Source organism: Somniosus microcephalus, chromosome 28 (assembly GCF_052327205.1).
Source record: "Somniosus microcephalus isolate GS21.2 chromosome 28, FLI_Smic_1.0, whole genome shotgun sequence".
In the NCBI taxonomy this organism is placed as follows: Eukaryota; Metazoa; Chordata; class Chondrichthyes; order Squaliformes; family Somniosidae; genus Somniosus; species Somniosus microcephalus.
Window position 1 is genome coordinate 47,504,875 of NC_141014.1, and position 70,942 is coordinate 47,575,816.

General features: G+C 53.6%; 2 protein-coding genes across 2 annotated transcripts; one reads left to right on the plus strand and one right to left on the minus strand.

Moving 5' to 3' along the window:
* Positions 1-10,836: 10,836 nt before the first annotated feature.
* LOC147099780 (ferritin heavy chain, oocyte isoform-like) lies at positions 10,837-25,733 on the minus strand. Its single transcript, XM_085969234.1, has 2 exons — positions 25,716-25,733; positions 10,837-11,383 (listed from the first exon to the last, which is right to left on the minus strand). Exons 1-2 carry the CDS (start codon positions 25,731-25,733, stop codon positions 10,958-10,960), a joined length of 444 nt encoding a protein of 147 aa, XP_085825360.1. The 3' UTR covers positions 10,837-10,957.
* Positions 25,734-26,329: 596 nt separating this feature from the next.
* Positions 26,330-30,938, plus strand: LOC147099781 (ferritin heavy chain, oocyte isoform-like). The gene is made up of 4 exons (XM_085969237.1): positions 26,330-26,335; positions 29,087-29,233; positions 29,615-29,740; positions 30,089-30,938. The coding sequence occupies exons 1-4, from the start codon at positions 26,330-26,332 to the stop codon at positions 30,239-30,241; spliced, it is 432 nt and encodes a 143-aa protein (XP_085825363.1). The 3' UTR covers positions 30,242-30,938.
* The last annotated feature ends 40,004 nt before the right edge of the window (positions 30,939-70,942 follow it).

The window sequence follows — 70,942 nt, forward strand, 5'->3', positions numbered from 1 at the left end:
ATGCGTCGCCGGGTGGTTGGCCCTGTTGCCATTGGAGATGCCGACCCTGTGCTGCGACCCAATGGTAAGGACATGACCGTTTGGACCTCTCTCGTTCCCCTAGCGCATCAGATCTACATCCTTTGCCACTGTCCGACCAATGCGCTGAATGCCACCACTCATGCCTCCCTCGCTGACGCCCTGTCCTCACTGTAAAGCTACTCTTGTGCCTTCCTGCTTTCAGCTGGTGAGGAGGAGGTCCCTGAAGCAGAGAGTGCCAGACCCTCGGAAGAGGAGCACGACGAGGACCAACAGGAAGGCGGCACATCGGGGAAGCATCATCTGAGCCAGGGGATGGCAATGGAGGGGACACGTCTTGCCTGGAGGAAAGCCAGGGGGAAGTGTTGCAGGGGGGTTTAGCTCCTGGGCCCAGTGCCGTCCAGGCACGCGGGAAGGTTCGGGCAGAACGGCGGCCTTCTCCCCAGAGGGGGAAGTGTTGCAGGGGAGGGCAGTTGCTGGGCCCAGTGGCGTCCAGGCACGCGGGAAGGGTCGGCCAGCTCGGCGGCCTTCTCCCCAGAGGGAGAGTCCGGCCTCCAGTCCGGAGACGGACCTCGCCCAGGAGGTGCGCCTCCTTGATCAAATGTCGGCGGATTCGGAGCGGCGCCACAAGGAGTTCATGGGGGTTGTGGGACAGTTGCCTCAGACCATTGAGTCCCTGACTCATAGTGTGGCCGCTTTTGGGGAATCACAGGCCAGGGTGTAAAGTCTGTGGGTTGTATAGCGAAGTAATACACAGACTACAAGAGTAACTTAAACAGGACTTTACTATTCGAAGGTCAGGGCGAATCTGCCCAATAAATTCTGCCACAGCACTTATATACCGGTGTGGTCACCGTCGGTATTACAGTATACAGCAGCCAGGATAAAGTAGTGCCACACCTAAAATAGTTCTCTTAAAGGTGGACGGTTACATACAATAGTTCTCTTAAAGGTAGAACAGTTACATACACTACAATCCTCCCTTTTTAGCTTACAACATACTTATTCCCCATTAACATAACATCATAACATATCCAACTTCATGTTACAACAGTTCACAGAGGTAGTCTCTGCGGAAACAATTCACAGATTCAGCCTCTGCGGGAAACAGTTCACAGATTCAATCTCTGATCTTCTTGACTCGGTCCGGACCACGCCTCCGTGGTGTAGTCGGGTCACCTTGCTAGAGTGACACATCCCATAGTCCTTCCCTAGACTTAACAGCTTTACTTCCATCACTTCTGAACCAGCATTGCTGACTTTTTAAAACAAACACAAAACAGTTGGATTGCCTTGGGAAATTTTCCTACTTTCCAACTGATTTGGCTCCGTTCGGGGGACCACGTGTGTGATCGGGTAGAGGTAATAATGGTTCAGATGGTTATCATCTTCTGCTTCGTCTTTTCCTTTTTTGCTTCTTGGAGACTCTCGGGGCTCCATTGTCAGCTGTCAGCTGTAACGCCACCATCTCCCTATGTTCCTTAGACTTTAAGTGATTCATCCTGATTTCGGCACTTTGGGAGTTCTCGGCACAAGCTGGGCAGACCAGGTCCTCGTAATATTCAGTGTCACTCAACAGATCATGGTAATATTCGGTGTCGTCCTGAGCTAGGCCAGCGAGAGGGTCTTCTATTTCTTCCTTACCCAGCTGGACGTTAGCCGACTTTTGTTCCAAATCCCGACATCTGTCCTGAAGAGACTTCATCATGCGTTCAGATTCATCCCGCTTTTTCTGGGCTTCCTGCAAGTCTTTTACTAATGACCTCATTTGTGATTTCAATACTTCAACTTCATTCGGAGATTGATTGATCGGACTATTCAATCCCTCTACTGCAGTAGCTGTTTCAGTATTCTGTTGTTCTACATTGCCGTGCGTCAGCGTACTTTTGGCATCCAAGGGCTGTTCTGCTGCAGACTTCTCAGTCTGGGTTGCCACCTCAGCTCTTCCAATGACTTTTGAGAGCTCCCTTCCCTTTGAAGATTGAGGCTCGTATTTAAGTTTTTCCCATTTTAGAGTTTTATCCCTCAGCATATGAATGAGTTGGCTGACTGTTAACTCTTCTGCCATCATCCCTTTTCCATTAACTACAGGGCTGTTTATAACCTTGCCCTGGAGGAGTTGGCTGACTGTTAACTCTTCTGTCCTCATCCCTTTTCCATTAGCTGCAGGGCTGTTTAGAACCTTGTCCTGGGGCTCCTTTGCTGCTTCTACTTCGCCATCATCCGCAGCCCCCACCATTCGAATTTCCACTAATGAATCATCCGGTGATGCTGCACCCAACTTCAGTAGGAGCTCGGAAGTCATGTCGACCAACTCAGCTTTTTCTGCCTGTAACCTGCTAACAAGCGCCTTCAGTTGCAGCACATCTTGTTCCACCGGATTGGAGCACGCCCCTTCAGAAGCCGAATCAGCTTTGATTCGTTTGGCCTCCTCGTGCAGACGGTTTGTGTGCTCCTGCTCCCTTTTCTTCCCCAGCTGCTTCTGTTGTCTTTCCAGATTCTCCCATTCGGTATCATAGAACTTTTTCATTGCTTTCATCTCTTGCTCGAGACGGCAATTCAATTGTTCTAGTTGCTGTCGTAATCTGAAATAAGTTTGCGTTCGAGCTCGATGTTCCTCAGTAATATATATGTCTGTAACTTGAACAGACTCAGAATTCTCTGTCAAGCTATGTTGTTGTTGTTCAGAGGAATACTGTTCTGAAACATTGTTCTCCTCTGGAGCATAAGCCTTTATGCCCACATTCGTTCTACCAACCTTAGTCAGCAAGTTCATTTTAGACTTGTCTTTCATGCTTGGGCTGGTCTTATCGTCATCCGTTTCAGAGTCTGAGCTGATTGTCTGCCCCGAGTCCTCACTCGTTATTGCTTTGAGGTAGTGCCATTCCATGTCTATTTTCTTGATCCACTCCCGTCCTAGAAGTGGTGGTCCTCCCTCAGGTAGTACGTATAGTCCATTCCGGGGTGTTCTTTGCCCCTGTCTCTCACCTTGACTCTTATCTTTCCTATGGGGTATACTTTATGCCCCGTGTATGCCTGCAATACGAACTTGGTATCTCTCAAGGGTATATGTGAGAATAGCCGGTTGTAATCCCTTCGATTTATGACTGATAGGGCTGATCCAGTGTCCAATTCCATTCTCACTTGGACTCCGGCTATTTTTAGCATGACCCAGATAGTTTGTAGGTCAGCTTCCTTACTCACATTATGAATTCTCAGACTACCCAGTTCCTGGCCGCTTGGGTCTGAATCCGAATTCTGTTCATCTGAACTCTTCTCAACCACCTTGTGTACTTTGTTGTACTTTTCCTGTGATGGCTTTTTTTTTTGGTTGTTGGTCTTCTTCCCTGACCGGCATACTTTGGCTATGTGACCCAGTTTGCCACATTTCCTACAGTCCTGGTTTTTAAACCAGCATTGGTTCTGGTCGTGTGTTGTCTTCCCACAACGATAACATTTCGTTGCACCCGAAGTAATTTGATCCACACTGAGGACCGCTGCCTTCAGCTGCATTTCCGCAGTTCCTTTTGCTGCGGCTTCGTGTGATGCTGCAATAAGGACAGCCCTATCCAGTGTAAGGTCGTTCTCTTCGAGCAGTCGCTTTTGCGTTCCTTCCTTCGACAACCCGCACACGAACTTGTCTCGCAATGCCTCTGTCAGATTTCCTCCAATCTGGCAGTATTTCGCTAGCCTACGCAGTTCGACGAAGTATTCCGCGTTGCTTTCCTCTTTCCGTTGCGTTCTCGCATAAAATTTGAATCGTTCCGCCAACATCAGCGGTGTGGGGTTCAAGTGATCCTTCAGAACAGCAACAATATTATCGAAGGTTTGATCCGACGGTTTAACTGATGCTAGAAGATGCTTCAATAGCCCGTATGTCTTCGCCCCCATCGAGTTTAGCAAGGTTATAGCTTTATCATCATCCTCTATTTTATTGGCCTCACAATATATCTCAATGCGTTCTACATACGTGGCCCAATCTTCTACCTCGGAATCAAAATCGTTGATGTTACCATGCTTAGGCATCTTCACGTCCCTGATAAACAACAACAAAATATTTCTTTAACTCTTTTTTTTCCAAGATGGCGGTTTCCCCGCGCTTATCTTCTTTCCCCCCCGCCCCTCTCAAAATGGCGGTTCCTGCTTCTGTCTTTTTCTCCGCCTACTGGCGGCTTCCCGCGGTTTCCCGCGCTTATCTTCTTTCCCCGCCCACTTTCAAGATGGCGGTTCCCGCTTTTCTTCCCCTGGCGGGAGGGGTAAGCTTTTCCCTCGGGCGACGGCCGCTGGCTTTCAGGGTTCGCAGCCTGCGCTTCGGCTTCAGCGCGTTCCCTTCTCTCGGCCGGGCAACCGGCTCTGGGTACAACCCGTTGACGGCGAACGGTCTCAGCCGCTGGCTGGATCTCGCTCAGTCTCCCTCGCTCGGGCTCTGTCTCTCCGGTGCTGGGTACAACCCGTTGATGGTGAACAGTTTCAGCCGCTGGGCTGGATCTCACTCAGTCTTCCTCGGGCTCTGTCTCTCCCGCTCGCGCGGCTCTCGCTCGCTCTCTCTCGGGCTCTGTCTCTCCCGTTCGCGCGGCTCTCGCTCGGGCTCTGTCTCTCCCGCTCACGCGGCTCTCAATCGTGCCTCCCAGCCCTCGCGCAGTCCGGTGCTTCCCTCCCTGGCTGCGGCTGAGTTCTCCGCGATTTATTTATTTGATCTCTTCCCGCGCCTTACGATCCCGGTCGTAGCGCTTCGTGGCCTCGGTCACTGTCCGACCTTTTTCACCCAATCGCTCCTCCCAGCCTCTCGCAGTCCGGTGCTTCCTCCCCGGCTGCGGCTGCGTTCTCCGCGGTTTATTTATTTTTATCTCTTCCCGCGCCTTACGATCCGGTCGCAGCGCTTCGTGGCCTCAGTCACTGTCTGGCCTTTTTCACCCCAATTGAGCCTCCCAGCTTCTCGCAGTCCGGTGCTTTCCTCCCCGGCTGTGGCTGAGTTCTCCGTGGCTTAGTTATGTTTATATCTTCCCGCGCCTTACGATCCCGTTCGCAGCACCTCGTGGTCGCGGTATTTGTCCGGCCTTTTTCGCTGTCGCGGTCTAGTCGTCTCACGACGCTCCCCGGCCCGCTTTTACTGCGGCTTCTGCTCCACGCTGCCCCAGTCTCAGCGCCTCTGGGCCCGACTTCTGTCCGGCTCCTTTCCCCCTCGACCGTGGTCGAGTGCACCGCCCTTATCCTCCATTTATTTGTTTCTATTTTCCCTTTACTCACAGTCACCGTGGCCGACTTGCTTCTCGTTTTGATCGGCTCACTCACCACCGTGGCAGAAGGGACAATCCGTGCCTGTTGCTGATGGAAGACTTCGTGTTTGAAATCTTCCTCCTTTCTTGGTCTGCAGACTCGAGTTTTCTCTCCGCAAAACGACGAGGGCGGGTGCCTCTTCTCGACGCTCGTTTACTTCTTCAGAAGTATTGTTGCCGCAGGGTAAGATCGAACTCGTCGCCACTGTAAAGTCTGTGGGTTGTATAGCGAAGTAATACACAGACTACAAGAGTAACTTAAACAGGACTTTACTATTCGAAGGTCAGGGCGAATCTGCCCAATAAATTCTGCCACAGCACTTATATACCGGTGTGGTCACCGTCGGTATTACAGTATACAGCAGCCAGGATAAAGTAGTGCCACACCTAAAATAGTTCTCTTAAAGGTGGACGGTTACATACAATAGTTCTCTTAAAGGTAGAACAGTTACATACACTACACAGGGGTGTTGAGCAACTCGCAGCAGCACACGCCAGGGGTGTTGACCAACTCGCAGCAGCACAGGACAGGGTTGTCGAGCAACTCGCGGCAGCACAGGACAGGGGTGTCCACCAACTCGCGGCAGCGCAGGACAGGGGTGTCCACCAACTTGCGGCAGCGCAGGACGCGAGTTGCGAATTCATCAGTGGTGCCGTGCAGACACTCACTGATCTGATGCGGGCACAGACCAGGGCAGTTCGGGCACTCACTTCTGCCACACTCGCTGTGTCGCGGAAGCATCGCCAGGGCACCCGCCGCCCTGCTGCAGCACAGCGGTCTGGCCTCCACCAGATTGCTGCGCTTGCTGCACTGCCAGCCCGGCCGAGTGCCAGTGGCTCTTGCGAACAGCGAGCGCGTGCCATCAGCCAGCTTGCCCCCATTGCTGCAGCCGCCACTGCAACTCCCCCAGCCAAGGTGCGATGAGCTGCTGCAGAGACTGATGCTGCGCAGCCACAGCTGCAGCAGTCAGCAGCCGGCCCCTCCAGGGCCGGTCCTCGTCTAGGCCGACCCCCAAGGGCATCTGCCGTCACGCATTCTGCCCCTCAGGAGCCTTCCCCCAGCCTTGCAACACCCACAGGGCCCAGGTTGAGGCGGAGCAACAGGTCGGGCAGGGGCCGCACAAGGCCGCACAAGGACTCGCCCTCTCGGCACACACAGTAGAGTTTGGAGGCAACGGTGTTTTTTATATGGGGGTGTTTGTATTGTGGGGGGGCCTTCTTTTGGTAAGGCCGAGGATGAAGTCCAATGGTTTTTTATATGGGGGTGTTTGTGTTCTGTTGTGGGGGGTCTTCTTTTGGTAAGGCCGAGGATGAAGGCCAATTGGATGGGCAAGTTTTGTTATTCCTTCCCAGGTTGTGGGAGTGAGATATTCTTTTCACAGTTTTTTGGGGGGTGTTGTCTGTTTTTCTGTTTCATGTGGGAAGGGCCCTGAGTTTGTTAAATAAAGCTTTTGATTTATTCAGCTTGTCCAGGTGTCATGTTTCCAGTGGTTGTTGCGTTAAGCGGCTGAGGGCTTGCGGAGCGGCTGCATTCAGGTGCGTTCATTGCCACAAGCCATTCCCTGACAGGGGGCCTAGAAGTGTCATTCAATAAGCCGCCGGCAGACGGCCCTTGGACCTTGTGGCTCCCTCCTGGCCTGGCACTCCTCCTCCTCCTCCTCCTCCTCATGGTCCTCCTGCGCGTCCTCCTGAGGTGGTGGTGCTACGTCAGGTGGCAGTGCCTGAGTCCTGCGGATAGCCAGGTTGTGCAGCATGCAGCAAACGACGACGAACTGGGAGACTCTATCCGGCGAATACTGTAGAGATCCGCCGGAGCGATCCAGGCAACGGAACCGTTGCTTGAGGACGCCAATCGTTTGCTCTATGATGTTCCTTGCGGCTTGATGGCTTTCGTTGTATGCCTCCTCCGCAGGGGTCCTGGGCACGCGGAGCGGGGTCATGAGCCATGTACACAAAGGGTAGCCCTTGTCCCCAATAAGCCATCCCCTTGGTGGAGGCTGTGCCTCGAACATGTCAGCCACAGTAGTCTGGCGCAGGATAAATGCATCGTGGCTGCTTCCTGGAAAGCGGGCATTGACAGCTAGGATGCGCTGCCTGTGGTCACACACCAGCTGTACATTGAGGGAATGGTAGCCCTTCCGGTTGCGGTAATCCTCAGCATTGTCGATAGGTGCCCGCATAGCCACATGCGTGCAGTCAATGGCGCCCTGCACCATGGGGAAGTCCGCGATCCTGCCAAATCCGACTGCACGCTGCTCCTGCCTCTCTAGGGTCATGGGGAAGGAGATGAATTGGTGTCTCCTCATGAAAAGGGCATCGGTGACCTGCCGGATGCAGCGATGTGCGGCGAACTGGGAGATGTTCGCTATGTCCCCAGCAGTGGCTTGGAAGGAGCCACTTGCATAAAAGTTCAGGGCCACCGTGACCTTCACTTCCACCGAGAGAGACGTCCTGCACATCAGCTGCGGACGCAGATCTCAGTGAAGCAACTGGCAGATCTCTGCAACCACCTCCTTCTGAAGCGCAGCCTCTTAACACACTGCGCAGCAGTCATGGTGAGATAGGACACCTGCTGCCGGTATTCCCTGAGTGGGTAAGGCCTACGTTGCCGACGCCTGATGGCCCCTCTGCGTCTAGGCATGGCTGGCCCTCTCACACAGCGTCTGCGAGCCCTTCGCACATAATGCTGCAACTGAGGGTTGCCTCCCCATACAGCCCCCATAATAAACTTGCAAACAGTGAAATCACAATGAATCAAATTTCCAAGCTCTGGCCAGAAGCCAAAAATACCTCTCCTATGTTGTCCCAAATCAGTAAGCTCTGTTCCTTGGTCTCTGTCCAGAAATCCAAAGCACTAAAGTCATTGCAGCAAAATGGCTGGGCTTTATAGGTCAGTGTAAGTGCCCTTTAATTAGCGCTCCCCGAGGCCAGCAGGGCCTCTGCTGCGTTCCACTTCACAGTTCTTAACAGCGCCACGCCCACATTGGGCGGGCGCCACTTGAATTTCCGGTTTGGGGCGCACAAACAACATTGCACGACGAAATGATGTCATAAGCTGCGCGCGCAGCTGAGCGGGCGCAAAAACTTTGCGCCGGCGCTAAATGACAACTGAAGTTGGGCGTAGGCGCAGTTCGTTCTGCGCCCGGGCGCTAAGTGCCTAGCACTGGAAATCTACCCCTCTTATGGCGTTAACGGCTGGCGAACACAACTGAATTTCTAGGCCACAGTATTAGAAACAGTAATAGAGAACATTCATCATGGTTGGCCAAAAGGTTCCTGTCCAAAATATTTTCACATAAGGTCAGAATTGAGTGTCGCAAGTGGCCTATTACTAAAACAGAACAGAATAGTCATTCCACAGGCTCTACGTCAAGACGTGCTCAAAAGGATTCATGAGGGACACCTCGGAATTGAAAAATGCAAAAGGAGAGCAAGAGACACTGTTTATTGGCCTGGTATAAATAAGGACATTGAGAACATGATAGGCAAATGTGAGACATGTCAGAAACACCAAAACAAACAAGCAAAGGAACCAATGATAGTAGCTGACATACCAACAGCACCATGGCAAAAGGTTGGTATGGACCATTTTCATTTAAATGGTAAAGACTATCTAATAGTGATTGACTACTATTCTAACTATCCTGAGATGGCGCTGCTCTCAAGCACCACAGCAAGCAGTGTCATAATGCATGTGAAATCCATCTTCGCCAGACATGGAATTCCCAGGATTGCCGTTAGCGACAATGGTCCGTGCTTCAACTGTAAGGAGTGGCAACAGTTTGCAGCACATTATGACTTTCAACACATCACATCCAGTCCTTTGTACGCTCAGTCGAATGGTAAGGCAGAGAAAGTTGTTCAAGTTCTCGAGCAGCTACTGAAGAAAGCGACAGAAAGCAAGTCTGATCCTTATCTCGCCCTGCTGAGCCACCGAGCCTCGCCTTTAGACTCTGGTTCTTCACCTGCTGAACTCCTAATGGGTCGCAAGTTGCGTACCACGCTACCCTGCTGTGCAAAAGAAAAGCAGAGTAAGGAACTGAGACAGAGACTTCAACTGTTAAAGCTGAAACAGAAATCATACTATGACAAGTCATCCAAAACTCTGAAACCATTGACAAGGGATGATGTTGTCAGGATTGAGGATCCAGATGCATGGAACAGGAAAGCTACAGTTCTTGAGGAAGTAGGACCAAGGTCATACACTGTTAGAACTGAGGAAGGACATATTCTCAGGAGGAACCGCCGTTCCCTCCTAAAAACACAAGAGACTATCGAAGAGCAAATCGATGACAATGCCGCAACTGAATCTTGTCACTCACCACCAGAACAATCTAACACAAATACACATACAGGCTCTCATGAAAAAACATCAGACTTACCTGTGCTGAGAAGATCCACACGTGAAGTAAAAAAGCCTGATAGACTTAATCTTTGAGTACAAAGAAAACGACATTGAAAATGTATTGACTGTTGAAGATGTTTATGTTGTTATTGATTGATATTGATTGATACTGATTTTGTTTAACCTCAAAGAAAGGGGGATGTAATGATCAGTAACCTGTCATTCTGGAATGATACACTAGGTGGTGCTGTATGTATATAAGAGTGGGCTACCCACAATGCACTAGGCCACCCACAAGGCAGCAGTCAAGATGGAGGCCTCTACAGATACTGTACCTAGTCCACATGTGCTCAATAAAGTGTCTAGCAAAAGCTAGCTGTTCTTAATACAAACGACTAGTTATTAATGAACATAACAGTTTTGTGGTCCTAGTAAATGCCTGGTAGTTGGACCAGAGTTACAACAGGATAGGAACACAAACCGAAATACTGCAGATACTGGAAATCTCAAAGAAAAACAGAAAACGCTGGAGACACTCAGCAGGTCAGGCAGCATCGGTCGAGAAAACACGAGACACTTGACCTTTCTGGTATAAAACCATTCCTCAAAACAGACCCGGGGTTTGCAGGAGATGAGGAAACAGTGCAAACTAACCACAGGACTTTACAGCTCTTAAATTTCATGGGGATAAAACTCCACATCGCACTTTACAGTGACGGAGCAACAGATTCTGTCTGAAGCTCCCCACTGATCCACTTTCCATTTCCCCAACTCGTTGTGGGCTGCTTTGCAGATCCACTGCAGACTGACTGGTGTAGGTCAGTCTCTTTCAATCTATTGTGGTCAACATTGTGAACCTTGGTATCACGGACTCATTCTGGAGCCACCGAGATGCCCATCAATTCTCCGAGAGACGGGTTAACTTAGAGCCGGCTGTGCTCGACACCATCTGTAGGGTGGAATTTCATCGAGCTCTTTGAGATATGTTGTGAAACTCTGATTCTGAGAACAGAGACGCTTTCAAATTCAGTTTGAGGAAAGTCAAAGAAACCAACAGCAATGACATCACAGAATAATCATCCAAACCTCTGTATTCCAAAGCTCTGATTGGCTCTGGGTATCACACACCGCCCCCTCTCCTTTGTTAATTATTTTTTTCCCAATAGAGAACAGTTTATTTACAGTTAGTGACATTTCACATTAAGAGCCCAGCTCTCAGCTCTTGCACAAAGTCACAAGCCATCATTCCCTACAGGACAGGAGTCTCACACACAATTATAAATACAAGTACTAAACACAATAGGCTTCATCCCTGCAGTCACTCTTCCCCCAGGGTGTGCTTGTCAAACAGGTACTCTCCCATGCCATTCTCAGGGGCTCCCAGTCTCTTCAGGTTGGTGATGTGATCTCCAAGCTTCTTGATCATCTTCACTTGCTCATCCAAGTAATGGGTCTCCAGGAAGTCACACAAATGAGGGTCGGTCCTCTCAGTGGAGAGTTTGTGCAGATCCAGCAGACTCTGGTTGACATTCTTCTCCAGCTGCAGAGCTCTCTGCATCGCCTCCAGACCATTGCGCCACTCATCCTGCTCTGGTTTCTTGATGTCCGCCAAGATGATTCGGCCTCCACGCTGATTCTGGAATTTCATCAGTTTCTCCGCGTGCTCCCGTTCCTCGTGTGACTGCTCCTTGAAGAACTCGGCAAAGTGACGCAGGGCAACGTCATCCCGGTCAAAGTAGGAGGACTGCAGATGTTCAAGGTGATGATGCAGCTCCTTCCCTCCTTCCAAGTAGAAGTTGGCTGGTGTTCCTCTCCCCTCTCTCCCTCTCCTGAGATGGAGGCCTTTCCTCTCCTCCTCTCCCTCCAGGCACCTCAGATATGGATGGTCTGGTTGGTGGTAGTCTGGTGTCTCTCCTTCTCCTTCTCCTCCCTGCCTGCTCAGGAGGCCACCGCACTCCACTTTCCTCCTGCAGCACTCAGAGCAAGGCAGAGACAACCTGCAGCACTCAGAGCAAGCCAGAGAATGATTCCAGTCCTCTGGATTACTAGTTCAGTCAATTTACCACTTGGCTACTGTCCCCTTCCCTTGGGGTCCTTATTGCCTTGTCAGCCAATGACACTCATTTTTCAAAGTTCTGATTGGCTCTGGGAGTCATCTCCCCTCCTCCCTTTACTTGATTCTCTTTTTGTGAAAACATAATTTAGACAAATAAAAACTGTAAATAAACCATCAAAACTTCAAATAAACCCTAAGAATCAAATCAAAATTTGGTTTTCCAACTCAATAATGCACCCCAGTCCCCGCGGCGCCCACCGGTCACAGAAATGATCGAGCGCGCCGGCGGACACCGCGTGCTCCATCTCCAGGGCCACCCGGGCGCGAACATGGCCACGGAAGAGAGGGAGGCAATCTGGCCGGACGACCCCCTCGATCGCCCGCTGCCTGGGCCAATTAATGGCCTTCTTAGCCGGGCCCAGGAGTAGACCCACGAGGAGGTCCTCCAACCTGCCCGCTCCCCTCCGCACCGGGTGACCATAGATCAAGAGCGTGGGACTGAGGTGCAACCGAAACTTGAGGAACAGCCCCTTCAAATAATGGAAGAGGGGCTGCAACCTCTCACAATCGATATATATATGAAATACGGACTCCTCCAGACCGCAGAACAAACAGGCGGTCTCGGAGTCCGTAAACCTACTTAAGAACCTATTGCACGGGACTGCCCTGTGCAACACCCTCCAGGCCAAGTCCCCAATAGAAGAAGGGAGGACTCCCGCATAGAGAGCCCCCCATTGGGGACCTCCGCCTCCGTCGGAAGGTAAAACGGCACGCCACGGCGTGTCTGGATGGCAGGCGAAGATGGCAAAGTGGAAGGTGTGCAGGAGCAGCCCGTACAGGAAACCCCTCCGTGCGGAATGAAAAGGCACGGAGGGTATTTCCTCGAGACGGCTCAAGTTGTGAGGCGCCGGTTCCCGAGGGGGGGTTCAGGCTGCGCGCCGACAAGGAATTCCGTCCGAACGGGGGAAAGATCAGACGGGATCGCCCCACACGCTTGAGCCGCCTCGATACGCCTAGTGGTGCCGGGGCGCACTTTCGCCTTTATTGACTCGATGGCATCGGCCGCGAACCAGACATTGACCCAAGACATGCGCCTCGCCAACTCCTCCGGCGCCATCCAGCCCGCTCCTCCGCCATCGAGCAGGTCCCCGACTCGAGTCACCTTGCGAGACACAGCTCTGCGCTCCGCCAGCGACCCGAACCTGCGGACGTGGAGGTGCGAATTCCTGAACAGTGGCTCCTGAAGGACAGCCACCATTCCTGTCGGGGGAGAGCTGCGCCTGGAAGCGACCTGGGTCCAAACCCATAGCAGTTCCTGGTAGAAGACAGGCAGCTCTCGCAGGCTGGCACGCGTGCCACCCACTTTCACAAACAGGAGCTGCGTGTCATAATTGAGGCCATGCAGCTGGCGGAAAAAATACGTTGCCAGCGCACACCATCTTGGAGGATTCTCAATGTACAGGTATCTCTGCAGCGTCTGAAGATGGAAAGTCGCAGCCTGGGTGCGAAGGCACACCAGCGCCTGACCGCCCTCCCTAAGCGGGAGACTCAGAACTGCGGCAGAGACCCAGTGCATCCTGTTGTTCCAGAAGAAGTCGACGAGCTTCTTCTGTATCTTGGCGACAAACGCAGGGGGAGGGATCAGAGTAACCAACCGGTACCACAACATGGCGGCCACCAGTTGGTTTATGACCAACGCCCGACCCCTGTAGGACAACACTCGGAGCAATCCTGTCCAGCGTCCTAAGCGAGCGGTGACTTTGGCCTCCAACTCGTGCCAGTTCGCCGGCCAGGCGTCCTCGGCCGGGCTGAGGTAGACTCCCAAGTAGAGGAGGTGCGTAGTGCTCCAGGCGAAGGGCCTGAACTCCTCCGGCAGGGAGTCCACCCGCCACTGACCCAACAGGAGTCCGGAACATTTCCCCCAGTTGATCCTGGCGGAGGATGCGTCCGAGTAAATCTGCTGGCATTCCCGCATCCTTCGCAAGTCAACGGGATCCGTGACCATGAGGAGCACGTCATCGGCGTAAGCCGAGAGGACCACCTCCACGACCGGCCCTTGCAGAGCCAGTCCCGCCAAACTCTTCCGCAAGAGGCACAGGAAAGGCTCTACGCAAATGGCATATAACTGGCCGGACATGGGGCATCCCTGACGCACCCACCTCCCGAAGCGAAGCGGCGCCGTCAAGGACCCGTTAACTTTAATCAGACACTCCGCGGCAGGGTACAGAAGTCGGATCCGGGCGACAAAATGCGTCCCGAACCCGAAAGCGCGCAGAGTCCCGAAAAGATACTCGTGATCCACCCTGTCGAACGCCTTCTCCTGATCCAGGGAAAGGAAGGCGACCGACAGACCAGCCCTCTGGGAATGGTGGACCAGGTCCCGGACCAGATGGATGTTATCATGGATAGACCGGCCCGGGACCGTGTAGGACTGGTCGGGGTGGATCATGTGGGCCAGCACGGCGCCAAGGCGAGCAGACATGGCCCTGGCAAAAATTTTATAATCCGTGCTGAGGAGGGAGACCGGGCGCCAGTTCTTAAGAAGGCGGAGATCACCCCTCTTAGGCAGCAGGACAATCACCGCCCTGCGCCAAGAGAGGGGCATCTCCCCGGTCGCCAAACTTTCTCCCAGGACCCGCGCGTAGTCGCCCCCCAGGACGTCCCAGAACGCCCTGTGGAACTCCACGGTCAGCCCGTCCAGCCCCGGGGACTTCCCCCTAGAGAGCTGGTGGAGGGCGCCGGTCAGCTCCTCCAGACACAGAGGAGCATCCAATTTTTCGGCGCCCTCCAGGCCGACCTTCGGCAGGTCCTCCCACAAAACTCTGCGCGCATCCTCGCTGGACCAATCCGGAGAGTACAGAGCCCCGTAATAGGCGCGGGTCTCCGCGCGGATTCCCTCCGGATCCGAGACCAGGGATCTGTCGTCGGCCAGCAGCTCCAAGAGCTGCTTACGGACCCCCCGTCTTATTTCCAGCGAGTAGAAGAAGGGGGAGCCGCGGTCCAGGTCCTGCAGGAACTGGATCCGCGACCTCACGAACGCGCCTCAGGACCCGACAAGCTGCAGGTCCTTCAGCGCGCCCTTCTTCTCTTCGTACACCAACCGCAGGGCCGGGTCCTCGACGACTTGACCGAGACGGGACTCCAGGTCGAGCACCTCCTTCTCCAACTGCCCGACCTTGGCTTCCCGCCTCTTGGTCGACCCCCTCGCATACTCCTGACAGAAGAGACGGACGTGAGCCTTGCCCACGTCCCACCATAGCCTCAAGGAGGGGAAGCCCCCCTGCTTCCTTCTCCAGCCGGCCCAGAACCGACGAAAGGAATCCCGGAACCGCGCGTCCTCCAGCAGCAGGTTGTTAAAGTGCCAGTACGCGGAACCCCCCCGCGCGCGCAGTGGAACGAGCTCCGCCCACACCAGGTGTTGGTCCGCGCACGGCACCGGCCGCATGGAAGCCGCCGGAATGCAGTAAACGTATGCCCTGGAAATGTAGAGGCGGTCGATTCTGGACGCTCCTCTCCCAGGCCTCACGCAAGTGAAAGCGCTGGAGTCGGGATGGAGATTTCGCCAGACGTCCACCAAGTCGAGGGACCCGACCAGGTCCCTCAACTTCTCCATCGCCGCCGGACTTCGCAGGCGGCCGGTGCGGTCCCTTGCCTCGAGGGTGCAGTTAAAATCCCCCCCGAGGACGACGCACTCGCCCGCGTCGATGGAGCCCAGAAGAGTGGCACTTCTTCAAAGAAGCGCGCTTGCTGCATACCGGCCCCAGGGGCGTACACGTTCACTAAATGGAGCGGTACGCCCCCCAGGCGAACAGTGACCTGGAGCAAGAGGCCCGGCACGAGCTCCTTGTCCCCCAAGATCTCCGGCTGAAAATGCGGGGCCAGCAAGATAGCCACCCCACTGGAAACACTGGAGAGGTGACTCATGCTGACCCCTCCTTGCCACTCCTGGAGCCACGTGGCCTCGTCTCCCAGAACGGTGTGGGTTTCTTGCAGGAAGCACACCGCATACTTCCCGTCCCGAAGGACCGAAAAGTTATTAAATCTGCGGCTAGCTTCCCTGCTGCCATTGATGTTGAGGCTGGCTATGGTTATCTTCATTTCAGAAGCATAATCCAACCCCTACTTATCACTAACGGGGGAAGGGAGGGCGGCCGCTAGTCGACCGCCACTCCCTTTGCAGCCCAGTGAGGAAGGACCGGAACTGACGTAGCTCGAGCGGGTCCACGCCCGCGTCCGCGACCATGGTCTTGAAGGCGACGCGGGCCGACCCGACGAGCAGCGCCAGCCCCGACCATCTATCGAGGGCCAGCTGGGTCTTTTGACGACCCTGGCACGTGGCCACAAAGTCCCGGAGATCCTCAATGGGAATGAGGGGGGTCCCAGCGAGGGGCGTGAGGTCCTCCATCTCCTCATCAGCGATGGAATCCCATTCCTCCTCCGCCTCCACCACCGAGTCCCCGTCCTCCTCCGGGGGGTCACCCCCGGCGGCCGACCCATCCGCCACGCGGCACGCAGCGAGCGGCTCGGCCGCGACGGCCGGCCCCGCCTCCGCCCGGATCCCACCCCCAGGATCGGTAGCGGAGGATTCCTCCCTGGGCTCCTCTATGGGCGCCGGGCCAGGAGACGGCGGCGGTTCTGAGTCCCCCCCTGCCCCGGGCGCCGGAACGACCGGAGAGATCAGAGGGTACGTAAAAACGAACTTCTCGAAGTCGCCCGGCGCCGGAGACAGAGACAGAGGGCCTTCCTCTTCTGCGCCACCGGCCTCCGACCCAGCGGATGGGGTAATTTCAGTTAAACCCTCGACGAGGTCGAGCAGCACTTGGGAAACGACCGGGTCACTTTGGGCGAGCTCATTATCCGAGGACTCGCCCGACCCGGACCCCAGGCCGCCCAACCCGTCGAGGGGTAACGGTCCTGAGAGTGGATCTGCTTCTGCCTCTGCCGCGGGTTGTTCCACGACCCCCCCACGGGCAGGGTCTCGTCCCCATCCCCGGGAGGCACGAGCTGGGCAGACACCTCTGCCTCAGCCCCCCTAGGGACAGGCGACCCCTGCCGTTCGCCCGTGATGGTATTAGCGGTGTGGTGGGGCGCAGTACCCGCGGCGGGCGTCGACTCCCCCCGACCGGAGGGACCTTCCTCCTCCCGGTCCTCCTCCTCATCCAGGGGGTCGCGCCTTCTTTTAAGTGCGGAGGGGTAGAGGGAGACCTCCATTTCTGCAGAGGCCTCCCCTGCACCCTCCGGTGGAGCGAGTTCTTCGGGTCCCCCGGGCCCGAGCCCGGCCGCAGCTTCTGGCGCTACCGCCTCGGTGGTCGCGGCCACAGGCTCGGGCACGAGGGCACCCACACTCCGCACTCCGCGATTAACGCGGCGACGCTCTCGGGCGTCAGGGGCTCCATATTATGGGGCATGCCCTCCACGGGGGGACCTGCCCTACGGTATTTATTTTCCCCCGCGCCTTCTTCCCGACCGGACAACCCTCCTGCCCCCCGCCGGAGGCCTGGATGGCGTCGACCTCCGACGACGACCGCACCCCGGTAGCACTTGCTTGGGGGGGGCACGGCTAGACACGGGGGGAGGAGCGGCGGCGGCGCCAGCTTCGGCCACGCCAGACGATCTGGCGGCCTTGGAGGCGGGGCAGTTCTTACGGATATGCCCCACCTCCTTGCAGGCGTGGCACCGCACGCCGTCTGTCGTATAGAAGACGCGGTACGGGGTCCCCTCGTGGAGGACGGAAAAGGCCCCGTCCGTCTCCCCCTCCCGCGCCAGCTGGATAAAGGCCTGGCGCCGGAAGGAGAAGACATGACGAAGGCTGGGTTCCCGGAATCCGAGCGGGATCGGCGTAATCCCCGACCTCACCTCCCCAAGTTGGTGCAAGTGGGGGAGGAGGAGCTCACCGGAGATGAAGGGCGGGATGCTAGACAACACGACCCTCTGCGCGGTGGCCTCAAGAGGGTCCACCGGCAGGAAGGTCCCGCCCACGGTGAGCCCCTGGGCGATGGCCAGGGCCACCGCCCACTCGGACTCCAGGAAGAACACAGCCTTCCCATACATCCTCGAGGCGGCGAGGATGGCTGAAGGGCCGACAACCCCAGCCATCGCCTTCACACATGCCTCGATAGTCATATTGGGGTGAGTGTAGCTCTTCACCCCGAGCTTCTTCGTGATAATTCGGAACGGTGACAGGGCAGCAGAAGGAGCGGGAGCAGCCGCGGCTTTGGCCGTCACCGCCGCATATGTTCTCGCTGGCCCCGTCACCGCCGAAGATGTCGAAGCCATACTGGGGTGATTTTTTGGGAGCCACACACACCCCAAGTCACAGGCCCTGTGGTGTTAAGTGGCCTCGGTAAAAATTTAAGGTCTGCCACCGAGCAGAGGGAGTTTAAAGCCAATGGCCCGCCTCTCCCCTTGATGGAATGATTGGGAGAGGGGCCTCCTCCTCTCTGCTCAAAGTGGCTATAGGTGGTTTTAAAGGGAGGTGCCCTTTGAGAGAGACAAAAGAGAGGGATAAAGAGAGAGAGAGAGGGGGTGGGTGGGAAGGAGGGGGGCGCCGCAAAGGCAGGGTCACCACTCTAGGTGGTATTTGGTGGGTGGGTGTCAGCAGGGGTGCACTCCCCGATGGTAACAAAGTCTATGAAGATGGTCTTCGGGCAGGGGGAGAAGATGTCTTCGCCTGGGTAGGCTGGAGAAAGCCCAGGCTCAGCCCCACACCAGGTCTTCTCGATGTAGGTAAGTGAGTAAGAGGCTTCACCTGGGCAGCTCCAGCCGACCCAGGCCAGGCTTTCCGGCCCGTCTTCTTTCCTCCCCCCGCCTAGAATACACAGTCTTTTGGGGAATGCCCAAAAAAGACACCCACCTGCAGATGTTTGATGTAACGATGCAGCTCCTTCCCTCCTTCCAAGTAGAAGTTGGATGGTGTTCCTCTCCCCTCTCTCCCTCTCCTGAGATGGAGGCCTTTCCTCTCCTCCTCTCCATGCAGGCACCTCAGTTGTGTAGGTTCTGGCTGGTCTGGTTGGTGGTGGTCTGGTGTCTCTCCTTCTCCTTCTCCTTCTCCTCCCTGCCTGGTCAGGAGGCCACCACGCTCCACTTTCCTCCTGCAGCCCACAGAGCAAGGCAAAGAATGAGTCAACGATTGCTCTCTCCTTTGCCAATCCTCTTTTTGAGAAAACATAAATTGGACAAATAAAACTGTAAATAAACCATTAAAACTTCAAATAAACCTTAAGAATCAAATTAAAATTTGGTTTTCCAGCCCAATTATGCACTCCAGTCCCCTTGGAGCCCACCGGTCACGGAAGTGATCGAGCGCGCCGGCGGACACCGCGTGCTCCATCTCCAGGGCCACCCGGGCGCGAACATGGCCACGGAAGAGAGGGAGGCAATCCGGCCGGACGTCCCCCTCGACCGCCCGCTGCCTGGACCAATTAATGGCTTTCTTAGCCTCCTTTGCCAATCCTCTTTTTGAGAAAACATAAATTTAGACAAATAAAAACTGTAAATAAACCATTAAAACTTCAAATAAACCTTACGAATCAAATTAAAATTTGGATTTCCAGCCCAATTATGCACTCCAGTCCCCGCGGCGCCCACCGGTCACGGAAATGATCGAGCGCGCCGGCGGACACCGCGTGCTCCATCTCCAGGGCCACCCGGGCGCGAACATGGCCACGGAAGAGAGGCAGGCAATCCGGCCGGACGACCCCCTCGACCGCCCGCTGCCTGGACCAATTAATGGCTTTCTCCTCTTTTTATATAAACCAAAATAAAAAACATTAAACAAATAAACTATAACTAAGGGTCTGACAACCCTTTAAATAAACCGGATTAATCAAATTAAAATTTGGCCCCTTAAATCAATTACGCACTCCAGTCCCCGCGGCGCCCACCGGTCACGAAAGAGCTCAAGCTCGCCGGCGGACACCGCGTGCTCCATCTCCAGGGCCACCCGGCCGCGAACATGGCCGCGGAAGAGAGGCAGGCAATCCGGCCGGACGACCCCCTCGACCGCCCGCTGCCTGGACCAATTAATGGCTTTCTCCTCTTTTTTTATATAAACCCAAATAAAAAACATTAAACAAATAAACTATAACTAAGGGTCTGACAACCCTTTAAATAAACCGGATTAATCAAATTAAAATTTGACCCCTTAAATCAATTACGCACTTCAGTCCCCGCGGCGCCCACCGGTCACGAAAGAGCTCGAGCTCGCCGGCGGACACCGCGTGCTCCATCTCCAGGGCCACCCGGCCGCGAACATGGCCGCGGAAGAGAGGGAGGCAATCCGGCCGGACGACCCCCTCGACCGCCCGCTGCCTGGACCAATTAATGGTTTTCTTGGCCAGACCCAGGAGCAGGCCCACGAGGAGGTCCTCCGACCTGCCCGCTCCCCTCCGCACCGGGTGACCGTAGATCAAGAGCGTGGGACTGAAGTGCAACCAAAATTTGAGGAGCAGCCCCTTCAAATAGTGGAAGAGGGGCTGCAACCTCCCACACCCAACATAAATATGGAACACGGACTCCTCCAGACCGCAGAACAAACAGGCGGCCTGGGAGTCCGTGAACCTACTTAAAAACCGATTGCACGGGACTGCTCTGTGCAACACCCTCCAGGCCAAGTCCCCAATAGAACAAGGGAAGACTCCCGCATAGAGAGCCCCCCATTGGGGACCTCCGCCTCCGCCGGAAGGTAAAACGGCACGCCACGGCGTGTCCGGACGGCAGGCGAAGATGGCAAAGTGGAAGGTGTGCAAGAGCAGCCCGTACAGGAAACCCCTCCGTGCAGAATGAAAAGGCACGGAGGGCATCTCCTCGAGACGGCTCAAGTTGTGAGGCGCCAAACCCCGAGGGGAGCTTTGGGGCAGGGCGCCGATAAGGAATTCCGTCCGAACGGGAGTAAGCTCGGGCGGGATCGCCCCACGCGCCCGAGCCACCTCGATACACCTCGTGGCGCCGGGGCGCAACCTCGCCTTCACCGCCTCGATGGCATCGACCGCGAGCCGGATGTTGTCCCACGACATACGCCGCGCCAACTCCTCCGCCGCCATCCAGCCCGCTCCTCCGCCATCGAGTAGGTCCCCGACTCTAGTCACCCTGCCAGGCACAGCCCTCCGCTCCGCCAGCCACCCGAACTCACGGACGCGGAGGTGCGGATTCCTGAACAGCGGCTCTCGAAAGACAGCCGCCATTCCTGACGGGGGAGAGCTCCGCCTGGAGGCGACGGAGTTCCAAACCCAAAGCAGTTCCTGGTAAAAGACAGGCTGCTCCTGCAGGCTGGCACGCCTGCTGCCCACTTCCAGAAACAGGAGCTGCATGTCGTAATTGAGGCCGTGCAGCTGGCGGAAGAAATACGTCGCCAGCGCACACCATCTGGGAGGATTTTCAACGTACAGGTATCTCTGCAGCGTCTGAAGACGGAAAGTCACAGCCTGGGTGCGAAGGCACACCAATGCCTGACCGCCCTCCCTAAGCGGGAGACTCAGAACCGCGGCAGAGACCCAGTGTATCCTGTTGTTCCAGAAGAAGTCGACGAGCTTCTTCTGTACCTTGGCGACAAACGCAGGGGGGGGGATCAGAGTAACCAACCGGTACCACAACATGGCGGCCACCAGTTGGTTTATGACCAATGCCCGACCCCTGTAGGACAACACTCGGTGCAATCCTGTCCAGCGTCCTAAGCGAGCGGTGACTTTGGCCTCCAACTCGTGCCAGTTCGCCGGCCAGGCCTCCTCGGCCGGGCTGAGGTAGGCTCCCAAGTAGAGGAGGTGCGTTGTGCTCCAGGCAAAGTGCCTGAACTCCTCCGGCAGGGAGTCCACCTGCCACTGACCCACCAGGAGTCCAGAACATTTCCCCCAGTTGATCCTGGCGGAGGATGCGTCCGAGTAAATCTGCTGGCATTCCCGCATTCTCCGCAGGTCAACGGGATCCGTGACCATGAGGAGCACGTCATCGGCGTAAGCCGAGAGGACCACCTCCACGCCCGGCCCTTGCAGAGCCAGTCCCGCCAACCTCTTCCGCAAGAGGCGCAGGAAAGGCTCCATGCAAATGGCATATAACTGGCCGGACATGGGGCATCCCTGACGCACCCCCCTCCCGAAGCGAAGGGGCGCCATAAAGGACCCGTTAACTTTAATCAGACACTCCGCGGCAGCGTACAGAAGTCGGATCCGGGCGACAAAATGCGCCCCGAACCCGAATGCGCGCAGAGTCCCGAAAAGATACTCGTGATCCACCCTGTCGAACGCCTTCTCCTGATCCAGGGAAAGGAAGGCGACCGACAGACCAGCCCTCTGGGAATGGTGGACCAGGTCCCGGACCAGATGGATGTTATCATGGATAGACCGGCCCGGGAACGTGTAGGACTGGTCGGGGTGGATCATGTGGGCCAGCACGGCGCCAAGGCGAGCAGACATGGCCCTGGCAAAAATTTTATAATCCGTGCTGAGGAGGGAGACCGGGCGCCAGTTCTTAAGGCGGAGATCACCCCTCTTAGGCAGCAGGACAATCACCGCCCTGCGCCAAGAGAGGGGCATCTCCCCGGTCGCCAAACTTTCCCCCAGGACCCGCGCGTAGTCGCCCCCCAGGACGTCCCAGAACGCCCTGTGGAACTCCACGGTCAGCCCGTCCAGCCCCGGGGACTTCCCCCTAGAGAGCTGGCGGAGGGCGCCGGTCAGCTCCTCCAGACACAGAGGAGCATCCAATTTTTCGGCGCCCTCCAGGCCGACCTTCGGCAGGTCCTCCCACAAAACTCTGCGCGCATCCTTGCTGGACGGATCCGGAGAGAACAGAGCCCCGTAATAGGCGCGGGTCTCCGCGCAGATTCCCTCCGGATCCGAGACCGGAGATCCGTCGTCGGCCAGCAGCTCCAGGAGCTGCTTACGGACCCCCCGTCTTTTTTCCAGCGAGTAGAAGAAGGGGGAGCCGCGGTCCAGGTCCCGCAGGAACTGGATCCGCGACCTCACGAACGCGCCTCGGGACCCGACGAGCTGCAGGTCCTTCAGCGCGCCCTTCTTCTCTTCGTACACCAACCGCAGGGCCGGGTCCTCGACGACTTGACCGAGACGGGACTCCAGGTCGAGCACCTCCTTCTCCAACCGCCCGACTCTGGCTTCCCGCCTCTTGGTCGACCCCCTCGCATACTCCTGACAGAAGAGACGGACGTGAGCCTTGCCCACGTCCCACCATAGCCTCAATGAGGGTAAGCCCCCCTGCTTCCTTCTCCAGCCGGCCCAGAACCGACGGAATGAATCCTGGAACCGCGCGTCCTCCAGCAGCAGGTTGTTAAAGTGCCAGTACGCGGACCCCCCCCGCGCGCGCAGCGGAACGAGCTCCGCCCACACCAGGTGGTGGTCCGCGCACGGCACCGGCCGCATGGAAGCCGCCGGAACGCAGGAAACGTATGCCCGGGAAATGTAGAGGCGGTCGATTCTGGACGCTCCTCTCCCAGGCCTCACGCAAGTGAAAGCGCTGGAGTCGGGATGGAGATTTCGCCAGACGTCCACCAAGTCGAGGGACCCGACCAGGTCCCTCAACTTCTCCATCGAGGCCGGGCTTCGCAGGCGGCCGGTGCGGTCCCTTGCCTCGAGGGTGCAGTTAAAATCCCCCCCGAGGACGACGCACTCGCCCGCGTCGATGGAGCCCAGAAGAGTGGACACTTCTTCAAAGAAGCGCGCTTGCTGCGCACGGGCCCCAGGGGCGTACACGTTCACTAAATGGAGCGGCACGCCCCCCAGGCGAACAGTGACCTGGAGCAAGCGGCCCGGCACGAGCTCCTTGACCCCCAAGATCTCCGGCTGAAAATGCGGGGCCAGCAAAATAGCCACCCCACTGGAAACACTGGAGAGGTGACTCATGCTGACCCCTCCTTGCCACTCCAGGAGCCACGTGGCCTCATCTCCCGGAACGGTGTGGGTTTCTTGCAGGAAGCACACCGCATACTTCCCGTCCCGAAAAGTTATTAAATCTGCGGCTAGCTTCCCTGCCGCCGTTGATGTTGAGGCTGGCTATGGTTATCTTCATTTCAGAAGCATAATCCAACACCTACTTATCACTAACGGGGGAAGGGAGGGCGGCCGCTAGTCGACCGCCACTCCCTTTGCAGCCCAGTGAGGAAGGACCGGAACTGACGCAGCTCGAGCGGGTCCACGCCCGCGTCCGCGACCATGGTCTTGAAGGCGACGCGGGCCGACCCGACGAGCAGCGCCAGCCCCGACCATCTATCGAGGGCCAGCCGGGTCCTTTGACGACCCTGGCACGTGGCCACAAATTCCCGGAGATCCTCAATGGGAATGAGGGGGGGTCCCGGCGAGGGGCGCGAGGTCCTCCATCTCCTCATCAGCGATGGAATCGCATTCCTCCTCCGCCCCCACCAGCGAGTCCCCGTCCTCCTCCGGGGGGTCGCCACCGGCGGCCGACCCGTCCGCCACGCGGCGCGCAGCGAGCGGCTCGGCCGCGACGGCCGGCCCCGCCTCCGCCCGGATCCCACCCCCAGGATCGGTAGCGGAGGATTCCTCCCTGGGCTCCTCTAGGGGCGCCGGGCCAGAAGACGGCGGCGGTTCAGAGTCCCCCCCCTGCCCCGGGCGCCGGAACGACCGGAGAGATCGGAGAGTACATAAAAACGAACTCCTCCATGTCGCCCGGCACCGGAGACCGAGACAGAGGGCCTTCCTCTTCTGCGCCACCGGCCTCCGACCCAGCGGATGGGGTAATCTCATTTAACCCCTCGACGAGGTCGAGCAGCACCTGGGAGACGACCGGGTCACTTTGGGCGAGCTCATTATCCGAGGACTCGCCCGACCCGGACCCCAGGCCGCCCGACCCGTCGAGGGGTAACGGGACTGAAAGAGGATCTACTTCTGCCGCGGGTTGCTCCGCGACCCCCCCCCACGGGCAGGGTCTCGTTCCCATCCCCGGGAGGCACGAGCTGGGCAGACACCTCTGCCTCAGCCCCCCTAGGGACAGGCGACCCCTGCCGTTCGCCCGTGATGGTATTAGCGGTGGGGTGTGGCGCAGTACCCGCGGCGGGCGACGACTCCCCCTGACCGGAGGGACCTTCCTCCTCCCGGTCCTCCTCCTCATCCAGGGGGTCGCGCCTTCTTTTAAGTGCGGAGGGGTAGAGGGAGACCTCCATTTCCGCAGAGGCCTCCCCCGCTCCCCCCGGTGGAGCGGGTTTTTCGGGTCCCTCGGGCCCAAGCCCGGCCGCAGGTTCTGGCGCTGCCGCCTCGGCGGTCGCGGCCACAGGCTCGGGCATGAGGTCCCCCCCGCTGCCGCACTCCGCGATTAACGCGGCGACACTCTCTGGCGTCAGGGGCTCCATATTGTGGGGCACGCCCTCCTCGGGGGGACCCGCCCTCCGGTATTTACTTTTCCCCCGCGTCTTCTTCCCGACCGGACAACCCTCCTCCCCCCCGCCGGAGGCCAGGATGGCATCGACCTCCGACGACGACCGCACCCCGGTGGTATTTGTTTGAGGGGGGGCACGGCTACACCCGGGGGGAGGAGCGGCGGCGGCGCCAGCTACGGCCACGCCAGACGATCTGGCGGCCTTGGAGGCGGGGCAGTTCTTACGGATATGCCCCACCTCCTTGCAGGCGTGGCACCGCACGCCGTCCGTCGTATAGAAGACGCGGTACGGGGTCCCCTCGTGGAGGGCGGAAAAGGCCCCGTCCGTCTCCCCCTCCCGCGCCAGCTGGATAAAGGCCTGGCGCCGGAAGGAGAAGACATGGCGAAGGCTGGGTTCCCGGAATCCGAGCGGGATCGGCGTAATCCCCGACCTCACCTCCCCAAGTTGGTGCAAGTGGGGGAGGAGGAGCTCACCGGAGATGAAGGGCGGGACGTTAGACAACACGACCCTCTGCGCGGTGGCCTCAAGAGGGTCCACCGGCAGGAAGGTCCCGCCCACGGTGAGCCCCTGGGCGATGGCCAGGGCCACCGCCCGCTCGGACTCCAGGAAGAACACAGCCTTCCCATACATCCTCGAGGTGGCGAGGATGGCTGAAGGGCCGACAACCCCAGCCATCGTCCTCACACATTCCTCGATAGTCATGTTGGGGTGAGTGTAGCTCTTCACACCGAGCTTCTTCGTAATAAGTCGGAACGGTGACAGGGCAGCGGAAGGAGCGGGAGCAGCCGCGGCTTTGGCCGTCACCGCCGCATACGTTCTCGCTGGCCCCGTCACCGCCGAAGACGTCGAAGCCATACTGGGGTGATTTTTTGGGAGCTACACACACCCCAAGTCACAGGCCGTGTGGTATTAAGTGGCCTCAGTAAAAATGTAAGGTCTGCCACCGAGCAGAGGGAGTTTAAAGCCAATGGCCCGCCTCTCCCCTTGATGGAATGATTGGGAGAGGGGCCTCCTCCTCTCTGCTCAAAGTGGCTATTGGTGATATTAAGGGAGGTGCCCTTTGAGAGAGACAAAAGAGAGGGATAAAGAGAGAGAGAGAGGGGGTGGGTGGGAAGGAGGGGGGGCCCGCAAAGGCAGGGTCACCACTCTAGGTGGTATTTGGTGGGTGGGTGTCAGCAGGGGTGCACTCCCCGATGGTAACAAAGTCTATGAAGATGATCTTCGGGCAGGGGGAGAAGATGTCTTCGCCTGGGTAGGCTGGAAAAAGCCCAGGCTCAGCCCCACACCAGGTCTTCTCGATGCAGGTAAGCGAGTAAGAGGCTTCACCTGGGCAACTCCAGCCGACCCAGGCCAGGCTTTCCGGCCCGTCTTCTTTCCTCCCCCCGCCTAGAATACATAGTCTTTTGGGGAATGCCCAAAAAAGACACCCACCTGCAGATGTTGGAAGTAACGATGCAGCTCCTCCCCTCCTTCCAAGTAGAAGTTGGCTGGTGTTCCTCTCCCCTCTCTCCCTCTCCTGAGATGGAGGCCTTTCCTCTCCTCCTCTCCCTCCAGGCACCTCAGTTGTAGATGGTCTGGCTGTTGGTGGACTGGTGCTTCTCCTTCTCCTCCCTGTCTGGTCAGGAGGCCACCACGCTCTTCTCTCCACCTGCAGCTCAGAGGAAGGCAGAGACAACCTGCAGCACTCAGAGCAAGCCAGAGAATGATTCAGGCCTCTGGATTACTGGTTCACTAAATTTACCACTAGGCTACTGTCCCCTTCCCTTGGGGTCCTTATTGCCTTGTCAGCCAATGACACTCATTTTTCAAAGTTCTGATCCTCTTTTTGTGAAAACATAAATTTAGACAAATAAAAACTGTAAATAAACCATTAAAACTGTAAATAAACCAATAACAATTCAAATAAACCTTAATGATCAAATTAAAATTTGGTTCTCCAGCCCAATTATGCACTCCAGTCCCCGCGGCGCCCACCGGTCACGAAAGAGCTCGAGCGTGCCGGCGGACACCGCGTGCTCCAGCTCCAGGGCCACCCGGGCGCGAACATGGCCACGGAAGAGAGGGAGGCAATCCGGCCGGACGACCCCCTTTCAAAGTTCTGATTGGCTCTGGGCGTCATCTCCCCTCTCTTTTCATTGGACCCAAAAAAAAAGAAACAATTTCACAAATAAGGTGACAAAAAACCCAATTACCCTTTTAAATAACCCTCCACCAATCAAATTAAAATTTGGTTGTCCCGATTAACAATGCACTCCAGTCCCCGCGGCGCCCACCGGTCACGAAAGAGCTCGAGCGTGCCGGCGGACACCGCGTGCTCCATCTCCAGGGCCACCCGGGCGCGAACATGGCCACGGAAGAGGGGGAGGCAATCCGGTCGGACGACCCCCTTTCAAAGTTCTGATTGGCTCTGGGCGTCATCTCCCCTCCTCCCTTTACTTGATTGGTGCTCTGAGAGGCTGCCACTTCTGATTGGGTATTGAGGAATGTCACTCATCACCTAGGCGGCCACGCCCTGGATTATCCAGCAGTATAAATACTAGGAGTTCGGGGGGTTGGTTAAATCCCAGCTTCTTACTTCAACAAAGTTTAGATTTAGCAATAAATGATAATAATAATTAGGATGGCTTCTCAAGTGCGTCAGAACTACCACAAGGACTGTGAGGATGCTGTCAACAAGCAGATCAACATGGAGCTCTATTCCTCCTATGTTTATCTCTCCATGGTGAGTCTTGTATTTCTGACCACTTCATAGTGGAGTCTATGTAATGTTACTTTACTAAATTCTGTGCTGTATCTAGCCCACCCCTCAATCTATGCACAGTAAATTCATTTTTAAAGCTATAATTAATATAATGCAATTGATCATCTTGTGCATTAATTAAAAAACTGCCTCTCTGGTCCTTGCAGTAACTGAACCATATTCTGAGTATCTTAATGACTCTCTCTTTCCTGGGCTCTTGTGAGTGTGGTGTTGAAGTTTATATTTGGAATACACTCTGCATTCAAAGTGTGTAAATCAGAATTGTTATCCTCACTTCTAAATCACTCCATGGCCTTTCCCTACTTCGCTTTTGCAATGAGGGGATGTAATCTTAAAATTAGAAGTAGCCCATTTAGGAGGGAAGTCAGGAGGTACTTTTTCACAAGGGTGGTGGAAATCTGGAACACTTTCTTTACCTGCTTTCTCCTCCCCCCACCTCCTAGCTGTGGATGCTGGGACAATTGGAGCTTTCAAGACAGATGGTTTTGTTGGGTAAGGGTCTCGAGGGGGATGGAGTAAAGCTACAGGTCAGCCATGATCAAATTGAATGGTGAAGTAGGCTTGAGTGGCTGAATGGCCTACTCCTGTTCCTAATATTCTTAATCTCCTAGTTTTAAGTATCAGTTTGTGCCCTTCTGTCTTTTCTCTAACTCCCTTTGCTTTAATGGTGGTAAATCCTTCAGCCACTTTGACCCTACTCAGGGGAACTCTCCCTTAACTCCTCTGCTTTCCTACTTCTTGACCTTGTCCAAGCACTTCAAATTCTGAAGGCTTATGAACCTTTATTCCTTGGTATCTGGTTCTCCTCTGAAATGCCTTGATTAGTGTTGAAGGTGCCAAATTAATGCTGCTTGTGGTAATTTTAGTTCCATGGGATGAATGTAGCCAGTAAGACTCAGACCAGTGTCTCCTCTTTGATGTACTACATGAACTGTGCACTGTGACTAGACTTTAATGGGTTTGCTTCTAATGCCCCTTGGCAATAGCTCTGGGCCAATAATTGTAAGTTACTATTTAATCTGCTCCCACCACCCTTTTCAGGCAGTTCATGCACTTGAGTTTGCTCATGTTGCCTCTTTTTTTTTGCCATTTCCATTGGCCAGTTTCCCTATTGCTAGGGGTCAGATTGTCCACTCTACCAGGTTAGTGAAGTAAGTAGGCCTGTGCTAATGTACAACAAGTTCAGTGAGACTTGAACCCTTTGAAAGAAAGCGAAATCCAGGTTGGCTTTATGTACAATAACCATGATAGGTCTGCTATGAGATACACAACGACTTTTCTGATCTCTCCATAGTCCTATTACTTTGACCGGGATGATGTTGCCCTGCGTCACTTTGCCGAGTTCTTCAAGGAGCAGTCGCACGAGGAACGGGAGCACGCGGAGAAACTGATGAAATTCCAGAATCGGCGTGGAGGCCGAATCATCTTGGCGGACATCAAGGTTTGGCTCAATAAACGAGTGACCTTCCGTCTGGAACCCCTCGGACTGATTGTTTCAAATTCTTTCTAAAGCAATTGGTTCCAATTTATAACAGGCCAAGTGGGTCCATGACAGAGTTTATACTCCACGAACCAGTTCCCACCGTGTGTCATCTAACCCTATCTGCATATCCTTTTATACACCTCTCCCTAGTACATATCTAGCTTCCCCTTAAATACATCTGTTATTTGACTCCGGTAGTTGTGTTGGCTTAATGCAGTAGTTCTATTTTCCTCAAACACATTGATTCATGGTAAGAGTAGACATTTGCACCCCTAATTTCCTTCAATACTTGTTTGTTTAATCCATTGTACAGTGAACTGTCTGTATTTCCCTTTCCAGAAACCAGCGCAGGATGAGTGGAGCAATGGTCTGGAGGCGATGCAGAGAGCTCTGCAGCTGGAGAAGAATGTCAACCAGAGTCTGCTGGATCTGCACAAACTCTCCACTGAGAGGACTGACGCTCATGTAAGTTCTTGATGCTGTAATGTGGGCATTTGTTAAATTGGAGGTGGTGGAACCTTGAGCCTATTCAAAAGATCTCCATGCCCAATAGCTTTTGTGTTGGTGCTTCTTAGGTTTTTGATTGGTGGGAGCTTGGCCTACTGTGGACATTGACTAGTAAATGTGTCCCAGTGATTCTAGGATCTATGCCCCTATTGTGCAGGAAGTTTAATCTAATGATGCAGTAATTCCATTAATCTCAATTGCACCACTAGACTGTCCTGCAGTCCAAGAGGATTAAACACTCAGGGGAAAGCTAGGATGTTCCTTCAAATCTGCTGCTGGACATAACTAGTTTCCCTCTTTTTCCAGTTGTGTGACTTCCTGGAGACCCACTACTTGGATGAGCAAGTGAAGATGATCAAGAAGCTTGGCGATCACATCACCAACTTGAAGAGACTGGGAGCCGCTGAGAATGGCATGGGAGAGTACCTGTTTGACAAACACAGCCTGGCGGAAGAGTGACTGAAGTGACTGCAGGGATGAAGCCTATTGTGTTTAGTACTTGTATTTATAATTGTGTGCGAGACTCCTGTCCTGTAGGGAATGATGGCTTGTGACTTTGTGCAAGAGCTGAGAGACCTGGGCTCTTAATGTGAAATGTCACTAACTGTAAATAAACTGTTCAATATTGGACTGGATTTTGACTCTTTGTAAATTTTAGTAGTTTTTGTTCCAGTTAGCATAACTTGGTGACATTTCCAGTATTACACTCGGCTGTGCAGCAGTGTTGTCATGGGATTCGGTCATAGAATGGTTATAGCACAGGAGGCCATTCGGCCCGTCGAGCCCGTACCGGCTCTCTGCAGGGGCATTTCAGCTCATCCCACTCCCCCACCCTTTCTTCCTGTAGTCCTGCAATTTTTTTCTTTCTGGTATTTTCTAGTTCCCTTTTGAAAGCCACGATTGAATCAGCCTCCACCACCCTCGGGTAGTGCATTCTAGATCCTAACCACTCCCTGCATAAAAATGTTTTTCCTCATGTTGCCTTTGGGCCTCCTGCCAATCACCTTCAATTGGTGGCCTCTGGTTCTTGAACCTTCTGCCAATGGGAACAGTCATATGAATTTTTTTTTTTGCTGCTGTAATTTGACTATATTTAACTTGGATATTCAGACACAGGTTGAAAGATCTCCTTTCAATTGTAGGTATTTCTTGCAAATACTTCAATCTTGTGTTGCAAACGAAGGGCAATGATTCAGCATCCACAGTGCTCTGGGGTAGAGAATTCCAAAGATATCTTACTAGGAAAGTGTGAATACCCTATTGGGCTTTGTTCTGGGACCCCTCTCTTCCCCCACCATGGTTGACCAACCTGCCAACACTCATAGTCTTGGGTAAGGTATTGAAGGATGAGGAATCCATGTGGAACTGTATTCCCACAAAATATAATCCTTCTGGAAGGAGTAAATGTATTTCATTAAATGAACAAATTACAACCCCCAAGTTAAATAGATACTTTTCCTGAAACTCTCTTTCCCCCCCTCCCTACCTGTTCCATCAATGTATAAACCCAATACCAGCAGCTCCTCCATAAATGTATTGATTGGTATTCAGGCCCATTGTGCAGTTCGCACCAAATAGCAATCATCCTTTCCAAATCCTACTGCATCTCCATTTGTGCCCTTCACCCCCAGGAATGGATTCAACCGTTGATGCTGAAGCTGCAACACGCCAGTGTTTACAAGCTAATTTAGGAACTTAGCTGAGAACTGCAGCGGGTGCAATGAAATTGCCGTCTTCAGCCATTCCACGTTGATGTCTTTGCAGCCCTCGGAGGCATTTCTGGGGTATCTGAGTTCCCCACATTTCACACGACGATGAGCCGCAATTCTACGAGTCGGGATGGGTTTGCGTGCTGACGGGTTTGATGGCTTCATGTTTCAGACAAAACAAAGTCTTCAGCTCACTCGATGTGAAAAACTTTACAGGCACCCGTGTTTTAAGAATTACATCAAATTTACAGCACAGAAACAGGCCATTCGGCCCGACTGCTCCACACGAGCCTCCTCCCGCCCTTCTTCATCTAATCCGATCAGCATATTCTTCTATTCCTTTCTTACCAAACTTCACCTTAAAAGCATCTCTGCTCTTCGCCTCAACTACTCCATGTGGTAGCGAGATCCACATTCTAACCACTGAAGAAGTTGCTCCTGAATCCCCTTAGATTTATTAGTGACTATCTTATACTTATGGCCCTGAGTTCTGGACTCCCCCACAAGCGAAAGCATTGCCTGCCTCCGTTCCGCGGCTATGTTCGCGCCCGGGTGGCCCTGGAGATGGAGCACGCGGTGTCCGCCGGCACGCTCGAGGCCTTCCGAGACCGGTGGGCGCCGCGGGGACTGGAGTGCATCGTCACCCCGGCCGATGTCATTCTAATCTAAGTTGATAAGCCTTATTTGACGTTTTCCTTAAATTTGCAGATAAATTGTACAACCAAAAGGAGGGACAACTGATCCCTGGCTGATGTTACTTTAATTTAAGTTGATAAACTTTATTTGACATTTTCTTAAGCTGCAGATAAATTGTGCAACCACAAAAGACCACAAGTGAAAGCATTTTCTCTCCATCTACCTTATCAAAACACCTTCATCATTTTAAAGACCTCTATTAGGTCACCCTTCAGCCTTCTTATTTCTAGAGAAAAGAGCCCCAGACTGTTCAGTCATTCCTGATCGATATAACCTCTCAGTTCTGCTGTCATTCTTGTAAATCAAATTTCCACCTCCTCCAGTGCCTCTATATCCTTTTTGTAATATTCTCCTTAGAGCAGAGAAGGCTAAGGGGAGATTTGACAGAGGTGTTTAAAATCATGAAGGGTTTCGATAGGGTAAATAAAGAGAAACTGTTTCCAATGGCTGAAGGGTCGCTAACCAGAGGACACAGATTTAAGATGATTCGCAAAAGAACCAGAGGCGACAGGAGGAAAAACGTTGTTACACAAGGAGTGGTTAGGATTGGGAATGCGCTGCCTGATGGGGCGGTGGATACAGATTCAACAGTGGCCTTCAAAAGGGAATTGGATAAATACTTGAAGTAGAAAAAATTCCAGGTTCCTGGGGAAAGAGCGGGGGAGTGGGACTAACTGGATTGCTCTTTGAACGAGCCGGGACAGACTCGATGGGCCGAATGGCCTCCTTCTGTGCTGCACTATTCTATGATTCTATGGAGACCAGAACCGTGCACCGTACTCCAAGTGTAGTCTAACCGAGGTTCTATACCAATTTAACACGTTGAACTCGGGTGCGGTTCGGCTGCAAGCACTCCCCGCACTGAGGTCAGAACGGCACTAATGGTAACTGTTTGCATCTCACAAAATCTATGAGGTCGACGTTCACCCCGCTCCGTGCCGATACATTTCCTACAGTCTGACTACAAAGAAGTACAGCCCTGGTAGCAGCTCCCCGAGTGACGGGCTAGAAAATACACCCCTGTTTTTCTGTGAGAAATTCCTGTCTTTACATCCGAAGGGATTGTGTGATGGGGAGAAATATTTAATGGAAAGTCAAGCCTCATGGGTCCCGGTTCTACAGAATCTGAAAATGTGAATGAATAATACTCTGGTGTAGGTTCCATAACACACAAAGGTGTTTCCAATCAATTTATTCCATTTTTTGAATATTAATTCATGGGATGTGGGCGTCGCTGTCAACGGCCAGAATTTATTGCCCGGCGCGAGTCTCCCTGGAGAAGGTGGTGGTGAGCCGCCTTCTTGAACCGCTGCAGTCCCAGCGGTGAAGGTACTCCCACAATGCTGTTAGGGAGGGAGTTCCAGGATTTTGACCCAGCGACGACGAAGGAACAATTGTAGGAAAATACATCGATAGCGAAGGATGATTCTCAGCACCTTGAGCTTTTCGAAAGCAGCAAATTGTCATTTAATTCAAATGAGAGCATCAAACAACGAGAGACTTTCCGATTTGAAGAAGGTCAAGGACCCCAAAAGCAGTGACATCACCGAGACTGATCTCCCAAACCTGCCGGTTTTCCATAGCTCTGATTGGCTCTGGGTCTCTCACCCCCCTCCCCCACACCCCCTCTCCTTTGTTAATTGGTGCCTGGATTCAGGAAAGATTCCTGATTGGCTCTCAGCGATTGTCAATCATCATTGGTGATGTCATTCCTTGTTTGAATGGAGGCTGCCCCACTAGTATAAATACAAGAGCTTGGGTTAAAAAGAGTCAGTTCTTGAATTGTCTAGGTGATAGTGAGCAGTAATAGTATAACAGATAATAGTGAAGATGGCCTCCCAAGTGCGTCAGAACTACCACAAGGACTGTGAGGATGCTGTCAACAAGCAGATCAACATGGAGCTCTATTCCTCCTATGTTTATCTCTCCATGGTGGGTCTTGTCTTCCTTGTTGCTGTATTCTGAAAAGTTGGAAATTCTGCAGTTCCATGAACTGGTTTTAAACTATATTTCTCTTGACTTCCTTACCTGGGGAAGCAATCTTTGGGCAGTGAGTACTTCAGGGTGATCTTGTCGAGTTAATGGCTTGCTCCTTGTAGCAGCTGCACTCTGTTGACCAGGTTTCATTTATGGAACTAGCTCAGCTGCTGCCTGAGTTTGTAACAGAAGAACACAAACCTAGTCAAGTGACTGTTGGTGCTTGTTGACATGAAACAAAGTTCAGTTTCAGTGGGGTGACTGTAGTGAGTGACATGTTGGCAGGTCCTCACTAGCTTTCTCTTTAACTGGAAGTGAAGTCCTGGGAATCCTGGTGTTGAAGCCTTGTTCACTGAGCCTAGATCTTTTGCACTACATTGTAGTGTAAAACTACTGGAATTGAGGAAGTTTCTCCTTCCATGCCCAATGTTAGTTTAGATTTGGAAAAATAAGCATTTATATAGTGCCTTTTGACTACCTCCCAAAGTGCTTTGTAAGCCACCTGTTATGTGGGAAATGTAGCAGCCAATTTGTGCACAGTAAGCTCCCACAAACAATGAGAATGATCAGATCATCTGTTTTAGTGGTGTTGGTTGAGGGATAAATATTGTCCTGGGAAACTGGAGAGAACTCCCATGTTCTCTGAAGTAGTGCCTTGAGATCTTTCACATCCACCTGAGGACAGACAGGGCCTCTGTTTAACATCTCATCTGAATGACAGGAAGTAGAGGAGGTGCTACTTACCCAGCAGTAGAGTTTAGTTTGACTGGACATGAAATATAATCCTCAACATTAGTTTATAGTTTTGTGTTTTTTGCTAGTTGAATCTTTCATCCTGGTTTTTTTTATTGGGAGGAGAAGTTGGCCAACATGTTCAGATAAGTGAATTGTATTTTGCTAGTTAACCAATGGCATCTTGAGGCTTAAGGGATATGGGGAGAAAGCAGGGACAGGGTACTGAATTTGGATGATCAGCCATGATCTCATTAAATGGCGGAACATGCTCGAGGGGCCGAATGGCCTACTACTGCTCCTATCTTTTTTTATATCTCTTTTTGCAAGATTAAGAACTCTCTAACTAGATAAACATAATAATCTTGCATTGTATTTGAAGATCTAGGTCTGATGAAGCTGTTTAAAATTCTCTCCACAGTCCTATTACTTTGACCGGGATGATGTTGCCCTGCGTCACTTTGCCGAGTTCCTCAAGGAGCAGTCACATGAGAAACACGAGGATGCTGAGAAATTGATGAAATTCCAGAATCGGCGTGGAGGCCGAATCATCTTGGAGGACATCAAGGTTGGATTCAATAAATGAGTGGCCTTCTGTTGGGATCCCCTTGTTTCCAATACTTTCTAAAGCAATTGGTTCCAATTTGATTCCATGGTTCTGGTGGCTTAATGCAGTAATTCTATATTCCTGTGACACATTGGTTCATGGTAACATGGAATTCTGGCTGCATTTCACCCCTGTTTTCCTTGTGCTGTCTTGTGTATTTTTGTTTAATTCATTGTAAGTGAACTGTGACTCTCCCCTTCAGAAACCAGAGCAGGATGAGTGGAGCAATGGTCTGGAGGCGATGCAGAGAGCTCTACAGATGGAGAAGAATGTCAACCAGAGTCTGCTGGATCTGCACAAACTCTCCACTGGGCACACCGACCCTCATGTAAGTTCTTAATGTGGGTTTTTGGGTGTGTTGGAGGTGGTGGAACCTTGCTGTCCTTGAGCCTATTCAATATTCCCCATGCCCAATCGTTTTGTGTTGGTGTCTCTCCTGGGTCCTTAAGTGGGTTGGGGAGAGGACTGGACAGTTGGCCTAATGTGGACATTGAGAATAAAGCTGTTGGTGTTCTTAGCATCTATTGTACAGGAATTACTAGTTCATTGGAGCAAATTTACATCATCTCAATTACACCACTTGACTATCCTCCAGTCCAAGAGGATTAAAATCCCAACTCTAGGGTGGGGGGAGTGGTTGGGGGGGAGATCATGTTCCTTGATATCTGCTACTGGCCATAACTAGTTTCACTTTGTTTCTTTCTTTCAGTTGTGTGACTTCCTGGAGACCCACTACTTGGATGAGCAAGTGAAGATGATCAAGAAGCTTGGAGATCACATCACCAACTTGAAGAGACTGGGAGCCCCTGAGAATGGCATGGGAGAGTACCTGTTTGACAAGCACAGCCTGGGGGAGAGTGACTGAAGCTTATTGTGTTCAGTACTTGTGTTTATATAATTGTGGGGGAGACCCTGTCCTTCAGGGATGGGTTGTGTGACTTTGTACAAAGAGCTGTGAGACTGTCACTAACTATAAATAAACTGTTCAACATTGGACTGGATTTTGTCTCCTTGTAAATTTGAGTGGTTGCTTATTTTCTGATTAACATTTGGTTGTCTTCAGACAAGAGCTACACTGGGCTGTGTTTACACAGAATGCGAGAGGTTGCAGCCCCTCTTTCATTATTTGAAGGGGCTGCTCAATTTTTGGCTGCACTTCAGTCCCACGCTCTTGATCTTCGGTCACCCGGTGCGGAGGGAGCAGGCAGATTGGAGCACCTCCTCGTAGGGCTGTTCCTGGGCCTTCCCAAAAAGGCCATTAACTGGTCCAAGCAGCGGGCGGTCGAGGGAGTTCTTCGGCTCACCTGCCTTCCTCTCTTCGGCCATGTTTGTGCCCGGTTCTCCCTGGAGATGGAGCACGCGGTGTCTGCCAGCGCGCTCGAGCCCTTCCATGACCGGTAGGGACTGGAGTGCATCATCACGCCCAACAACCAAATTTTAATTAAGTTTCATTTGATGTTTTAAGTTGCAGACAATTTGTTTAAACACCCAATCTAGTCTAGTGGCATTGTCCTAATTCAAATCGGAGTTCCAACTGGCCTTTATGCGATTCCTTTCTTCAAGAAAATTTGTGGGGGTGGCGGGGGGAGATGAATACTCTCTTCATGGAGTCCCATTGGCCTAGAACCACACTGGACTAGGTTCCAACTGCCAAAGCTGCCACTTCTAAGCCTAATGGAGAGTTGGAGAATAGAGCAAGGTAACTGCAGGATAACCAATTAGAGACTTGGTCACAGTGTTAGAGCTTTGAGTTTTGACCTACCTTGGGTGAAAATCCAAGGTTATTCTCAACATGCCTGTATCACATGAACACGTGTCAGTCCACTAGTCCCACTTTTCCTTACTTCATCTTTAATTCAATAGTATTCCACCTTTGATGTACTTTCTTAGCCTGTTCTTTGCTGTTGATCCCAGAGTGTTTTGATCCTAGCGGGAGCACGAGGTATCCACGGAATCCCAGCACTGTCCTTCCCTCGCCAGATTTAGGGAAACGCCAGTAACTCTCATCTCAATGATTTACTGGACTTCCTGTTCCACCAGAGAAGATTCAACAGTCTCCTCGCCTCTTTGCATTTGTACTTTCCTCCTGGACAGTCAAACATCGAGAGATTAATCACTGAAACAAGTCTATACCAGATAGTCTCTTCTCACAAGTGGGACAATATCTACACAACCAGCACTACACACAGTGATTGCCAGCAACTGGGTCCAGACAGCAGGGGGTCGTTCGGCCCGACTGCCTGTCTCTTGTTCGTGCCCGGGTGGCCCTGGAGATGGAGCACGTAGTGTCCCCGGCACGCTTGAGGCCTCCCGCGACCAGTGGGCGCCGCGGGGACTGGAGTGCATCGTCACCCCCCGGCAACCAAATTTCAATTTAATTTGTTAAGTTTCACTTATTGTTTTGAGTTTAGTTACAGTCTGTTTGTTTATGGGTTGCTCAAAAAGAGTACACCCAGTGATTGCCTCTCTCTTCCTGCAATCCCCCCAATCCCGTCAGCTTAACTCAAACATCCTTTCCCTGGCGGATAGACCAGACTTACCCCAGTACATGTCAAATACATGGAATGTACTCGTGCAAAAGGTAATATTTAAAACATTACAAAAACACAGATACGCAGTTAACCATCATTTAAAGCTGGCATAAATCTAATAATGGGGGTGAGGCGGACCTACAAATACAAAGGGATCGGGATAGGTGGGTGGAAAATGGCATATAATGTGGGATAATACAAAAGAATGAGACGAGGGAAAAGAAAGACTTGAATTTCTATAGCGCCTTTCACGACCACCGGATGTCTCAAAGCACTTGACAGCCCATGAAGTACTTTTTGAAGTGTAGTCACTTGTAATGTAGGAAGCATAGCAGCCAATTTGCACACAGCAAGCTCCCACAAACAACAATGTGATAATGACTGGATCATCTGTTTTTGTTATGTTGGTTGAGGGATTAATATTAAAAGAAAGCACAATTTACACTTCATCTAGAGCCATCCTTTGTTTCTTAACCTGTACCATTACCATCTCCCTTTGCCTTGAATATCTCTCAATGTCTCTTAATCTCTCCTGCCGTCCATCCTATCACAGACCGTCCCTTTTGTTCTTTCCTCCCCTCCCCTCTTTCCCAGCCTCTTCACTTGCTTAAGAATCTGTTCCATTTCCGGCTTTTTTCCAGTTCTGACGAAAGGTCATCGACCTGAAACGTTGACTCTGTTTCTCTCTTCACAGACGCTGCCTGACCTGCCGAGTGTCTCCGGCATTTTCTGTTTTTATTTGAGGGATAAATAGGACAACCCAGCCTATCCAATCTTTCCTCATAGCTAAAATTCTTCAGCCCAGGCAACATCCTCGTGAATCTCCTCTGTACCCTCTCTAGTGCAATCACATCCTTCCTGTAATGTGGTGACCAGGACTGCACGCAGTACTCTAGCTGCGGCCTAACCAGTGTTTTATACATTTCAAGCATAACCTCCCTGCTCTTATATTCTATGCCTCGGCTAATAAAGCAAGTATCCCGTATGCCTTCTTAACCACCTTATCTACCTGTCCAGCTAACTTCAGAGATCTGTGGACATGCACTCCAAGGTCCCTCTGATCTTCTGCACTTCTCAGTGTCCTACCATTTAACCCTTGCCTTGTTAGCCCTCCACAAATGCATGACCTCCCACTTCTCCAGATTGAATTCCATTTGCCACTGTTCTGCCCACCTGACCAGTCCATTGATATCTTCCTGCAGTCTTCAGCTTTCTTCATTATCAACCACACAGCCAATTTTTGTATCATCTGCAAACTTCTTAATCATACTTCCTACATTCAAGTCTAAATCATTGATATATACCACAAAAAGCAAAGGACCCATTACTGAGCCCTGCTGAGCCCCACTGGAAACAGCCTTCCAGTCACGAAAACACCCTTCGACCATTACCCTTTGTTTCCTGCCTCTGAGCCAATTTTGGATCCAACTTGCCCCTTTGCCTTGGATCTCATGGGCTTTTACTTTTGTGACCAGTCTGCCTTGCAGGACCTTATCAAAAGCCTTGCTAAAATCCATATAGGCTACAACAAACGCACTACTCTCATCGACCCTCCTTGTTACCTCCTCAAACAATTCAATGAAGTTAGTCAGACATGACCTTCCCTTAACATATCCACGCTGACTGTCCCTGATTAATCTGTGTCTTTCTAAATGAAGATTTATCCTGTCGCTCAGAAATGTTTCCAATAATTTTCCCAACACCGAGGTTAGGCTGACTGACCTGTAATTATTCAGTCTATCCCATTCTCCATTTTTAAACTTCTTCTTCTTCTTCTTCGGCAGTCCCTCCGAACCGAGGATGACTTGCTTCCACATTAAAAACGAGTTCTCAGGTGACTGATGAGTCCAATGCGGGACCTACAGTCTCTGTCACAGGTGGGGCAGACGGTGGTCGAAGGGGCGGGTGGGTGGGGTGCTTGGGTTGACGTATGCTCCTTGCGCTGCCTGCGCTTGGCTTCCACTTGCTCCCGGCGAAGAGACTCGATGTGTTCGGCGCCTTCCCGGATTCTTCGACTCCACTTTGTGCGGTCTTGGGCCAGGGATTCCCAGGTGTCGGTGGGGATGTGACACTTTTTCGAGGAGGCTTTGAGGGTGTCCTTGAAGCCTTTCCTCTGCCCACCTGGGGCTCTCTTGCCGTGCCGGAGCTCCGAGTAGAGCGCTTGTTTTGGGAGTCTCGTATCGGGCATGCGGACAATGTGACCCGTCCATCGGAGCTCATCGAGCGTGGTCAAAGCTTCGATGCTGGGGATGTTGGCCTGAGCGAGATCATTGACGTTGGTGCGCCTCTCCTGCCAATGGATTTGCAGGATCTTGCAGAGGCAGCGTTGGTGGTACCTCTCCCGTGCTTTGAGGTGACTGCTGTACATGGTCCCTTTTCAAACATCGGTACCACGTTAGCAGTCCTCCAGTCCTCTGCCAGAGAAAATTGGAAAATGATGGTCAGAGCCTCTGCTATTTCCTCTCTTGCTTCTGAGCGCTTGTGTTTGTCACATTCATCACACGCTCTTTCACTTCACCTGACCCGCTTTGCAGACTCACTGATCTGGTTGGATGTTGCCTCAAACCCGCAGATACCTGAAAATGACCAACCCACTGAACCACGCAGGACTATTAAAAAGACACTGACTCGCAAACAACGGAGGATTCAATTAACCCGGGCAAGGTGGCCCTCAACTGGTCCAGGCAGAGCGCGGTCGATGGGGTGGGGTGTTCGCTCCAGCTGCCCGCCTCCCTTCCGCGGCTACAACCAATGCCTGGGTGTCCCTGAAGAGGGAGCACGCGGTGTCTGACGGTTCCCTTTGAGGCTTTCCATAACCGGTGGGCACCAGAGGGACTGGAGTGCAGAGTGGATCCAAGGAACTCAATTATAATTTTAAAGGTTTTTATGTTGGTTTTGTCATAATTTGGAACTTAATGTTTGTGCCCCTTTAAAAAGGGGCCACTTATGGTTTAAGTGTTTCTGATTGATGATTTAATCGTCCCAATCGATTAGCCTAAAGATAAGCCTGTGATTCCAGATATTCAAACTGTGTTTGAGAAAAGTCAGGGCGATTGGGATCCTTATTTTTTTTCTATAAATTTAAATTCCCCAGCTGCTGTGGGAATTTAAACCCAGGTCTTTCAGATCATTAGTTCAAGGCCTCTGGATTACTAGTTCAGTAACTTAACCACTAGGCTACCATCCCCTGCCCTTGGGGTCCTTATTGCCTTGTCAGCCAATGACACTCATTTTTCAAAGTTCTGATCCTCTTTTTTTGAACCCATAAATTTAGACAATAAAAACTGTAAATAAACTATAAAACTGTAAATAAACCAATAAAAACTCCAAATAAACCTTAATAATCAAATTAAAATTTGGTTCTCCAGCCCAATTATGCACTCCAGTCCCCGCGGCGCCCACCGGTCATGAAAGTGATCGAGCGTGCCGGCGGACACCGCGTGCTCCAGCTCCAGGGCCACCCGGGCGCGAACATGGCCACGGAACAGAGGGAGGCAATCCGGCCGGACGACCCCCTCGACCGCCCGCTGCCTGGACCAATTAATGGCTTTCTTGGCCAGGCCCAGGAGCAGACCCACGAGGAGGTCCTCCAGCCTGCCCGCTCCCCTCCGCACCGGGTGACCGTAGACCAAGAGCGTGGGACTGAAGTGCAACCAAAACTTGAGGAGCAGCCCCTTCAAATAATGGAAGAGGGGCTGCAACCTCTCACATTTGACATAAATATGAAATACGGACTCCTCCAGACCGCAGAACAAACATGCGGTCTGGGAGTCCGTGAACCTACTTAAGTACCTATTGCACGGGACCGCCCTGTGCAACACCCTCCAGGCCAAGTCCCCAATAGAACAAGGGAGGACTCCCGCATAGAGAGCCCCCCATTGGGGACCTCCGCCCCCGTTGGAAGGTAAAACGGCACGCCACGGCGTGTCCGAACGGCAGGCGAAGATGGCAAAGTGGAATGTGTGCAGGAGCAGCCCGTACAGGAAAGCCCTCCATGCGGAATGAAAAGGCATGGAGGGCATTTCCTCGAGACGGCTCAAGTTGTGAGGCGCCGGCTCCCGAGGGGGGGGTCGGGGCTGGGCGCCGACAAGGAATTCCGTCCGAACGGGGGAAAGATCAGACGGGATCACCCCACATGCCTGAGCCGCCTCGATACACCTAGTGGTGCCGGGGCGCACTTTCGCCTTTATCGACTCGATGGCATCGGCCGCGGGCTGGACGTTGACCCAGGACATGCGCCTCGCCAACTCCTCCGGCGCCATCCAGCCCGCTCCTCCGCCATCGAGCAGGTCCCCGACTCGAGTCACCTTGCCAGCCACAGCTCTGCGCTCCGCCAGCCACCCGAAACTGCGGACGTGGAGGTGCGGATTCCTGAACAGTGGCTCCCGAAGGACAGCCACCATTCCTGTCGGGGGAGAGCTGCGCCTGGAAGCGATCTGGTTCCAAACCCATAGCAGTTCCTGGTAAAAGACAGGCAGCTCTCGCAGGCTGGCACGCGTGCCACCCACTTTCACAAACAGGAGCTGCGTGTCATAATTGAGGCCGCGCAGCTGGCGGTAAAAATACGTCGCCAGCGCACACCATCTTGGAGGATTCTCAACGTACAGGTATCTCTGCAGCGTCTGAAGACGGAAAGTCGCAGCCTGGGTGCGAAGGCACACCAGCGCCTGACCGCCCTCCCTAAGCGGGAGACACAGAACCGCGGCAGCGACCCAGTGCATCCTGTTGTTCCAGAAGAAATCGACGAGCTTCTTCTGTATCTTGGCGACAAACGCAGGGGGAGGGATCAGAGTAACCAACCGGTACCACAACATGGCAGCCACCAGTTGGTTTATGACCAACGCCCGACCCCTGTAGGACAACACGCGGAGCAATCCTGTCCAGCGTCCTAAGCGAGTGACGAATTTGGCCTCCAACTCGTGCCAGTTCGCCGGCCAGGCGTCCTTGGCCGGGCTGAGGTAGACTCCCAAGTAGAGGAGGTGCGTAGTGCTCCAGGCGAAGGGCCTGAACTCCTCCGGCAGGGAGTCCACCTGCCACTGACCCACCAGGAGTCCAGAACATTTCCCCCAGTTGATCCTGGCGGAGGATGCGTCCGAGTAAATCTGCTGGCATTCCCGCATCCTCCGCAAGTCAACGGGATCCGTGACCATAAGGAGCACGTCATCAGCGTAAGCCGAGAGGACCACCTCCACGCCCGGCCCTTGCAGAGCCAGTCCCGTCAACCTCTTCCGCAAGAGGCGCAGGAAAGGCTCCACGCAAATGGCATATAACTGGCCGGACATGGGGCATCCCTGACGCACCCCCCTCCCGAAGCGAAGGGGCGCAGTCAAGGACCCGTTAACTTTAATCAGACACTCCGCGGCAGCGTACAGAAGTCGGATCCGGGCGACAAAATGCGTCCCGAACCCGAATGCGCGCAGAGTCCCGAAAAGATACTCGTGATCCACCCTGTCGAACGCCTTCTCCTGATCCAGGGAAAGGAAGGCGACCGACAGACCAGCCCTCTGGGAATGGTGGACCAGGCCCCGGACCAGATGGATGTTATCATGGATAGATCAGCCCGGGACCGTGTAGGACTGGTCGGGGTGGATCATGTGGGCCAGCACGGCGCCAAGGCGAGCAGACAAGGCCCTGGCAAAAATTTTATAATCCGTGCTGAGGAGGGAGACCGGGCGCCAGTTCTTAAGAAGGCGGAGATCACCCCTCTTAGGCAGCAGGACAATCACCGCCCTGCGCCAAGAGAGGGGCATCTCCCCGGTCGCCAAACTTTCCCCCAGGACCCGCGCGTAGTCGCCCCCCAGGACGTCCCAGAACGCCCTGTGGAACTCCACGGTCAGCCCGTCCAGCCCCGGGGACTTCCCCCTAGAGAGCTGGCGGAGGGCGCCGGTCAGCTCCTCCAGACACAGAGGAGCATCCAATTTTTCGGCGCCCTGCAGGCCGACCTTCGGCAGGTCCTCCCACAAAACTCTGCGCGCATCCTCGCTGGACGGATCGGGAGAGAACAGAGCCCCGTAATAGGCGCTGGTCTCCGCACGGATTCCCTCCGGATCCGAGACCAGAGATCCATCATCGGCCAGCAGCTCCAGGAGCTGCTTACGGACCACCCGTCTTTTTTCCAGCGAGTAGAAGAAGGGGGAGCCGCGGTCCAGGTCCCGCAGGAACTGGATCCGCGACCTCACGAACGCGCCTCGGGACCCGGCGAGCTGCAGGTCCTTCAGCGCGCCCTTCTTCTCTTCGTACACCAACCGCAGGGCCGGGTCCTCGACGACTTGACCGAGACGGGACTCCAGGTCGAGCACCTCCTTCTCCAACCGCCCGACCCTGGCTTCCCGCCTCTTGGTCGACCCCCTCGCATGCTCCTGACAGAAGAGACGGACGTGAGCTTTGCCCACGTCCCACCATAGCCTCAAGGAGGGGAAGCCCCCCTGCTTCCTTCTCCAGCCGGCCCAGAACCGACGAAACGAATCCTGGAACCGCGCGTCCTCCAGCAGCAGGTTGTTAAAGTGCCAGTACGCGGACCCCCCCCGCACGCGCAGCGGAACGAGCTCCGCCCACACCAGGTGGTGGTCCGCGCACGGCACCGGCCGCATGGAAGCCGCCGGAACGCAGGAAACGTATGCCCTGGAAATGTAGAGGCGGTCGATTCTGGACGCTCCTCTCCCAGGCCTCACGCAAGTGAAAGCGCTGGAGTCGGGATGGAGATTTCGCCAGACGTCCACCAAGTCGAGGGACCCGACCAGGTCCCTCAACTTCTCCATCGCCGCCGGGCTTCGCAGGCGGCTGGTGCGGTCCCTTGCCTCGAGGGTGCAGTTAAAATCCCCCCCGAGGACGACGCACTCGCCCGCGTCGATGGAGCCCAGAAGAGTGGAAACTTCTTCAAAGAAGCGCGCTTGCTGCGCACGGGCCCCAGGGGCGTACACGTTCACTAAATGGAGCGGCACGCCCCCCAGGCGAACAGTGACCTGGAGCAAGCGGCCCGGCACGAGCTCCTTGACCCCCAAGATCTCCGGCTGAAAATGCGGGGCCAGCAAAATAGCCACCCCACTGGAAACACTGGAGAGGTGATTCATGCTGACCCCTCCTTGCCACTCCAGGAGCCACGTGGCCTCGTCTCCCGGAACGGTGTGGGTTTCTTGCAGGAAGCACACCGCATACTTCCCGTCCCGAAGGACCGAAAAGTTATTAAATCTGCGGCTAGCTTCCCTGCCGCCGTTGATGTTGAGGCTGGCTATGGTTATCTTCATTTCAGAAGCATAATCCAACCCCTACTTATCACTAACGGGGGAAGGGAGGGCGGCCGCTAGTCGACCGCCACTCCCTTTGCAGCCCAGTGAGGAAGGACCGGAACTGACGCAGCTCGAGCGGGTCCACGCCCGCATCCGCGACCATGGTCTTGAAGGTGACGCGGGCCGACCCGACGAGCAGCGCCAGTCCCGACCATCTATCGAGGGCCAGCCGGGTCTTTTGACAACCCTGGCACGTGGCCACAAAGTCCCGGAGATCCTCAATGGGAATGAGGGGGGTCCCGGCGAGGGGCGCGAGGTCCTCCATCTCCTCATCAGCGATGGAGTCGCATTCCTCCTCCGCCCCCACCACCGAGTCCCCGTCCTCCTCCGGGGGGTCGCCACCGGCGGCCGACCCGTCCGCCACGCGGCGCGCAGCGAGCGGCTCGGCCACGACGGCCGGCCTCGCCTCCGCCCGGATCCCACCCCCAGGATCGGTAGCGGAGGATTCCTCCCTGGGCTCCTCTAGGGGCGCCGGGCCAGAAGACGGCGGCGGTTCAGAGCCCCCCTCCGCCCCAGGCGCCAGAACGACCGGAGAGATCGGAGAGTACGTAAAGACGAACTCCTCCATGTCGCCCGGCGCCGGAGACAGAGACAGAGGGCCCTCCTCTTCCGCGCCACCGGCCTCCGACCCAGCGGATGGGGTAATTTCAGTTAACCTCTCGACGAGGTCGAGCAGCACCTGGGAGACGACCGGGTCACTTTGGGCGAGCTCATTATCCGAGGACTCGCCCGACCCGGACCCCAGGCCGCCCGACCCGTCGAGGGGTAACGGTACTGATAAAGGGTCAACTTCTGCCGCGGGTTGCTCCTCGAACCCCCCCACGGGCAGGGTCTCGTCCCCATCCCCGGGAGGCACGAGCTGGGCAGACACCTCTGCCTCAGCCCCCCTAGGGACAGGCGACCCCTGCCGTTCGCCCGTGATGGTATTAGCGGTGGGGTGGGGCGCAGTACCCGCGGCGGGCGACGACTCCCCCTGACTGGAGGGTCCTTCCTCCTCCCGGTCCTCCTCCTCATCCAGGGGGTCGCGCCTTCTTTTAAGTGCGGAGGGGTAGAGGGAGACCTCCATTTCCGCAGAGGCCTCCCCTGCTCCCTCCGGTGGAGCGAGTTCTTCGGGTCCCCTGGGCCCGAGCCCGGCCGCAGGTTCCGGCGCTACCGCCTCGGCGGTCGCGGCCACAGGCTCGGGCACGAGGGCCCCCCCCCTCCGCACTCCGCGATTAACGCGGCGACGCTCTCTGGCGTCAGCGGCTCCATGTTATGGGGCACGCCCTCCTCGGGGGGATCTGCCCTCCGGTATTTACTTTTCCCCCGCGCCTTCTTCCCGACCGGACAACCCTCCTCCCCCCCGCCGGAGGCCAGGATGGCATCGACCTCCGACGACGACCGCACCCCGGTGGTATTTGTTTGAGGGGTGGCACGGCTAGACCCGGGGGGAGGAGCGGCGGCGGCGCCAGCTACGGCCACGCCAGACGATCTGGCGGCCTTGGAGGCGGGGCAGTTCTTACGGATATGCCCCACCTCCTTGCAGGCGTGGCACCGCACGCCGCCCGTCGTATAGAAGACGCGGTACGGGGTCCCCTCATGGAGGACGGAAAAGGCCCCGTCCGTCTCCCCCTCCCGCGCCAGCTGGATAAAGGCCTGGCGCCGGAAGGAGAAGACATGGCGAAGGCTGGGTTCCCGGAATCCGAGCGGGATCGGCGTAATCCCCGACCTCACCTCCCCAAGCTGGTGCAAGTGGGGGAGGAGGAGCTCACCGGAGATGAAGGGCGGGACGTTAGACAACACGACCCTCTGCGCGGTGGCCTCAAGAGGGTCCACCGGCAGGAAGGTCCCGCCCACGGTGAGCCCCTGGGCGATGGCCAGGGCCACCGCCCGCTCGGACTCCAGGAAGAACACAGCCTTCCCATACATCCTCGAGGCGGCGAGGATGGCTGAAGGGCCGACAACCCCAGCCATCGCCTTCACACATTCCTCGATAGTCATGTTGGGGTGAGTGTAGCTCTTCACCCCGAGCTTCTTCGTAATAAGTCGGAACGGTGACAGGGCAGCGGAAGGAGCGGGAGCAGCCGCGGCTTTGGCCGTCACCGCCGCATACGTTCTCGCTGGCCCCGTCACCGCCGAAGACGTCGAAGCCATACTGGGGTGGTTTTTTGGGAGCCACACACACCCCAAGTCACAGGCCCTGTGGTGTTGAGTGGCCTCAGGAAAAAAGTAAGGTCTGCCACCGAGCAGAGGGAGTTTAAAGCCAATGGCCCGCCTCTCCCCTTGATGGAATGATTGGGAGAGGGGCCTCCTCCTCTCTGCTCAAAGTGGCTCTTAGTGATTTTAAGGGAGGTGCCCTTTGAGAGAGACAAAAGAGAGGGATAAAGAGAGAGAGAGAGGGGGTGGGTGGGAAGGAGGGGGGGCCGCAAAGGCAGGGTCACCACTCAAGGTGGTTATTGGTGGGTGGGTGTCAGCAGGGGTGCACTCCCCGATGGAAACAAAAGTCTATGAAGATGATCTTCGGGCAGGGGGAGAAGATGTCTTCGCCTGGGTAGGCTGGAAAAAGCCCAGGCTCAGCCCCACACCAGGTCTTCTCAATGTAGGTAAGTGAGAAAGAGGCTTCACCTGGGCAGCTCCAGCCGACCCAGGCCAGGCTTTCCGGCCCGTCTTCTTTCCTCCCCCCGCCTAGAATACACAGTCTTTTGGGGAATGCACAAAAAGACACCCACCTGCAGATGTTTGATGTAACGATGCAGCTCCTCCCCTCCTTCCAAGTAGAAGTTGGCTGGTGTTCCTCTCCCCTCTCACCCTCTCCTGAGATGGAGGCCTTTCCTCTCTTCCTCTCCCTCCAGGCACCTCAGTTGTAGATGGTCTGGCTGGTGGTGGTCCGGTGCTTCTCCTTCTTGCCAGGTCAGGAGGCCACCACGTTCTTCTTTCCTCCTGCAGCTCAGAGCAAGGCAGAGACAACCTGCAGCACTCAGAGCAAGCCAGAGACAACCAGCAGCACTCAGAGCAAGGCAGAGACAACCTGCAGCACTCAGAGCAAGCCAGAGAATGATTCCAGTCCTCTGGATTACTAGTTCAGTAAATTTACCACTAGGCTACTGTCCCCTTCCCTTGGGGTCCTTATTGCCTTGTCAGCCAATGACACTCATTTTTCAAAGTTCTGATTGGCTCTGGGAGTCATCTCCCCTCCTCCCTTTGCTTGATTGGTGCTCAGAGAGGCTGCCACTTCTGATCCTCTTTTTGTGAACCCATAAATTTAGACAAATAAAAACTGTAAATAAACTATAAAACTATAAATAAACCAATAAAACTCCAAATAAACCTTAATAATCAAATTAAAATTTGGTTCTCCAGCCCAATTATGCACTCCAGTCCCCGCGGCGCCCACCGGTCACGAAAGTGATCGAGCGCGCCGGCGGACACCGCGTGCTCCAGCTGCAGGGCCACCCGGGCGCGAACATGGCCACGGAAGAGAGGGAGGCAATCCGGCCGGACGGCCCCCTCGACCGCCCGCTGCCTGGACCAATTAATGGCTTTCTTGGCCAGGCCCAGGAGCAGACCCACGAGGAGGTCCTCCAGCCCGCCCGCTCCCCTCCGCACCGGGTGACCGTAGATCAAGAGCGTGGGACTGAAGTGCAACTAAAACTTGAGGAGCAGCCCCTTCAAATAATGGAAGAGGGGCTGCAACCTCTCACATTCGATATAAATATGAAATACGGACTCCTCCAGACCGCAGAACAAACATGCGGTCTGGGAGTCCGTGACTGCCACTTCTGATCGGGTATTGAGGAATGTCACTCATCATCTAGGCGGCCACACCCTGGATTATCCAGCAGTATAAATACTAGGAGTTTGGGAGGTTGGTTAAATCCCAGCTTCTTACTTCAACAAAGTTTAGATTTAGCGAAAAATAATAATTAGGATGGCGTCTCAAGTGCGTCAGAACTACCACAAGGACTGTGAGGATGCTGTCAACAAGCAGATCAACATGGAGCTCTATTCCTCCTATGTTTATCTTTCCATGGTGAGTCTTGTATTTCTGACCACTTCGCAATGGAGACTATGTAATGTTACTTTACTAAATTCTGTGCTGTATCTAACCCACCCCTCAATCTATGCACAGTAAATTCATTTTTTAAAGCGATAATATAATGCAATTTATCATCTTGTGTGTCCATTAACAAACTGCCTCTCTGGTCCTTGCAGTAACTGAACCATATTCTGAGTATCTTAATGACTCTCTTTCCTGGGCTCTTGAGTGTGTTGTTGAAGTTTATATTTGGAATACAGTCTGCATTCAATGTGTGGAAATCAGAATTCTTATCCTCACTTCTAAATCACTCCATGGCCTTTCCCTACTTTTGCTTTTGCAGTAAGGGGATGTAATCTTTAAAATTAGAAATAGCCCATTTAGGAGGGAAGTCAGGAGGCACTTTTTAACAATGGTGGTGGAAATCTGGAACAGTTTCTTTACCTGCTTTCCCACTCCCCTCCCCTCTTAGCTGTGGATGCTGAGACAATTGGAGCTCTCAAAACAGATGTTTTTTTTGGGTAAGGGTCTCCCAGGGGGATGGAGTAAAGCTACAGGTCAGCCATGATCAAATTGAATGGTGGAGCAAGCTTGAGTGGCTGAATGGCCTACTCCTGTTCCTAATATTCTTAACCTCCTAGTTTTAAGTACCAGTTTGTGCCCTTCTGTCTTTTCTCTAACTCCCTTTGCTTTAATGGTGGTAAAGCCTTCAGCCACTTTGACCCTACTCGGGAACTCTCCCTTAACTCCTCTGCTTTCCTACTTCTTGACCTTGACCAAGCACTTCAAAATTGTAAAGGTTTATGAACCTTTATTCCTTGGTATCTGGTTCTCCTCTGAAATGCCTTGATTAGTGTTGAAGGTGCCAAATTAATGCTGCTTGTGGTAATTTTAGTTCCATGGGAGGAATGTAGCCAGTAAGACTCAGACCAGTTTCTCCTCTTTGATGTACCACATGAATTGTGCACTGTGACTAGACTCTACTTTAATGGGTTTGTTTCTAGTGCCCCTTGGCAATAGATCTGGGCCAATCATTGCAAGTTACTATTTAATCTGCTCCCACCACCCTTTCAGGCAGTGCATGCACTTGAGGTTCCTCCTGTTGCCTCTTTTTTTGCCATTTCCATTGGCCAGTTTCCCTATTGCTAGGGGTCAGATTGTCTACTTGCTACCAGGTTAGTGCAGTAAGTAGGCCTGTGCTAGTTTCCATGTACAACAAGTTCAGTGAGATGTCAAACCTTTGAAAGAAAGCAAAATCCAGGTTGGCTTTATGTACAATACCCATGATAAATCTGCCATGGGATACACAATGACTTTTCTGATCTCTCCACAGTCCTTCTACTTTGACCGGGATGATGTTGCCCTGCGTCACTTTGCTGAGTTCTTCAAGGAGCAGTCACGTGAGGAACGGGAGCACGCGGAGAAACTGATGAAATTCCAGAATCGGCGTGGAGGCCGAATCATCTTGGCGGACATAAAGGTTTGGCTCAATAAACAAGTGACCTTTGGTCTGGGTCCCCGTAGACTGATTGTTTCAAATACTTTCTAAAGCAATTTGTTCCAATTTATAACAAACAGGCCATTTGGCCAAGTGGGTCCATGACGGAGTGTATCCTGCACGAACCACCTCCCACCGTGCTTCATCTAACCCTATCTGCATATCCTTCTATACACCTCTCCCTAGTACTTATCTAGCTTCCCCTTCAATACATCTGTTATTTGACTCCAGTAGTTGTGTTGGCTTAATGCCGTAGCTCTCTTTTCTTCTAACACATTGGTTCATGGTAACATTAGATATTTGCACGCCTAATTTCCTTCAATACTTGTTTGTTTATTCCATTGTACAGTGAACTGTCTGAATTTCCCTTTCCAGAAACCAGAGCAGGATGAGTGGCGCAATGGTCTGGAGGCGATGCAGAGAGCTCTGCAACTGGAGAAGAATGTCAACCAGAGTCTGCTGGATCTGCACAAACTCTCCACTGAGAGGACCGACCCTCATGTAAGTTCTTGATGCTGTAATGTGGGCATATGTTAAGTTGGAGGTGGTGGAACCTTGAGCCTAATCAAAAGATCTTCACACCCAATAGCTGTGTTGGTGCCTTTTTTAGGTTTTTAAGTGGTGGGAGGTTGGCCTACTGTGGACATTGACTAGTAAATGTGTCCCAGTGATTCTAGGATCTATGCCCCTATTGTGCAGGAAGTTTAATCTAATGATGCAGTAATTCCATTAATCTCAATGGCACCACTAGAACATCCTGCAGTCCAAGTGGATTAAACTCTCGAGGGGGAAGCTAGGATGTTCCTTGAAATCTGCTGCTGGACATAACTAGTTTCCCTCTTTCCAGTTGTGTGACTTCCTGGAGACCCACTACTTGGATGAGCAAGTGAAGATGATCAAGAAGCTTGGAGATCACATCACCAACCTGAAGAGACTGGGAGCCCCTGAGAATGGCATGGGAGAGTACCTGTTTGACAAGCGCACCCTGGGGGAAGAGTGACTGCAGGGATGAAGCCTATTGTGTTTAGTACTTGTATTTATAATTGTGTGCGAGACTCCTGTCCTGTAGGGAATGATGGCTTGTGACTTTGTGCAAGAGCTGAGACCTGGGCTCTTAATGTGAAATGTCACTAACTGTAAATAAACTGTTCTATATTGGACTGGATTTTGTCTGCTTGTAAATTTTAGTGGTTTTTGTTCCAGTTAGCATAACTTGGTTACATTTTCCAGTATTACACTGGGCTGTGCAGCAGTGTTGTCATGGGATTTGGTCATAGAATGGTTACAGCACAGGAGGCCATTCGGCCCGTTGAGCCCATACCGGCTCTCTGCAGGAGCACTTCGGCTAGTACCACACCCTGCCCTTTCTGTGGAGCCTTGCCATTTTTTCCTTCAGGTACTTGTCTAGTTCCCTTTTGGAAACAGATTGAGCCTACCTCCACCACCCTCTCAGGCAGTGCATTCCAGATCCTAACCACTCGCTGCGTTCAGTTTTTCCTTCTGCCGCCTTTGGGCCTCCTGCCAATCACCTTAAATCTGTGTCCTCTGGTTCTCGACCCTTCCACCAATGGCAACAGTTCTATGATTTTTTTTTTTGCCGGGGTAATTTTAATTTTTTTAACTTGGATATTCTATGTATTTCTTGGAACTGTAATACAACAGCTAAATGTACAAAGGTGTGTTCAGCCAAATGAGCTAATGGGACCAGGGACCCCTGAAGCTTTGTCAGAAGTAGGTTTTTAGAGTCTTACAGGAGGAAGAGGTGTTTAGGGAGGGAATTCCAGAGCTTTGGGTCTAGGCAGTTAAATAGAAGTATTTGTTGCCATGCCGATGAATATTCCCTCTGCCCTTGAGAGCTTGAAGAGTTATTATTTAGTCACTACAATGAAATACAAGTTATAATAAACACAAGGAAGTTTTCCTGTGACTGTGTTCTGTCATTTCAGTCCAATGAAGAGAAAGCTCTGGTTTAGCATTCTCTAAGAATTATATTTTCCCTGGGGAAGAGCAGTTCGTATTCAGTAAACTGCTACAGATCCCCATCAGTCATTAGTGGGGGTAACTCCGTTAACAAACTCACCACTGCCGCTATAGCTTTTCTGATCAGCTTTGTGGGCAGAGAAACAAATAACTGCTGCGCAGACCAGCAATGTTGGAGCTCACTGAACTCATAAGGGGACTACAATTGGTGAGGTGGTGGTGGAGGAGAATCAACAATTGCCATATCAGCTTGCATGCGCATAACATAATTAGAAGTAGGCCATAGGGCCCCTTGAGCCTGCTCTGCCATTCAATAAAATCATAGCTGATCTTCAATCTCCCTTCTACTTCCTAGCCTGATCTCCATATCCCTTGATCCCACTAGAATCCAAAAATCTATTTTATCCTGAATATAGGTAATGATTCAGCATCCACAGCCCTTTGGGGTAGAGAATTCCAAAGATGACTTACTGGGAAAGTGTGAACACCCCATTGGGCTTTGTTCTGGGACCCCTCTCCTCCCCCCTCCCCCACCATGGTTGACTAACCTGCCAATACTCATGGTCTTGGGTAAGGTATTGAAGGATGAGGAATCCGTGTGGAACTGTATTCCCACAAAATATAATCCTTCTGGACGGAGTAAATGTATTTCATTAAATGCACAAAGTAAAACCCCCAAGGTAAATAGATATTTCTCTTGAAACTCTTTCCCCCTCCCTGCCTGTTCAATCAATGTATAAACCCAGCAGCTCCTCCATAAATGTATTGATTGGTATTCAGGCCCATTGTGCAGTTCATACCAAATAGCAATCATCCTTTCCAAATCCTACTGCATCTCCATTTGTGTCCTTCACCCCCAGGAATGGATTCATCCGTTGATGATGCTGCAGCTGCAACACGCCAGTGTTTACACACTAATTTAGGAACTTAGCTGAGAACTGCAGCGGGTGCAATGAAATTGCCGTCTTCAGCCATTCCACGTTGATGTCTTTGCATCTCTCGGAGGCATTTCTGGGGTATCGGAGTCCCCACATTTCACACAACAATGAACCGCAATTCTACGAGTCGGGATGGGTTTGCGTGCTGACGGGTTTGATGGCTTCATGTTTCAGACAAAACAAAGTCTTCAGCTCACTCGATGTGAAAAACTTTACAGGCGCCCAAGTTTTAAGAATTACATCGAATTTACAGCACACAAACAGGCCACTCGGCCCGACTGCTCCGTGCCAGGGTTTATGCTCCACACGAGCCTCGGCCCGCCCTTCTTCATCTAATCCAATCAGCATATCCTTCTATTCCTTTCTTACCAAACTTCCCCTTAAATTCATCTCTGCTCTTCGCCTCAACTACTCCATGTGGTAGCGAGTTCCACATTCTCACCACTGAAGAAGTTGCTCCTGAATCCCCTCTTAGATTTATTAGTGACTATCTTATATTTATGGCCCTGAGTTCGGGACTCCCCCACAAGTGAAAGCATTGCCTGCCTCTGTTCCGGGGCTATGTTTGTGCCCGGGTGGACCTGGAGATGGAGCACGAGGTGTCCGCTGGCACGCTCGAGGCCTTCCGAGACTGTTGGGCGCCGCGGGGACTGCAGTGCATCATCACCCCGGCCGATGTTACTTTAATTTAAGTTGATAAACTTTATTTGACATTTTCTTAAGTTGCAGATAAATTGTGCAACCACAAAAGACCACAAGTGAAAGCATTTTCTTTCCATCTACCTTATCAAAACACCTTCATCATTTTAAAGACCTCTATTAGGTCACCCTTCAGCCTTCTTATTTCTAGAGAAAAGCGCCCCAGCCTGTTCAGTCATTCCTGATCGATATAACCTCTCAGTTCTGCTATCATCCTTGTAAATCAAATGTGCACCTTCTCCAGTGCCTCTATATCCTTTTTGTAATATTCTCCTTAGAGCAGAGAAGGCTAAGAGAAGATTTGATAGAGGTGTTTAAAATCATGAAGGGTTTCGATAGAGTAAATAAAGTGAAACTGTTTCCAATGGCTGAAGGGTCGATAACCAGAGGACACAGATTTAAGATGATTAGCAAAAGAACCAGAGGCGACAGGAGGAAAAACTTTGTTACACAAGGAGTGGTTAGGATTGGGAATGAGCTGCTTGATGGCGCGGTGGATACAGATTCAATAGTGGCCTTCAAAGGGGAATTGGATAAATACTTGAAGTAGAAAAAATTCCAGGTTCCTGGGGAAAGAGCGGGGGAGTGGGACTAACTGGATTGCTCTTTGAACGAGCCGGGACAGACTCGATGGGCCGAATGGCCTCCTTCTGTGCTGCACTATTCTATGATTCTATGGAGACCAGAACCGTGCACCGTACTCCAAGTGTAGTCTAACCGAGGTTCTATAACAATTTAACACGTTGAACTCGGGTGCGGTTCGGCTGCAAGCACTCCCCGCACTGAGGTCAGAACGGCACTAATGGTAACTGTTTGCATCTCACAAAATCTATGAGGTCGACGTTCACCCCGCTCCGTGCCGATACATTTCCTACAGTCTGACTACAAAGAAGCATAGCCCTGGTAGCAGCTCCCCGAGTGACGGGCTAGAAAATACACCCCTGTTTTTTCTGGAAGAGAAATTTCTGTCTTTACATCTGAAGGGATTGTGTGGTGGGGAGAAATATTTAATGGAAAGTCAAGCCTCATGGGTCCCGGTTCTACAGAATCTGAAAATGGGAATGAATAATACTCTGGTGTAGGTTCCATGACACACAAAGATGTTTCCAATCAATTTATTCCATTTTTTCGACATTAATTCATGGGATGTGCGTGTCGCTGTCAACGGCCAGAATTTATTGCCCATCCCGAGTCACCCTGGAGAAGGTGGTGGTGAGCCGCCTTCTTGAACCGCTGCAGTCCATGTGGTGAAGGTACTCTCACAATGCTGTTAGGGAGGGAGTGCTAGGATTTTGACCCAGCGACGATGAAGGAACAATTGTAGGAAAATTCATCGATAGCGAAGGATGATTCTCAGCACTTTGAGCTTTTCGAAAGCAGCAAATTGTCATTTAATTCAAATGAGAGCATCAAACAACGAGAGACTTTCAGATTTTTTTTTTTTTTTTTTTTAATAAACCTTAACCACTCAAATTAAAATTTGGTTATTTAAACTAATTATGCACTCCAGTCCCCACGGCGCCCACCGGTCACGCAAAAGCTCGAGCGCGCCGGCGGACACCGCGTGCTCCATCTCTAGGGCCACCCGGGCGCGAACATGGCCACGGAAGAGGGGGAGGCAATCCGGTCGGACGACCCCCTCGACCGCCCGCTGCCTGGACCAATTAATGGCTTTCTTGGCCAGGCCCAGGAGCAGGCCCACGAGGAGGTCCTCCAACCTGCCCGCTCCCCTCCGCACGGGGTGACCGTAGATCAGGAGCGTGGGACTGAAGTGCAACCAAAATTTGAGGAGCAGCCCCTTCAAAAAATGGAAGAGGGGCTGCAACCTCTCACACCCCATATATACGTGGAACATGGACTCCTCCAGACCGCAAAACAAACAGGCGGTCTGGGAGTCCGTAAACCTATTTAAAAATCTATTGCACGGAACTGCTCTGTGCAACACCCTCCAGGCCAAGTCCCCAATAGAACAAGGGAGGACTCCCGCATAGAGAGACCCCCATTGGGGACCTCCGTCCCCGTCCGGAGGTAAAACGGCACGCCACGGCGTGTCCGGACGGCAGGCGAAGATGGCAAAGTGGAAGGTGTGCAAGAGCAGCCCGTACAGGAAACCCCTCCGCGCAGAATGAAAAAGCACGGAGGGTATTTCCTCGAGACGGCTCAAGTTGTGAGGCACCGATCCCCGAGGGGAGTTTCGGGGCAAGGCGCCGATAAGGAATTCCGTCCGAACGGGAGTAAGCTCGGACGGGATCTCCCCACGTGCCCGAGCCGCCTCGACACACCTCGTGGCGCCGGGGGGCAACATCGCTTTCACCGCCCCGATGGCGCTGACCGCGAGCCGGACGTTGTCCCATGACATGCGTCGCGCCAGCTCCTCTGGCGCCATCCAGCCCGCTCCTCCGCCATCGAGTAGGTCCCCGACTCTAGTCACCCTGCCAGGCACAGCCCTGCGCTCCGCCAGCCACCCGAACTCGCGGACGTGGAGGTGCGGATTCCTGAACAGCGGCTCCCAGAGGACAGCCGCCGCACCTGACGGGGGAGAGCTCCGCCTGGAGGCGACGTAATTCCAAACCCATAGTAGTTCCTGGTAAAAGACAGGCAGCTCCCGCAGGCTCTCACGCCTGCCGCTCACCTCCAAAAACAGGAGCTGCGTGTCGTAATTGAGGCCGTGCAGCTGGCGGAAAAAATACGTCGCCAGCGCACACCATCTTGGAGGATTCTCGACGTACAGGTATCTCTGCAGCGTCCGAAGACGGAAAGTCGCAGCCTGGGTGCGGAGGCACACCAACGCCTGACCGCCCTCCTTAAGCGGGAGACTCAGAACCGCGGCAGCGACCCAGTGTATCCTGTTGTTCCAGAAGAAGTCGACGAGCTTCTTCTGTATCTTGGCGACAAACGCAGGGGGGGCGATCAGAGTAACCAACCGATACCACAACATGGCGGCCACCAGTTGGTTTATGACCAACGCCCGACCCCTGTAGGACAACACTCGGAGCAATCCTGTCCAGCGTCCTAAGCGAGCGGTGACTTTGGCCTCCAGCTCGTGCCAGTTCGCCGGCCAGGCGTCCTCGGCCGGGCTGAGGTAGACTCCCAAGTAGAGGAGGTGCGTTGTACTCCAGGCGAAGGGCCTGAACTCCTCCGGCAGAGAGTCCACCTGCCACTGACCCACCAGGAGTCCAGAACATTTCCCCCAGTTGATCCTGGCGGAGGATGCGTCCGAGTAAATCTGCTGGCATTCCCGCATCCTCCGCAAGTCAACGGGATCCGTGACCATGAGGAGCACGTCATCGGCGTAAGCCGAGAGGACCACCTCCACGCCCGGCCCTCGCAGAGCCAATCCCGCCAACCTCTTCCGCAAGAGGCGCAGGAAAGGCTCCACGCGAATGGCGTATAACTGGCCGGACATGGGGCATCCCTGACGCACCCCCCTCCCGAAGCGAAGGGGCGCCGTCAAGGACCCGTTAACTTTAATCAGACACTCCGCGGCAGCGTACAGAAGTCGGATCCGGGCGACAAAATGCGTCCCGAACCCGAATGCGCGCAGAGTCCCGAAAAGATACTCGTGATCCACCCTGTCGAACGCCTTCTCCTGATCCAGGGAAAGGAAGGCGACCGACAGACCAGCCCTCTGGGAATGGTGGACCAGGTCCCGGGCCAGATGGATGTTATCGTGAATGGTCCGGCCCGGGACCGTGTAGGACTGGTCGGGATGGATCATGTGGGCCAGCACGGTGCCTAGGCGAACAGACATGGCCCTGGCAAAGATTTTGTAATCCGTGCTGAGGAGGGAGACCGGGCGCCAGTTCTTGAGGAGGCGGAGATCACCCCTCTTAGGCAGCAGGACGATCACCGCCCTGCGCCACGAGAGGGGCATCTCCCCGGTCGCCAAACATTCCCCCAGGACCCGCACGTAGTCGCCCCCCAGGACGCCCCAGAACGCCCTGTGGAACTCCACGGTCAGCCCGTCCAGCCCCGGGGACTTCCCCCTAGAGAGCTGGCGGAGGGCGCCGGACAGCTCCTCCAAACTCAGAGGAGCGTCCAATTTTTCGGCGCCCTCCAGGCCGACCTTCGGCAGGTCCTCCCACAAAACTCTGCGCGCGTCCTCGCTGGACGGATCCGGAGAGAACAGAGCCCCGTAATAGGCGCGGGTCTCCGCGCGGATTCCCTCCGGATCCGAGACCGGAGATCCGTCGTCGGCCAGCAGCTCCAAAAGCTGCTTACGGACACCCCGTTTTTTTTCCAGCGAGTAGAAGAAGGGGGAGCCGCGGTCCAGGTCCCGCAGGAACTGGATCCGCGACCTCACGTACGCGCCTCGGGACCCGACGAGCCGCAGGTCCTTCAGCGCGCCCTTCTTCTCCTCGTACGCCAGCCGCAGGGCCGGGTCCTCGGCGACTTGACCGAGACGGGACTCCAGGTCGAGCACCTCCTTCTCCAACTGCCCGACCCGGGCCTCCCGCCTCTTGGTCGACCCCTTCGCGTACTCCTGACAGAAGAGACGGATGTGAGCCTTGCCCACATCCCACCATAGCCTCAAGGAGGGGAAGCCCCCCTGCTTCCTTCTCCAGCCGGCCCAGAACCGACCGAACGAATCCCGGAACCGCGCGTCCTCCAGCAGCAGGTTGTTAAAGTGCCAGTACGCGGACCCCCCCCGGCGCGCGGCGGCACGAGCTCCGCCCACACCAGGTGGTGGTCCGTGCACGGCACCGGCCGCACGGAAGCCGTCGGAACGCAGGAGACGTACGCCCGGGAAATGTAGAGGCGGTCGATCCTGGACGCTCCTCCCCCAGACCTCACAAAGGTGAAGGCGCTGGAGTCGGGATGGAGATTACGCCAGACGTCCACCAAGTCGAGGGACCCGACCAGGTCCCTCAACTTCCCCACCGACACCGGGCTCGGCTGGGTACCCGTGCGGTCCCTCGCCTCGAGGGTACAATTAAAATCCCCCCCGAGGACGACGCACTCGCCCGCGTCGATGGAGCCCAAAAGGGTGGACACTTCTTCAAAGAAGCGCGCTTGCTGCGCACCGGCCCCGGGGGCGTACACGTTCACTAGATGGAACGGCACGCCCCCCAGGCGAACAGTGACCTGGAGCAAGCGGCCCGGCATGAGCTCCTTGACCCCCAAGATCTCCGGCTGAAAATGCGGGGCCAACAAGATAGCCACCCCACTGGAAACATTGGAGAGGTGACTCATGTTGACCCCTCCTTGCCACTCCAGGAGCCACGTGGCCTCGTCTCCCGGAACGGTGTGGGTTTCTTGCAGGAAGCACACCGCATACTTCCCGTCCCGAAGGACCGAAAAGTTATTAAATCTGCGGCTAGCCTCCCTGCTGCCGTTGAGGCTGGCTATGGTTATCTTCATTTCAGAAGCACAACCAACCCCTACTTATGACTAACGGGGTAAGGAAGGGCGGCCGCTAGTCGACCGCCACTTCCTCAGCAGCCCAGTGAGAAACAGCCGGAACCGACGCAGCTCGAGCGGGTCCGCACCCGCGTCCTCGCCCATAGTCCTGTAGGCGATGCGGGCCGACCCAATGAGCAGCGCCAGCTCCGACCATCTGTCGAGGGCCCGCCGGGTGGTACGGCGACCCTGGCACGTGGCCACAAAGTCCCGGAGGTCCCTGACGGGAATGAGATCGAGGGGGGTCCCGGCGAGGGGCGCGAGGTCATACATCGCCTCCTCGGCGACGGCATCTAGATCCTCCTCCGCCCCTACCACCGAGTCCCCGTCCTCCTCCGGGGGGTCGCCACCGTCGGCCAAACCGTCCGCCACGCAGTGCGCGTCGGGCGGCTCGGCCGTGACGGCCGGCCCCGCCTCCGCCCGGATCCCACCCCCAGGATCGGTAGCGGAGGATTTCTCCCTGGGCTCCTCTAGGGGGGCCGGGCCAGATGACGGCGGCGGTTCGGAGACCCCCTCCGCCCCAGGCGCCGGAACGACCGGAGAGGCCGGAGAGACCGGAGAATACGAAAACCGGGCCTCCTCCAAGTCGCCCGGCGCCGGAGACACAGACCAAGGGCCCTCCTCTGCGACGCCACCGGCCTCTGACCCAGCAGACGGGGTGAAATTTTTACATACCTCGACGAGGTCGAGCAGCACCTGGGAAAAATCCGGGTCGTTCTGGGCGAGCTCGTCCTCAGACGGCTCGCCCGACCCGGTCCCCTGGCCGCCCGACCCGTCGAGGGGCAATGCCACCAGCAGTGGATCTACAACTGCCGCGGGTTGTTCCGCGACCCCCCCCATGGGCAGGGTCTCGTCCCCATCCCCGGGAGGCACGAGCTGGGCAGACGCTTCTGCCTCAGCCTCCTCAGGGACAGGCGACTCCCGCCGTTCGCCCGTAATGGTGTTAGCGGTGGGGTGGGGCGCAGCGCCCGCGGCGGGCGACGACTCCCCCTGACCGGAGGGACCTTCCTCCTCCCGGTCCTCCTCCTCATCCAGGGGATCGCGCCTTCTTTTAAGCGCGGAGGGGTAAAGGGAGGCCTCCATTTCCTCAGGGGCCTCCCCTGCTCCTTCTGGAGCAGCGAGTTCTTTGGGTCCCCCGGGCCCGAGCCTGGCCGCAGGTTCTGGCATTACCGCCTGGGCGGTTGCGGCCACAGGCTCGGCCACGAGGGCCCCCCCCTCCGCGATTATCGCGGCGACGCTCTCCGGCGTCAGGGGCTCCATATCGTGGGGGACGCCCTCCGCGGGGGGACCCACCCCACGGTTTCGCGTCTTGTCCCGCGCCTTCTTTCGGACCGGACCTCCCTCCTCCCCCCCGCCGGAGGCCAGGATGGCATCGACCTCCGACGACGACCGCGCCCCGGTAGCGTTTGTTCGGGAGGGGGCGCGGCTAGACCCGGAGGGAGGAGCGGCGGCGGCGCCAGATGACTTGGCGGCCGCCTTTCAGATTTGAAGAAGGCCAAGGAACCCAAAAGCAGTGACATCACCGAGACTGATCTCCCAAACCTGCTGGTTTTCCATAGCTCTGATTGGCTCTGGGTCTCACCCCCTCCTCCCCCACACCCCCTCTCCTTTGTTAATTGGTGCCTGGATTCAGGAAAGATTCCTGATTGGCTCTCAGGGATTGTCAATCATCGTTGGTCATGTCATTCCTTGTTTGAATGCAGGCTGTCCCAGTAGTATAAATACAAGAGCTTGGGTGCGGGGGTGGTAGAAAGGATTAGTTCTTGAACTTTCTAGGTGATAGTGAGCAGTAATAGTAGAACAGAAAATAGTGAAGATGGCCTCCCAAGTGTGTCAGAACTACCACAAGGACTGTGAGGATGCTGTCAACAAGCAGATCAACATGGAGCTCTATTCCTCCTATGTTTATCTCTCCATGGTGAGTCTTGTATTCCTTGTTGCTGTATTCTTAAAAGTTGGAAATTCTGCAGTTCCATGAACTGGTTTTAAACTATATTTCTCTTGACTTCCTTACCTGGGGAAGAAATCTTTGGGCAGTGAGTACTTCAGGGTGATCTTGTTGAGTTAATGGCCTGCTCCTTGTAGCAGCTGCATTCTGTTGACCAGGTTTAATATATGGAACGAGCTCAGCTGCTGCCTGAGTTTGTAACAGAAGAACACAAACCTGGTCCAGTGACTGTTGGTGCTTGTTGACATGAGACAAAGTTCAGTTTCAGTGGGGTGACTGTAGTGAGTGAAATGATGGCAGGTCCTCACTAGCTTTCTCTATAACTGGAAGTGAAGTCCTGGGAATCCTGGTGTTGAAGCCTTGTTAACTGAGCCTAGATCTCTTGCACTACATTGTGGTGTAAAACTACTGGAATTGAGGAATTTTCTCATTCCATGCCCAACTTCATTTTAGAATGGACAGAATAAGCATTTATATAGTTCCTTTGACTACCTCCCAAAGTACTTTGTAGCCAATGAATTCACCTGTTATGTGGGAAATGCAGCAGCCAATTTGTGCACAGTAAGCTCCCACAAACAATGAGAATGATCAGATCATCTGTTTGTGGTGTTGGTTGAGGGATAAATATTGTCCTGGGAAACTGGAGAGAACTCCCCTGTTCTCTGAAGTAGTGCCTTGAGATCTTTCACATCCACCTGAGGACAGACAGGGCCTCCGTTTAACATCTCATCTGAATGACGGGAGGTAGAGGAGGTGCTACTTACCCAGCAGTAGAGTTTAGTTTGACTGGACATGAAATATAATCCTTAACATTAGTGTTTTTTTGCTGGTTGAGTCTTTCATCCTGGTTTTTTTTCTTGGGAGGAGAAGCTGGTCAACATGTTGATTAGTGAAGTGAATTATATTTTGCTTGTTTAACCAAAGGTATCTATTTTTGCGAGATTAATAACTCACTCTGAAGCTGTTTAAAATTATCTCCACAGTCCTATTACTTTGACCGGGACGATGTTGCCCTGCGTCACTTTGCCGAGTTCCTCAAGGAGCAGTCACATGAGAAACACGAGGATGCGGAGAAACTGATGAAATTCCAGAATCGGCGTGGAGGCCGGATCATCTTGGAGGACATCAAGGTTGGATTCAATAAATGAGTGGCTCTCTGTTGGGATCCCATTGTTTCCAATACTTTCTAAAGCAATTAGTTCCAATTTGATTCCATGGTTCTGGTGGCTTAATGCAGTAATTCTATATTCCTGTGACACATTGGTTCATGGTAACATGGACTTCTGGCTGCCTTTCACCCCTGTTTTCCTTGTCCTGTGTCGTGTATTTTTTTGTTTAATTCATTGTAAGTGAACTGTGACTTTCCCCTTCAGAAACCAGAGCAGGATGAGTGGAGCAATGGTCTGGGGGTGATGCAGAGAGCTCTGCAGCTGGAGAAGAATGTCAACCAGAGTCTGCTGGATCTGCACAAACTCTCCACTGGCAGCACCGACGCTCATGTAGGTTCCTAATGTGGGCTTTTTGGGTATGTTGGAGGTGGTGGACCCTTGCTGTCCTTGAGCCTATCAAATATCTCCAAGCCCAATTGCTTTGTGTTGGGGTGTCTCTCCTGGGTCCTTCAGGGGGTTGGGGAGAACATGGGGGGTTGGCCAAATGTAGACATTGAGAATAAATGTCAGTGTATCCAAGATCTAAGCATCTATTATACATGAATTACTGGATCATTTGAGCAAATTTACATCATCTCGATTGCACCACTTGACTATCCTCCAGTCCAAGAGGATTTAAAATCCCAACTCTAGATGGAGGTGAGGGGGAGCTCCAGATGTTCCTTGATATCTGCTACTAGCCATAACTAGTTTTGCTTTTTGGTTTCAGTTGTGTGACTTCCTGGAGACCCACTACTTGGATGAGCAAGTGAAGATGATCAAGAAGCTTGGAGATCACATCACCAACTTGAAGAGACTGGGAGCCCCTGAGAATGGTATGGGAGAGTACCTGTTTGACAAGCACAGCCTGAGTTGAATGGGATTCTAGAACCATTAGTTCTATACAGGTTGGAAATGAAGTGTGACCAACTTCTGGTGGTGAATACTTTGGTTGTCATTATTTCCCAGTTTTCTCATCTAACTGTCACAGTACATGGAAATAAAGGTTATTCATCATTGAACTGGTTTGTCTTTGTTTAATTAAATAGCTGATCTGGTTAAGATCCCACTGCACAATACACAGCTGTGTAATATGATCCAAGTTAAAAATACAGAAGTCACTCCCAGGATGGCTGTGCCCACATCTTCAAATCATCACTGGAGAGGATTCTAATGGTTTTCTGAGCTCTCGGTAACAGTTCCTGCTGAAAAGGGTTTTTTATAACATCTGCCAGCAAACAGTCATTAAGCTGTGGTGGTTTAAAACAAAGAAATGGGCAAGGGTGAAGGGTTGAATTAGTGCTGACAGTAGTGACTCTTCAGTCAGGAGAAGGGAGAGTACATGCCTGGTGTCTTGCTTCAGACTTTTACCTGTAAAGGTGGGGGAATGATCTGCTATTGAGCTGTCTTTACATTTGACTGATGGCACAAGTCACGCACTAGATTGCCAAAGCTGTGTGACATGTGTACACAGTACAGCGTTGGCCATCTTAAAAACTTCCATTTGGGCAGGATCATTTCTGTTTATCATTCTCTTTCTTTCCCAGGTTACTTTCTTTTTCTAGCCCCACCGACGGCAATACATGATGTCTGGGATTAAGTGAAGCACTAGTCTGAATCGAGCAGCAGTGTGTCCTACGGGGAGTTTGTTGGTGTTGGGTAAAGTGAAGCTAAATCAGTAATCATGTAGGAGTCACTGGAAATAGAGTGCGAGACTTTCATAGCAGCAAAGAAAAACACGTGTTAGCTTTATTAACTCTCCGCATGGACTGAGGGACTCGGCCTCGTCGCAGGGCTATGACATCGACACACAATCAACGACTCTTCAAGGGACCCTGCTCCGATAACCCAACCAAGTTCCGTACATAACGTGGAGCGATAACATTGCCTATACATAGTGAATTGTGTTACTGTCCCTATGTGTTCTCTGCCACAATCATATAAATCCTATTCAAGCCAATGATTTTTCTACCAAAAACTAACTTACTTTCTATTGCAGCAGCATTGTTGTAGGTGTAACATTTGCATACTGAATTATCATTGGCCCGCAGGCATCGAAGCAATACCTATTGTATTCACGTGATCACATGTTGCGTTGTCATTGGCCTGCAGGCATCTGTAAGGACTGCTATTGTTTAGAAGACCCAGGAGTCCGAACTCCATTTTGTCCACTCGGTGCTGTATTGATTGAGATAGCTTACAGACTTGATGCTTCATTAAAAGAGTTTAAATTGTAATAATCCGTTGTCCTGCAATTTATTATTTTTGTACAAAGTGTGCAAAGCAAGACGGTAGGGATCCACTAGCTAATTCTGATCAAATAGTAGCTAGATTATTTTCGCTAATTCATTCGGTATATCGCTAATGGCCACAACTGTTCCAAAAGACTGCCCTTAACCCACAAAGTGTGCGGGGATTTCTGAGTGTTCCTGAAGAATCCACGGCCCAGAAAGTCAGTCGCGCCACTTCTGGGGCGGTAAAGTCGGGCGGGCGCTAAAGTTAGCGCCCGCCGGAAAGTGTAGGCCACTTCGCCGAAATTCAGTAGATTTGGCCAAGGAGTTTGGGCGAGCGCTGAAACTGGCGTTGCACTCCTATCTTTAGGCGCTAAGCCGGCGGTGCGGACTGATAACGCCGAGGCCGGGCGCAGCGCAGGTGTGGTCATGTTTTGATTGACAGCAGACACCCTGACGCCGGCCAGCTCTTAAAGGGGGAAGGGTCGACTTTGTCTGCTGCCACGCCCTGGATAGTGGAGCCCTGCAGCTAGGCCTGAACACTGCTGGTGGACCCAAATAGCGCCTGAAGCCATGCAGAAGGCCCGTGAACGAGTGCAGCGCTTCTCAGAGCATGCTTTGAGGGTGCTGCTTAAGGCTTTTGAAAAGAGAAGAGAGATCTTGTGCCCGGACAGTGGCAAGAAGGCTCCCAGGAGGCAGTACAGGAGAGCCTGGAGGGAAATCGCCCACAGGGTGTCATCCACCAGCGATGTCCCCAGGAGTGCGGACCAATGCCGCAAGAAGTACAACGACCTCACTCGGATGGTCAGGGTGAGTACCCTTTCCAGTGTCCTCCTCATCCTTGCATATGCACCTCACATTATGGGCAAAGGGACCTCAAAGGCCTAATGGCCATCCCTCCTCCCGCAGCTATGGCACTGGCATGATCATCAATAGCACTTTCTGTACTTTACACACTGGCCAAGCTATTCGACCATGGGAGGCAGTGCACACAACAACAGGGCACCACACTGGCCATGCTATTCGACCATGGGAGGCAGAGCACACAACAACAGGGCACCACACTGGCCATGCTATTCGACCATGGGAGGCAGTGCACACAACAACAGGGCAACACACTGTACTTAGAGGCCGTCCTTTCTCTTGCAGGCCAAGCTGGCCAAGAATATGAAGAGCCAGAATGTCACCGGGGGAGGCCGTGGCCAGTTCCAGGAGCTCAGTGACCTGGAGGAGCGCGTGGCTCGACTCATGCGTGGCCAGGTGGTTGGCCCCGTTGCTATTGGAGATGCCGACCCTGTGCTGGACCCCAGTGGTAAGGACATGACCGTTTGGACCTCTCTTGTTCCCCTTGCGCTTCAGATCTACATCCTTTGCCACTGTCCGACCAATGCGCATAATGCCACCACTCATGCCTCCCTCGCTGACGCCCTGTCCTCACTCTAAAGCTACTCTTGTGCCTTCCTGCTTTCAGCTGGTGAGGAGGAGGTCCATGAAGCTGAGAGTGCCAGTCCCTCGGAAGAGGAGGACGACGAGGACAAAGAGGAAGGCGGCACATCGGGGGAACACTCATCCGCACCAGGGGATGTCAATGGAGGGGACACGTCTTGCCTGGAGGAGAGCCAGGGGGAAGTGTTGCAGTGGGGTGCAGCTCCTGGGCCCAGTGGCGTCCAGGCAGGCGGGAAGGGTCGGGCAGCACGGCTGCCTTCTCCCCAGAGGGGGGAAGTGTTGCAGTGGCGTCCAGGCACGCGGGAAGGGTCGGGCAGCACGGCTGCCTTCTCCCCAGAGGGGGGAAGTGTTGCAGGGGGGTGTAGCTCCTGGGCCAAGTGGCGTCCAGGCACGCAGGAAGGGTCGGGCAGCTCGGCGGCCTTCTCCCCAGATGGAGAGTCCACCCTCCAGTCCGGAGACGGTCCTCGCCCAGGAGGTGCGCCTCCTTGATGAAATGTCCGCGGCCTCCGAGCGGTGCCACAACGAGTTCATGGGGGTTGTGGGACAGTTGCCTCAGGCCATTGAGTCCCTGGCTCATAGTGTGGCCGCTTTCGGGGACTCACAGGCAGGGGTGTCGACCAACTCGCGGCAGCACAGGACGCGAGTCACGAGTTCATGAGTGGTGCCGTGCAGACACTGGCTGATCTGATGCGGGCACAGAACAGGGCAGTTCGGGCACTCACTTCTGCCACACTCGCTGTGTCACGGAAGCATCGACAGGGCACCCGCCACCCTGCTGCAGCACAGCGGTCTGGCCTCCACCAGATTGCTGCGCTTGCTGCAGTGCCAGCCCGGCCGAGTGCCAGTGTCTCTGGCGACCAGCGAGCGCCTGGCATCAGCCAGCTTGCCCCCATTGCTGCAGCCGCCACTGCCACTCCCCCAGCCAAGGTGCGACGAGCTGCTGCAGAGACTGATGCTGCCCAGCCACAGCTGCAGCAGTCAGCTCTCGGACCCACCAGGGCCGGACCTCGTCTAGGCCGACCCCCAAGGGCATCTGCCGTTACGCATTGTGGCCCTCAGGAGCCTTCCCCCAGCCTTCCAACACCCACAGGGCCCAGGTTGAGGCGGAGCAACAGGTCGGGCAGGGGCCGGAGAAGCCTGCACAAGGACTCGCCCTCTCGGCACACCAAGTAGAGGGTGTCGGCAACTGTTTTTTTTATATGGGGGTGTTTGTGTTCTGGAGGGGGGGGGCTTATTTTGGAAAGGCCGAAGATGAAGGCCAATTGGATTGACAAGTTTTGTTATTCCTCCCCAGGTTGTGGGAGTGAGATATGTTTTTCACTGTTTTTTGGGGGTCTTGTCTGTTTTTCTGTTTCATGTGGGAAGGGCCCTGAGTTTGTTAAATAAAGCTTTTTATTTATTCAGCTTGTCCAGGTGTCATGTTTCAAGTGGTTGTTGCGTTAACCGGCTGAGGGCTTGCGGAGCGGCTGCATTCAGGTGCGTTCATTGCCACAAGCCATTCCCTGACAGGGGGCCTAGAAGTGTCATTCAATAAGCCGCCGGCAGACGGCCCTTGGGGCTCCCTTCTGGGCTGGTACTCCTCCTCCTCATGGTCCTCCTACTCGTCCTCCTGAGGTGGTGGCCCAACATGAGGTGGCAGTGCCTGAGTCCTGCGGTTAGCCAGGTTGTGCAGCATGCAGCAAACGACGACGAACTGGGAGACGCTATCCGGCGAATACTGTAGAGATCCGCCGGATCAATCCAGGCAGCGGAACCGTTGCTTCAGGACGCCAATCGTTTGCTCTATGATGTTCCTTGTGGCTTGATGGCTTTCGTTGTATGCCTCCTCCGCAGGGGTCCTGGGCGCGCGGAGCGGGGTCATGAGCCATGTGCACAAAGGGTAGCCCTTGTCCCCAATAAGCCATCCCCTTGGTGGAGGCTGTGCCTCGAACATGTCAGCCACAGTAGTCTGGCGCAGGATAAATGCATCGTGGCTGCTTCCTGGAAAGCGGGCATTGACAGCTGGGATGCGCTGCCTGTGGTCACACACCAGCTGTACATTGAGGGAATGGTAGCCCTTCCGGTTGCGGTAATCCTCGGCATTGTCGATAGGTGCCTGCATAGCCACATGCGTGCAGTCAATGGCGCCCTGCACCATGGGGAAGTCGGCGATCCTGGCAAATCTGACTGCACGCTGCTCCTGCCTCTCTAGGGTCATGGGGAAGGAGATGAATTGGTGTCTCCTTGCGAAAAGGGCATCGGTGACCTGCCGGATGCAGCGATGCACGGCGAACTGGGAGATGTTCGCTATGTCCCAGCAGCGGCTTGGAAGGAGCCGCTTGCATTGAAGTTCAGAGCCACCGTGACCTTCACTTCCACCGACAGAGACGTCCTGCACATCAGCTGTGGACGCAGATCTCTGTGAAGCAGCTGGCAGATCTCTGCAACCACCTATCTGCTGAAGCGCAGCCTCTTAATACAATGCGCGGCAGTCATGGTGAGATAGGACACCTGCTGCCGGTATTCCCTGAGTGGGTAAGGCCTACGTTGCCGACACCTGATGGCCCCTCTGTGTCTAGGCATGGCTGGCCCTCTCACACAGCGTCTGCGAGCCCTTCGCACATAATGCTGGAACTGACGGTTGGAACCCCATGCAGCCCCCATAATAAACTTGCAGTGAAATCACAAAGAGTCAAATTTCCAAGCTCTGGCCAGAAGCCAAAAATACCTCTCCTATGTTGTCCCAAATCAGTAAGGTCTGTTCCTTGGTCTCTGTCCAGAAATCCAAAGCACTAAAGTCATTGCAGCAAAATGGCTGGCCTTTATAGTTCAGTGTAAGTGCCCTTTAATTAGTGCTCCCCGAGGCCCGCAGGGCCTCTGCTACGTTCCACTTCACAGTTCTTAACAGTGCCACGCCCACATTGGGCGGGCGCCACTGAATTTCCGGTTTGGGGCGCACAAAGAGGGTTGCACGACGAAATGACGTCATAAGCTGCGCGCGCAGCTGAGCGGGCTCAAACACTTTGCGCCGGCGCTAAATGTCAACTGAAGCTGGGCTTTGGCGCAGACCGGCCTGCGCCCGGGCGCTAAGTGCCTAGCGCTGGAAATCTACCCCTCTGATGGCGTTAACGGCTGGCGAACGCAACTGAATTTCTAGGCCCACAAATTAAACATCAATTAAAGCTGTTCAAAAATAGTTCATGTAAAGGGAATGAATGAACTCCATTTGAAAATACCAAGCCACAAGGGCCCTTTAAATATTCTCTCCAGCACTGAGCGAGTATACATGGATAGACTGATTCATAATCAAATGTTGGCTGGACTGTTTCTAGGAGTTAAACTGGAAAATACATTGGTTTTCCACACCACAAGGGAAATGAAAGCTCTTTGGACATTTGTAATGGCTCAGCCGATTGATGCGTCACGTGTCTTGCACACCCATGATTGTTCTGACACTCTGGGGAGACCACCTTCACTTTTACTGCTGGTGGGAGCCAAGTTCAAACACCACTGTAGTTACAACTGAACCTCTCTCCAATGATGTACCTAAATGAGATTAGATGCCATGGTATAGGAACAGGGCAGCCACATGGGATTAGGACCACTGCTTGTGTAGAGAATAAACATGAGCTGGATAGGAACAGGAGGTGGCCATTGAGCCCCTCGAACATGTTCCTCCATTCATTGGGATCATGGCTGATCTGTGACCTCATTCCATATACCCGTCTTTGCCCCATATCCCTTAATACCTTTGGTTAACAAAAATCTATTAATCTCAGATTTAAAATTAACACTTGACCGAGCATCAACTGCTGTTTGCGGAAGAGAGTTGGGCCAAACGTCCTATTTCTGTGTTGTATGGTTTATGTAATTCACTCTTCTCTGTTCTGGAGGTTTTTGTAATGATCAGTAACCTGTCATTCTGGAATGGTACTCTAGGTGGTGCTGTCTGTATATAAGAGTGGGCAACCCACGATGCACTAGGCTACCCACAAGGCAGCAGTCAAGATGGAGGCCTCTACAGATACTGTACCTAGTCCACATGTGCTCAATAAAGTGTCTAGCAAAAGCTAGCTGTTCTTAATAAAAACGACTAGTTATTAATGAACATAACATGGTACCAGGATTGGTAAGATCTGCTGAATATTGTGCAACGCGACATGGAGAATTTGAAGCCACCAGAGCATTTGAAACTCACAGGAAATGTCGACTACAATTGGCAGACTTTTAAACAACAATTCGAACACTACATTGCTGCCATCGGGTACGGTACGAAGCCAGGCACAAGGAAAATAGCATTGCTGCTCACGGTTGCAGGCCCACAGGCGATAGAGGTATTT

Bases quoted from the DNA above. Each gene is read 5' to 3' on its own strand.
- LOC147099781 (XM_085969237.1), top strand. The intron at 29,234-29,614 runs GTTTGGCTCAAT...TTCCCTTTCCAG, and splicing joins TCATCTTGGCGGACATCAAG to AAACCAGCGCAGGATGAGTG. The intron at 29,741-30,088 runs GTAAGTTCTTGA...CTCTTTTTCCAG, and splicing joins CTGAGAGGACTGACGCTCAT to TTGTGTGACTTCCTGGAGAC.